This window comes from Pongo pygmaeus, chromosome 2 (assembly GCF_028885625.2).
Source record: "Pongo pygmaeus isolate AG05252 chromosome 2, NHGRI_mPonPyg2-v2.0_pri, whole genome shotgun sequence".
Classification (NCBI taxonomy): Eukaryota; Metazoa; Chordata; class Mammalia; order Primates; family Hominidae; genus Pongo; species Pongo pygmaeus.
The window spans coordinates 193,255,026-193,316,569 of NC_085930.1; the positions used below are offsets into that span (position 1 = coordinate 193,255,026).

Here is a 61,544-nt window from a genome sequence, read left to right on the forward strand (position 1 = left end):
TGGCCAACATGGTGAAACCCCATCTCTACTAAAAATACAAAAATCAGCTGGGCGTGGCAGCGCGTGCCTGTATTCCCAGCTACTCGGGAGGCTGAGGCAGAGAATTGCTTAAACCCAGAAGGCAGAGGTTGCAGTGAGCCGAGATTGTGCCACTGCACTCCAGCCTGGGTGACAGAGTAAGACTCTGTCTCAAAAAAAAAAAAAAAAATTGCTTTTTGTAGAGATGGGGTCTCACTGTGTTGCCTAGGCTGGTCTCAAACTCCTGGGCTCAAGCAGTCTTCCTGCCTCGGCCTCCCAAAGTGTTGGGATTACAGGCATGAGCCACCGTGCCTGGCCTGGAGCAGGTTTTCTAACAATTCCTCTGTTCCCTTCTCTTCCTCCCTTTCTTGCTCCTTCCACTCCACTACTTCTAGCCACCTTTCTGCTTCTCTTTCTCCCCTCTTTGATTCTTTCTTTCCCTTCAACCTCTGGCTCAAGCTGGCCAAGTTTCCAAGTCAGGGAAGAAATTACTTGCAGAGGTGGTAGGTCTGAAGGACTGTGGCTACCGCAAACCTCAAATGGAATCCACTGCAGCCCTCTCCTGTGCCTTCCTACTTTGGGCCTCTAAGTCATTCCTGCATTTCTCAGCACTTTCTACTTAGGGCTGTCATGGTCATTGATTCTGAACAAAGTTTCTTTTGTATTCTACATCTGGCCCTTCACCCTTTCTGCAAGGAAAAACTGTCCAAGTCTTTCGGAAATGTAGCTAAGATACTTGAAATAAAAATGCTCCAGTTCATTCATTTAAGCCAATTGTTTTTTTGATAGGAATGTGGTGACATAAGACATAATATTAACACATGCCAATGATATTGATGTTAGCTGAGATTACTAGTTTACAATAACGCTATATATTAACACTATTGACAGCACAAAGTGTTACTATCTTAATTTTATGACTTCTATTATCATGTAATCAATGCATAGCCTAAAAATTATACGGCGAACATTGGTTTGGAGAGAATAAATCAGAAAGGCAGAAACGCTGTAGAGAGGAAATCTAGTTAGGGGCTACTGGAAAAGTATAGACACTAGATGATGAAGGTATGAACCAAGCTTTATAATTTGGCATTTGGAATAATTCCAATAACAAAAGCTGTAAGATACTTTGGTAAAAGGGGGCCGGGCTTGGTGGCTCACACCTATAATCCCAGCACTTTGGGAGGCCGAGGCGGGTGGATCACAAGGTCAGGAGATCGAAACCATCCTGGCTAACACAATGAAATCCCGTCTGTACTAAAAATACGAAAAATTAGGCGGATGTAGTGGCACACACCTGTAGTCCCAGCTACTCAGGAGGCCTAGGCAGGAGAATCGCTTGAACCAGGGAGGTGGAGGTTGCAGTGAGCCAAGATCGTGCTACTGCACTCCAGCCTGGGTGACAGAGAGAGACTGTGTCTCAAAAAGAAAAAAAAAAAAAAGATACTTTGGTACTCATAACCAATTCACTAAGTATTGCCACCTGGTCTTGGTGCACACAGATTCCCTGGTCTTGGAAGCACACAATCCTAATTTCCCCAGCCTACATTCTCTCATTAAGGCACGTTATTTTGTTTTGGATCTCAGCACACAGCTGCCAAATAGAATGCCTCTCCCCTAGTGTCCGCCCAATTTCCTGCCTGCCTGGAGCCCAGAAGGTGCCTCTGGGCAGAGCCAATGCAGGACACTTGGCTGGGACCTCTCTGGTCACAGGCTCTCACAGGGAGTGGTCACTTGCCATGAGTAGTATTCAAAACCAGCAACCAAGGTGTGGTCTGAGCTCCTTTAAGCTCCAGGGTTTGGGAGCTCCTGGTGAATCCCCAGAGAAGAGTCCAGAAAGAAGAATGGAAGGAGGGTGGCCTGCAAGGGGGGGTGTCCTCCTCTGCCTCACTGTCAGTCTTCTGCTTCAAGGTAAGATGGGACAAGAACAGGGAAGACCAGAGTGTGGTTCCGAGGGACACCTGGACTCACCTCTAGCACTTGGAGGGCATTCAGAATTAATGTGTTAAATATTTCTTCCATAATGTCTGTGTCCTGATTTCCTTTTGGTGACAGATAGAAAGACAGTTCACTGATGAGTGCACACAGATTTTCTCTATTCCTGCCTGCACAGGGATCTATCAAACTGTCTCATTTCACCATTTCTCCAATTCCACCTTTTCACCGACTTCTGATGCTCCTCTACCACATCCTTCTTCCCCCTCTCCTTGTCTCTGTTTCTCCTGATATGATATCCATGAGAAGAGTAGCCAGTGATTTTAAACATGCCCTGAGGGAGGGGACAATCTGAGGTGGAAATGAGCAGATATTTTGCTTCCATGAGGTAATATTTGTTCTCAATCTGGACACATACCTTAAATATCATGGAAAGAGATGTAGATAGAGAGAAGGAGGCAGAGAAAAGGACTATATAATGATGGCAATGGGGCAAAGGTGCCACTCAGGTATTAACCAGATGACTCCCTGGCCATGGCCGAGAGACAATATCTGCACCGGCCTCACTTTGTGGTTTTGTTGTTGTTGTTGTTGTTTGTTTGTTGACATGAAGTCTCGCTTTGTTGCCCAGGCTGGAGTGCAGTGGCACAATCTTGGCTCACTGCAACCTCCACCTCTCGGGTTCAAGCGATTCTCCTGCCTCAGCTTCCTGAGTAGTTGGGATTACTGGCGTGCGCCACTATACCCAGCTAATTTTTGTATTTTTAGTGGAGATGGGGTTTCACCATGTTGGCCAGGATGGTCTCGATCTCTCGACCTTGTGATCCGCCCACCTCGGCCTCCCAAAGTGCTGGGATTACAGGCGTGAGTCACCACTCCTGGCACACCGGCTTCACTTTGTGACTGAACAAATGCTGTATGCTCAGTGATGTCATCTCATGATCCCGATACTAGAAATAACCCACGAGATAACTGAGGTCACTAAATCTGAGAAGAGCAAAATAAATGCATAGCACCAAGGTAAGCACCTAGTCAGATACCTACCATGTTTCTCACATCTACCTAGTAAGCGCAGTTGTGTAAAATGTCTCTTATCCTCTTGATAAATCAGTTCTTGCCTTCAGTAAACTTAAGATCCTAAGAGTTAGAGAGAGAAATACATTAGCATCGATTCTTAGGTGACTTGGACCACAAGTTTCGGGCAGTTCTACTGCTAGGTGAGCCAAGAGGCTTGTGATGGGTACATTAAAGGACTCCTAGAAGTAGCTGCCCCATTGCACTTAGGCCAAGTTTTCATACAGATTTGGGCAAACTTTGCATGAGGATGAAACAATGGGAATGAAAATAGAGCCCTGACATCAGCTCACCACATCGACTTCCACCATTTGCCTACCAGCCCAGCCCATCCTCCCCAACCATGGCCTTGGGGAGTCTTGGCATGGGAAGGAGGGGCTCACTTGCTCCTCTCAGTATGTCCCCTATTTTATCTCTCTGCAGAGAGACTCCAGCCCTGGAAATAGAGTCCCTCTCTCACGGAGTCTCTGCTCTGTCTAGGAAGAGGCGACGCTTTTACCATCAATTGCTCAGGCTTTGACCAGCATGGGGTTGACCCTGCTGCCTTCCAAGCAGTGTTTGACAGAAAGGCCTTCCGTCCATTCACCAACTACAGCATCCCTACCCGTGTCAACATCTCCTTCACCCTGTCTGCCATCCTGGGAGTGGTGAGACTTAGTCCCTGCATCTTTTCCATGGCTTCTAATAAGGAACGAGGACCCTCTGCCCTGTCAACCCAACATGGCCCTGGCCCCGTGGTGAACAATAGGTACCCTGGATGGATTTAACACAAGTTAGATGGTTTTCCTATGCAATGGAGAGGCACGAAGAAGAATACTGCAGTGATATTTTTTCAGGAAGCCATTCGTCTTTGAATCCTGTCGTTTCTAGAATGCTCTAGAAAAAAGTAGTCTGTATATTAATTAAAATCAGAATTGCCCATAGACACAGGGGAAACAAGTGGGGAAAAGACAATTCAGCATGACAACAATGCCGGGCCCAATAAATTAGTAAATATTGGTGGGAATATAAGGTGGGCACTGGCCAAACCTTTTTACCCTAATCGTGAGTGGAAATTTCCTTGTCAGGATGCACAGCTCCAGCTGCTGACATCATTCCTGTGGATAGATTTGGTAAGGCAGATTCAACTATCTCCCTCCCCACTTCATTTATAATTTTAAGCCTGAGGAGTTAGAAGGGACTTAAAGGGGCCAGGAGCAGTGGCTCACGCCTGTAATCCCAGCACTTTGGGAGGCCGAGGCAGGCGGATCACCTGAGGTCAAGAGTTCGAGACCAGCCTGGCCAACATGGTGAAACCCCATCTCTAATAAAAATATAAAAATTAGCTGGGCATGCTGGCAGGTGCCTGTAATCCCAGCTATTCGGGAGGCTGAGGCAGGAAAATTGCTTGAACCGGGGAGGCAGAGGTTGTAGAGAGCCAAGATTGCACCACTGCACCCCATCCTAGATGACAAGAACGAAACTCCATCACACACACACACACAGAAAAAGTGACTTAAAAGTTTTCTAGTTCAAACCTCTACCCAAAGTATAACTCTTTCTGGGATCTGGGACAAAATAACTCCATGTAAAACTGGACTCACCATGGGGACCCAAACCTCCCTGGGAGTCTTAGGAAGGTTGAAATAGCAATTCAAAAAAAAAAAAAAAAGGCCAAGTGCAGGCCAATATATTGGTGTGGTCCTAACTCCAAGTGGTTTTAGGCCATATTTAATAACTGCCTGCCAAAAGGCTATCAAGGGGTACTTTTCTGGCGACACCTTATTAAATCAAGAATAGGGGGATAGGCTGTGGTTATTAGGGTCACAAATGGGAGTGGGAGGATCAAGGTTTAAAGAAGAATGGAAAGGGTGGGAGAGGCCGACAGGACAAGCTCACCATCACTCACCTCTGTCCCTCACTGCCCTGATGCAGGTGTGGGACAATCCTTTCATTAACTGGAACCCAAAAGAGTGTGTTGGCATCAATAAACTCACGGTATTAGCTGAAAACCTGTGGCTCCCAGACATCTTCATCGTGGAATCGTGCGTATGCAGGCTGGGGAAGCCAGCGTGAAACCTCATCTGCCGAGAACAGCCTAGGGTCAGCACAGGGCATGGGGCCACCAGAAGATTCAGACAGGCACACAGTCTCAATGAACCGACTTCCACAAATCGCTATGAGTAGAAGAGGCGAGAGAGTGACATTAAAGAAAGAGCCCAGAGCCAGGCGTGGTGGCTCATGCCTGTAATCCCAGCACTTTGGGAGGTCGAGGCAGGTGGATCACCTGAGGTCAGAAGTTTGAGACCAGCCTGGCCAACATGGTGAAACTCCCATCTCTACTAAAAATACAAAATTAGCCAGGCGTGGTGGCACATCCCTGTAATCCCAGCTACTTGGGAGGCTGAGGCAGGAGAATTGCTTGAAGCTGGGAGGTGGAGGTTGCAGTGAGCTGAGATTGCGCCACTGAACTCCAGCCTGGGCTACAAGAGTGAAACTGTCTCAAAAACAAAAAATAAAATAAAAATAAAAAGAGAAAGAGCCCAGAAGGAGAGCACAGCAGGGGAGACCCTGGAAGGAAGGGAGACAAGAGCTGATTAAGCCTCCATCTCTTCCCTCCCTTTCCCAAACAGCATGGATGTGGATCAGACGCCTTCGGGTCTCACTGCCTATATCAGCAGTGAAGGTCGAATAAAGTATGATAAGCCAATGAGGGTGACCAGCATCTGTAACCTGGACATCTTCTACTTCCCTTTTGACCAACAGAACTGTACCTTCACCTTCAGTTCTTTTCTCTACACGGGTAAGTGTGACACATTTTGGTAGCTGTTTAAGATTCAGGGAAAGACATTTGAGTGGTGTAGGTATCATTAGAAAAGGTTTTGGGTAAGTGTTGCTCCACTCCGGTGGCCTAACAAAGCTTTTTGAAAATACCAATAACTGGCCAGGCACAGTGGCTCACACTGTAATCTCAGCACTTTGGGAGGCAAAGGCGGGACAAACGCTTGTGCCCAGGAGTTTGAGACCAGCCTGGGCAACATAGTGAGACCCCCAACTCTACAAAATAGAAAAAGAATTAGCCCCAGCTACTTGGGAGGCTGAGGCAGGAGGATTGTTTGAGCCAGAGAGGCTGAGGCTGCAGTGAGCTATGATTGCACACTGCATTCCAGCCTGGGTGACAGAGTGAGACTCTGTTTTTAAAACAAAAAACAGGCCGGGCACAGTGGTCCACGCCTGTAATCCCAGCACTTTGGGAGGCCGAGGCGGGCAGATCACGAGGTCAGGAGATTGAGACCATCCTGGCTAACACATGAAACCTCATATCTACTAAATATACAAAAAATTAGCCTGGCGTGGTGGTGGGCGCCTGTAGTCCCAGCTACTCGGGAAGCTGAGGCAGGAGAATGGCGTGAAACTCGGGAGGTGGAGGTTGCAGTGAGCCGAGACTATGCCACTGCACTCCAGCCTGGGCGACAGAGCGAGACTCTGTCTCAAAACAAAACAAAAAACAAAAACAAAAGCCTAATAACCACATATCACCCCAGATGCCAATTAAATTGTTCCAGGTGGGGCCCAGGTGATGCTAACGTGCAGACGAGGTTAAGAACTGCTGCTTTACACGCTGAGTGGCCCTTGTGCCAAATGAGGCCCAGCTGACTCTGAGCTGCTGCACACCTATAATTTTTAGCTCAAATCTTTTAACTCTAATAGCTAGCACACTTAAAAACCGGTAAATTAATATAACCGAATGCCACCAGGTGTCATGTGGCAGATTTGGATAAACTAAAACCATCAAAATGGGCATGCCTATAATTATTAAAATATTGAGCTGTTCAAGCTTGATTCCACCAAAACACCACCATACAACTGGCGGACTGAGAAGGAAAATAGGAATGACTCCAAAAATTCTTGACTCACGTTTGAGTCATATCCAATATTCCATAACGAACTTGACTCACTCTTGTTTTCAACAACAAAATAAATTAATGCCGCTGCCCACACACATATGAATTGCTAGTCGGGTAACCCACTTCTGAGAAAACCAGGATACCCTGCTTTAAAAGGACAGAGGAAAATTTGTTTTAGAAGCTCAGTGGGGAGGAATCCAATTTCGTGGGCGGGAGACTTGGGAAACCGTCTGCAATGAACTGACCGGCCTCCCTTCCAGTGGACGGCATGCTGCTGGGCATGGACAAGGAGGTGTGGGAGATCACAGACACGTCTCGCAACGTCATCCGAACCCAAGGGGAGTGGGAGCTCTTGGGCATCAACAAGGCCACCCCAAAGATGTCCGTGGGCAACAACCTATATGACCAGATCACATTCTATGTGAGTCCAGGGGCCCCTGTTTGACTTCTGATGCCAGCAGCTCTTTGATTGTCCTCTTGACCTAAGGCTCTTTGGGAAGTAAAAAAGAAGCTCCAGGCTGGGGGCAGTGGTTCATGCCTGTAATCCCAGCACTTTGGGAGGCCGAGGCAGGCGGATCACGAGGTCAGGAGTTCAAGACCAGCCTGGCCAACACGGTGAAACCCTGTCTCTACTTAAAAAGACACAAAAATTAGTCAGGTGTGGTGGTACATGCCTGTAGTCCCAGCTACTTGGGAGGTTGAGACAGGAGAATCGCTTGAACCCAGGAGGCGGAGGCTGCAGTAAGCTGAGATAGTGCCACTACACTCCAGCCTGGGCAAGACAGAGTGAGACTCCGTCTCAAAAAATAAAATGAAATAAAAATAAAGCTCCAGAGGGTTGGGCACCTGCTCCCCACTGCCCCATCTACCTAATTACCCTGAAGCAGGATCCCCAAGGCCTCCCCAACTCCCCATTCACCCACTCCTCATTCACCTGCTCCTGCTCTGGAATGGGGAGGAATGGCTGAACTGTAATAAGCCCTGCCGCTCAGAATGGAAAAGCTCACCCCTACTGCTCAGAATGACTTAAAGGGCCCACTTGCACCTAAAATTCTACAGTCATTGTGTTCCTAGTAGGTTAAAAATGAATAAAAATTAGACAACAAATCAGAGGCCCCTATGTAGACGAGCACAATTATATGCAAAAGTGTTACTTAAAAAGATCGTCCCCGGCAGCCTCACAGCACATTGGCAAAGATTAGGGGTCACATATACAAATTGAGCCCTCTGCTATCTATTTATTTGCCATTTTCTCCGGTCTCTCTCCAGGTGGCCATCAGGCGCAGGCCCAGCCTCTACATCATAAACCTGCTGGTGCCCAGTAGCTTTCTGGTTGCCATTGACGCCCTCAGCTTCTACCTGCCAACAGAGAGCGAGAATCGTGCCCCATTCAAGATAACGCTTCTGCTGGGCTACAACGTCTTCCTGCTCATGATGAATGACTTGCTCCCTGCCAGTGGCACCCCCCTCATCAGTATGGCTCCTCCCACTTTCGAGAGGAGAAAGGGCACCCGGGGCCAGGGGGGAGGGCCAGGAGAAATGGCTGCTGCTCCACTGAAGGAAGGAAGGAAGGGGCTGTGAAAGAAGATTGGATTTAGGAAAGAGGCGTGAGAAATGCTTAGAGATAAATTTGCCTGGTTTATTTATAATTTGCTCTGCCCTCAGGTGTCTACTTCGCCCTGTGCCTGTCCCTGATGGTGGTCAGCCTGCTGGAGACCGTCTTCATCACCCACCTGCTGCACGTGGCCACCACCCAGCCCCCACCCATGCCTAGGTGGCTTCACTCCCTGCTGCTCCACTGCACCGGCTCAGGGAGATGCTGTCCCACTGCGCCCCACAAGGGAAATAAGGGCCTGGGTCTCACCCCCACCCACCTGCCTGGTGAGGGAAGCCAGCACTGCCCATACTCGCCCTTCACACTGGGCCCCGCACTCCTCTAATCCTGTCCCCTTCCCACTCCATGACTGAGCCTCTGTCCTCTCCACAGGCCCAAAGGAGCCGGGGGAGTTAGCAGGGAAGAAGCTGGGACCCGGAGAGACTGAGCTAGATGGGGGCTCAGGATGGACAAAGGCCCAGCTAGTGGAGCTGTGGGTGCAGTTCAGCCACGTGATGGACACGCTGCTCTTCCGCCTCTACCTGCTCTTCATGGCCTCCTCCATCCTTACTGTCATTGTCCTCTGGAACACCTAGGCAGACATCCCCCCTCTCTGGCAAACAACAGCTTGGAGTTTCTGCTGGTCTTGGGCCAGCCAGACTCACTTTCCTAATCTTAGCCACTTATCCCCAGTGACTACCATGTCCCCTTCTAAATTCCAAAAACTCCAACACAGCACTACCAAGCAGGTTCGGGACAGCCCTGGACAATTTCCTGACTGCTGCTCAGGCTGCTCATTCCTGCTCACCTTCAGTCTCCCTGAGCTGCCACCTAACTCCTCACTCCCTGATCAATGGAAGTCCAGGTCAGTGGAGTCTCTCCTTGATTGATCACCCCAATAAACAGCTTTCCAGGAAGCACTGGCTCTTCAGTTTGCTTGTTTATTTATTTATTTATTGAGAGAGAGTCTCACTCTGTTACCCACGCTGGAGTGCAAGTGATGCCATCTCAGCTCACTGCAACCTCCGCCTCCCAGGCATGATTCTCATGCTTCAGCTTCCCAAGTAGCTGGGATTACAGGTGCACACCACCACACCCAGGTAATTTTTGTATTTTTAGTAGAGACAGGGTTTCGCCGTGTTGGCCAGGCTGGTCTGGAACTCCTGACCTTAAGTGTTCTGCCCGCCCCGGCCTCCCAAAGTGTTGGGATTACAAGCATGAGCCACTTCGCCCAGCCCTCTTCATTATATTTATTATAAGTCTACAAACTCTGGGGTGGAGAGTCCTCTTGCAGAAGCTTTGATACTTCCCCCTAAGCAGGTGTAATCTGATGTGATTTTAAGGGTTTTAGACACTTTCAGAGTTTTATAAGAATAAGAAAGCCAAGTCTTATTTGCAAGAAATTATTTCATTTGCAATAAAATATTTACATATGCAAAGTGTTCCTTTCAGCAACCATTTCTTTTTCACTTTCCTTTAACTCTCATTCCTGAAATTGCTCTTTGAAATAAATCATATCTTGTGTCATTCTTTATTATTCTAACAGGTTTCTCTTACTTCACAATATCAAACAGAGTGGGCTTTCTAAATATGTGTGCTTGAGGCTGGGTGGTTCATGCCTGTAATCCCAGCACTTTGGGAGGCCGAGGAGAGAGGCTAGGAGTTTGAGACCAGCCTGAGCAACAAAGCGAGACCTTGTCTCTACAAAAATAATAATTAACTAATTAATTAATTAAAAATTAGCCAGGTGCAGTGGTACATGCCTGTAGTCCTAGCTACTCGAGGGACTAAGGTAGGAGGATCGCTTGAGCCCATTTCAAAGTTACAGGAAGCCACAATCGCACCCTTGCAATCCAGCTTGGGCAACAGAGCAAGAACCAGTCTCTTAAAATAAAACAAAAAAAGGTTTTTTAAGTTCCCTGTTAATAGTAGTTCACAGCAGGTCTCGGTAGCTCACACCTGTAATCTTAGCACTTTGGGAGCCCAAGGTGGACGGATTGCAAGGTCAGGAGTTCGAGACCAGCCTGGCCAATATGGTGAAACCCCATCTCTACTAAAAATACAAAAACTAGCTGGGTGTGGTGGCGTGCACCTGTAGTCCCAGCTACTTGGGAGGCTGAGACAGAAGAATTGATTGAACCCGGGAGGCAGAAGTTGCAGTGAGCCGAGATTGTGCCACTATACTCCAGCCTGGGTGATAGAGCAACACTCTGTCTCAAAAAATAATAATAATAATAATATAGTAGTTCACACCTTCATCAACACTATAATCATGGGGGAATTCTAATAGCTAGCTGCAAGCAAGACCCTGAGGAGAAACAGAAATTGAAAGAGAAAGTCAAAAAACACCAGCGACAAATTTCTGGATGATATTTCAATTGGATAAACACATTTCAGGGATTTATTTGTTTGCCCTTCTGCCTCCCCTAAGAGTACGCTTTCATAAAGATCAGGGTCAACCTCTCATCCATTTTTATAGTTTAGCGCATGGTACCACATCTGTCACATCATTGATACTTAACACAGACTTGGGGTTTTTTTTTTGTTTTTTCTTTCCAACTTTTAGGTTCAAGGGGTACATGTGCAGGTTTGTTACCTGGGTAAATTACATATCACAGCGGTTTGGTGTACAGATAATATTGTCATCCAGGTAATCAGCTTAATACCCGACAGATTAGGTTTTTTTTTGTTGTTGTTGTGGAGATGGAGTTTTGCTCTTGTTGCCCAGGCTGGGGTGCAATGGCGCGATCTTGGCTCATGGCAACTTCCATCTCCCAGGCTCAAGCTATTCTCCTGCCTCAGCCTCCCAAGTAGCTGGGATTACAGGCACGTGCCACCACACCCAGCTAATTTTGTATTTTTAGTAGAGATGTGGTTTCTCCATGTTGGTCAGGCTGGTCTCAAACTCCTGACTTCAGGTGATCCACCTGCCTTGGCCTCCCAAAGTGTTGGGATTACAGGCCTGAGCCACTGCACCTGGCAGTACTAGGTTTTCTGTTCCTGTGTTAATTATCTTAAGATAAGGCCTCCAGCTCCAACCATGTTTCTGCAAAGGCCATTATCTCCTTTTTTATGGCTGTGTAGTATTCCATGCACATATGAACCATATTTTCTTTATCCAGTCCACCACTGATGTGCTTCTAGGTTGATTCCATGTCTGCTATTGTGAATAGTCCTAAAATGAACATACATTTGCATGTGTCTTTATGGTAGAATGATTTACATTCATTTGAGTATATATCTGTAATGGAATTGCTGGGTCAAATGGTAGCTCTATTTTAAGTTATTTGAGAAATCCCCACACTGCTTTCCACAGTGGCTGAACTAATTTACATTCCCATCAGCAGCATATACATGTTCTCTTTCCTCCACAACCTCTCCAGCATCTGTTATTTTTTCAACTTTTAAATAACAGCCAATCTGACGGGTGTGAGATGGTATATCATTGTGGTTTGGATTTGCATTTCCCTGATGATTAGTGATATTGAGCATTTTCTCATATGCTTCTTGGCCACGCATATGTCTTCTTTTGAGAAGTGAATACAGCATTGTTGAATGAGCAAATGTGTGAATGAATGCCAGCCAGCCAAAATCCACATTTTACTAGCTCTAGCTGTAAATTCCTTCCCAATATATTTTATTTTATTTTATTTATCGAATGTGGACAATTAGCAACACATCTTCATGTGTCAACTATCTCTGAGTTCTTGAAGATGTTACTTACATCCTGGCAAAGGCAGTTCTGATATCAGATTCTCTTGTTTCCTTCTCCTTTCCATTACTTGGAACATATCTCCCACTCAGAAGCTCAACTGGTTTTTGCCAATAACTTAAAATGAAGAATATCTGTTAAGCCTTTGAGGAATTTCAAATTTCTTAAGATCACTTTTGTATCATTTCTTTTTCCTTCCCCATTTCCATGTTTATATTTCTCTAGATGTCACCTTGCGATTTTTTTCATACATATGCAACTTTAGGTTTTCTGTTCTAAGACTTTTGTTTGACAATGCCCTTTGCAAAAGAACATTCTGCTGATATGTTCAGGTGGAAGTGAGAGTTGTGGGGTAAAACATGACCTGACAATGAGGCAAAATATATTAAACTACTACTAGCCAACACAGGTCAGCAGGAACGTTACAGGTGTTTCACAATTTGGGAGGGAGTGGTTCTGGTTTCTGATACCTCTCATTTCAAGAAAGAGAAAAGGATGGGTGTGGTGGCTCATGCGTGTAATCCCAAAACTTTGGAAGGCCTCGATAGGAGGATTGCTTCAGCCCAGGAGTTTGAGATCAGCCTGGGCAGCATAACAAGACTTCGTCTCTACAACAACAACAACAATCAGCTGGGTATGGTGGCGTGTGCCTGTAGTCCCAGCTACTTGAGGGACTGAGGTGGGAGGATCGCTTGAGCCCAGGAGGTCTAGGCTGCAGTGCACTGTGATCGTACCACTGCACTCCAGCCTTGGCGACAGAGTGAGACTCCGTCTCAATAAATAAATAAATAAATACATACACACACACACACACACACACACACACACACACACACACACACTAGCCCTTGTGATAATAACTATTTTTTTCCTCCATTTTCTATTAAAAACCTCTGTAGGAATGTACACTGGAAATTTATGAACTCTAAAAATCAGACGATTGGCCCTAGATACACTACTCTCATCAAATACTTGATTATTGTCTAACTTCTTGGGTAATTTCTACTCATGTTCCACTCTCTCCTTTCCTTAGCAGCATCTAGGGTTACGCTCACAACCTCTTCACGTCTCATTGTTTATTTTCTTTCTTTCTTTTCTTTTCTTTTTTCTTGTTTTGAGATGGAGTCTTGCCCTGTTGCCTAGGCTGGAGTGCAGTGGCGCGATCTCGGCTCACTGCAACCTCCACCTCCCAGGTTCAAGTGATTCTCCTGCCTCAGCAACCCAAGTAACTGGGATTACAGGCACCCGCCACCAGGCCCAGCTGATTTTTTTTTTTTTTTGTATTTTTAGTAGAGACGGGGTTTCACCATGTTGGTCAGGCTGGTCTCGAACTCCTGACTTCTGGTGATCCACCCGCCTCGGCCTCCCAAAGTGTTGGGATTACAGGCGTGAGCCACCACGCCTATCCTATTTTCTTATTATTTAAATAATTCTCTGAAGACTTTCTCCAAGAGTAATTTCTCCCTACTTATTCTTTCAGTAGTTCATACATCTGACCATTCTTATGGTATGTTTTTTGGGGGTTTTTGTTTTTTTTGTTTTGTTTTCTTTTCTTTTGAAACAGAGTCTCACTCTGTCACCCAGGCTGGAGTGCAATGGTGGGAACTTGGCTCACCACAACCTCTGCTTCCTGGGTTCAAGTCATTCTCCTTCTACAGCCTCCTGACTAGCTGGGATTACAGGTGTGCACCACAACGCCCAGCTAATTTTTTAAAATATTTTTAGTGGAGACAGGGTTTTGCCATGTTGGCTGGGCTGGTCTCAAACTCCTGACCTCAAGTGATTCACCTGCCTCGGCCTCCCAAAGTGCTGGAATTACAGGCATGAGCCACCACGCCTGGCCTCTTATGGTATGTTTTTGTCTCATCATTATCTTTGATTCCTTCCATCTTCTGGAAATCCAAAATGTCTATGGACAATACCGTATTTCACACTTATCCTCTCTCTTCTTTCATCTCTATTTGTTTCTCCGAAAACCAAGCTCATCTGTCTGTTCTTCACCACCACTCCCTCTCCCTCTCCCTCTCTCCTTCCTCCATTACTCTTCCTGTATTTTTCTTTTTCTTTTTCTTTTTTTTTTTTTTTGAGACAGTTTCACTCTTCTTGTCCAGGCTGGAGTGCAGTGGCGCAATCTTGGCTCACTGCAACCTCTGCCACCCGGGTTCAAGCGATTCTCCTGCTCAGCCTCCAAGTAGCTGGGATTACAGGCACCTGCCACTGCACCTGGCTAATTTTTTGTAGTTTTCGGTAGAGACGGGGGCTTCACCATGTTGGCCAGGCTGGTCTTGAACTCCTGACCTTGTGATCCACCCTCCTCGGTCTCCCAAAGTGCTGGCATTACAGGCGTGAGCCACCATGCCTGGCCCATGTATTTTTCCTTATACCAACCCTTTCACTATCATTTCTCCTTAATGATTTTACTAGCTTTGTTGCAAACCTCTCATCCACATCTGGCATTTAGGAAAACTAGTCTATATCGTCATCCTTAATAATTCAAAGGTGATGCTCATGATACTGATTATTCCATATATATAGCATAGATGTCAAAATCTATACAAAAATAAGTAGCATTTAAACTACACTATGACGGCCAGGTGCGGTGGCTCATGCCTGTAATCCTAGCACTTTGGGAGGCCAAGGGGGGTGGATCTCCTGAGGCCAGGAGTTTGAAACCAGCCTGGCCATTAGGGTGAAACCCTGTCTTTACTAAAATACAAAAAATTAGCCGAGCACAGTGGCAGGCACCTATAATCCCAGCTACTCAGGAGGCTAAGGCAGGAGAATTGCTTGAACCTGGGAGGCAGCAGTTGTAGTGAGCCAAGGTCGGGCCACTGCACTCCAGCCTGGGTGACCAAGCGAGACTCCGTTTCAAACATAAACAAATAAATAAAAATAAAATACACCATGAGAATGTTCTATTACGTGTGTGGCCATCTGTTGCAAGGAACACTGGGAGGTTTGCAGCTTCTTACGAGCAAGCATGATGACTTATAAAGGTACAATTTAGGAGATAGAAGTTAAACACAATTAGGAAATAAGTCATTCTTTAAGATTCTTCCCTTCAGGGTAATTTGGTAATTCTGTCAAATTATCCAAAGCCAACATTTTCCAGATCTGGGTGTCTTTTTACTCCCTAGCTTTTGCTCCACACTTTTTTTTTTTTTTTTTTTTTTTTTTTTTGAGACAAAATCTCACTTTGTCGCCCAGGCTGGAGTGCAGTGGTGTGATCTCGGCTCACTGCAACCTCCATCTCCAGGGTTCAAGAGATTCTTGTGCCTCAGCCTCCCTAGCTGGGATTACAGGCCTGTGCCACCAAGTCCAGCTAATTTTTATATTTTTAATAGATATGAGATTTCACCATGTTGGCCAGGCTGGTCTCGAACTCCTGGCCTCAAGTAATCCACCTGCCTCAGCCTCCCAAAGTGCTGGGATTACATGCAAGAGCCACCGTGGCCAGGCTTCCTCCATATTTTTAAAATTTTCTATAATGAACATGTTATCTATAATGATCTTCTAAATTTTCTATAGTGATCAGTTTTTAAAGGGAAGAAAGTTATAAAAAATATCAATATATCAAATTAATAAAAGAAAAATGCAAGGGAAAAGTTTTATCTCTCTGAGCAAGCCAGAGGTTTTATAGCAAGAAAGGCATTTCTCGATTTGGAAATCAGGCTGCCCACACATAGCAATTATTTATAACAGACACCTCATCTTTCTAAGACTCACTTTTCTCCTTTTTTATATATTATCACTAGCTTGGGTTTTTTCTGACTTTCTTTACTAGAATCAAAAGAAATCCCCCCTCCCCATTAAAAATAACAACAGGCTGGGCATGGTGGCTCCTCCTCGTAATCCCAGCACTTTGGGAGGCCAAGGCAGGCAGATCACCTAAGGTCAGGAGTTCGATACCAGCCTGGCCAACATGGTGAAACCCCATCTCTACTAAAAATACAAAAATTAGCTGGGCATGGTGGTGGGCACCTGTAATCCCAGCTACCTGGGAGGCTGAGGCAGGAGAATCGCTTGAACCCAGGAGGCGGAGGTTGCAGTGAGCTGAGATCATGCCATTGCACTCCAGCCTGGTGACAGAGTGAAACTCCATTTCAAAAATAAATAAATAAATAAAACAATAATAACTCTTTCCTGCAGTTCATCTGGTGTTTATTCTTCTTTTCGGAGTTTCAAACACAAAGGAGAGGAAGGTTCAGAAGAGAACAACCCTTGCTTCCCAGTTATCAGCTCGTATCTCCTCCTCCTTATCCAGCTAAAACAGATGTTCCAGGATTGAGGGGCTACTTTAAGTTCCTCATGGCTACTGCCTCACCCTCTCCAATCCCTGGGCCTTCCAGAAATGGAGGTCAGTAACTCCTGTGGGAGTATGCCTCAGAAGTAGAGGGATTTGGCCTTCATTTTCCAGACCATCTGCGGATCAGTCGCCTCCAACCTTCACCACTCTGTTAGCAGGGAGGGGACGATGTGCCAGTCTGCACAGGCCATCAGCCCAGGCATTCTTTCCAAACGATCTGAAGCATGACCCCAAGCCAGAAGCTGGAAATAAATGCCCCAGACCCAAACACACTGAGACAACTCCACGCCTCAGCACTCACCTACCATGCAGCTGAGCACAGGCCTGAAACTTTAGTGAAAACACAATGTTGGTGGGGAGAAAAGCCTTATTTTCCCCTCAATCAACCACGAGTATGAGGGAAGAAAATTGTGAGGCTCCTTTCTCAACAGGTCCATGACCTGGGCAGGATCAGTCAGTAGAGAAGACAGCACCACCTGCCTTTCAGTTAATGATGTTTGGTTATTAACCATCCAATGCATGAGTGGATGAGTTCATAGTTTTGTATCAGGAAGGACTGTCAGAAAATGTATTTTTCATTTTCCTTGAGCTCTCTGACAACTTCTTGAGGATCCCCTATGATGACGGATTATGCCGGACTGTCCAGGAGCATGTGGACAGAGCCACTCAGAGGCAGAAGATGGCACCTGGGTTGCTCAGACTCTGCCATGTTCACTGAGAAACGTCCACTCAGATTCCCCAGCTCTTCCTCACCAGGTACAGCCTTCTCCTCGCTGGGCCCAACCTCCTGCCCTCAAGCACAGCAGCCTCACGCCCAGTGGAATGAGGCTTAGCTGTGGCCTGAGGCCTAACACACTGGCCTGACCAGGACCTCCTGGTCGCCCACAGGAGGGCCCTCTCTGCCACAGTCCCCAAATCGTAGACTCTTTGGTTGTTTTTGTCTTTTGTTATACAAACAATACTGTAATTTATAACCTTGTAAAAACTGTATGTCTTTATTGTGCAGGTAAGAAAATTTCCAGAAGTGTGATACCGAGTCAAAGAGGATATACATTTGTAATGCTGATAGATATTACAAAATTGTTCACCAAAAGGCAGGCAGTTTGTGAAAGTGCTTATTTTTCCCACAGCCTCTCCAACAGAATGTGTAGTCAGACTTTTAGATTTTTACCAATTAGGAAGGTGAAATAGTGATATTAGTGTAATTTTAATGTGCAGTTCTCTGATTATGGTTGAAGTTAACTTTTTACATATTTAAGGGCCATCTATATTTCTGATAGAGACAGGAGGCAGACAAATTCCTAGGCAGACAGGGATGGTCCCTGGTGAAACTCGACCTTCAAGCCAAGAACAGCCTGAAGCCTGAACACCAAACTACCAGTTCCAAATAGAGTCCACAGAACAGAGTGAGAACTTCCATTCCTGTTTGGTGTGCTCAGCCCCTGACTGGTCCTGGGCCAAGGTCCCAGGCCAAGCCTTCACTTCAGCCCCTGATTGGTTCTTTAAACTATCATACCTCTTTCTGAATGGTGCTTTTTCCAAGCCTACCCATAAACCAGTCAGCACACATTTCCCCATTCTAAGCCCATAAAAATCCCAGACTCAGCCTCACGGCCAGCAACCCAGTCCCGGGTGCCCTCTCACTGCTGAGAGCTTTCTTTCTGTTGTTCAATAAAATTATACTCTGGGCCAGGTGCAGTGGCTCACACCTGTAATTCCAGCACTTTGGGAGGCTGAGGTGGAGAGATCACCTGAGGTCAGGAGTTCAAGACCAGCCTGGCTAACGTGGTGAATCCCCATCTCTACTAAAAAATAAAAAAAAATTAGCTGAGTGTGGTGGCACGCACCTGTAATCCCAACTACTCAGGAGGCTGAGGCAGGAGAATCACTTGAACCTGGGAGGCAGAGGTTGCAGTGAGCTGAGTTCATGGCATTGCATTCCAGCCTGGGCAACAAGAACGAAACTCTATCTCAAAAAAAAAAATTAATTAAAATTAAAATTAAAATAAAATTCTACTCTGCCTTACTCACTCTCCAGTGTCAGTGTACCTCATTCCTCCTGGTCATGACATAAGAATTTGGAACTTGCTGAACTGCAGGAGTGAAAGAGCTGTAACACTCCATCCCGCTCACCAAACTATGGGAGCAAAGAAGCTGCAACATTTCTTTTCCTGAATTGACTGTAGCTGGACTTTTCCTATTTTTTTATTGAGTCTTTTCTTTCTCAACTTGTAGGAGGAGTGCCTTATATTAAGATTAGTCTGTTGCTAGGATACAAATTGCAAATACTTTTTCGTAATTTGTAATTTGCTTTTGATTTAGCTAAAGAGTTTTTGTCATGCAGAAAGCTTTTCTTTTTCAGTATAATTGGATTTATTAATGCTTTGTTTTATGAGTTCTGGATATTGAGATGTAGTTAGAAAATATATGACACTTTCTATTGGAAATTTGGCTTTATAGATCAAAATTAAATATGACCTAGCAATTCCATTTCTAAGAATTTATCTTACATTTATACTTAAATATACATACACACACACCCAAATGTTTGTTGCAGTGCCACTTTCTATATAAAAAATGGGAAATTTCCATTCATAACACACTAGTTAATAAATCATGGTACATCCATATAATGGAATGCTATGCTACTGTTAAAAAAAAGAATGAGAGGATTTGTGCTTCAAGCAATGTGGTGAATTAGGAATTCTAAAACAGTCTTTGGCTGGTACAAAGTACTAAGTTGTTGGGCAAATTATAGTAAATATGCTGTAAAAAGTATCTTGACACCAATAGATGAACAGGTAAACAAAATGTGGTACATGCATTCAATAAAATATTATTCAGCCTTTCAAAGGAAGGAATTTCTGACCCATGCGACACCATGGATGAAGCTTGAGGACATTTTGCTGAATAAAATTAAGTCACAAACAGACAAAAAAATGTATGAGCCCATTTATATGAGGTACCTACAGTAGTCAAATTCACAGAGACAAAAAGTAGAATGGTGGTTGCCAGAAGCTGGGGGAAAGGAGGAGAGGGGATATAGAGTTTTAGTTCTGAAAGATGAAAAGAGTTTTGAAGATTGGCTGTGCAACAATGTGAATGTACTTAACACTACTTAGCTGCACACTTAAAAATGGTTAAGATGGTAAATTTTATGTTATATATTGTATTAGTTCGTTTTCACGCTTCTGATAAAAACATACCCAAATCTGGGAACAAAAAGAGGTTTAATTGGACTTACAGTTCCACATGGCTGGGGAGGCCTCAGAATCATGGTGGAGGGGGAAAGGCACTTCTTACATGGTGGCAGCAAGAGAATAAGGAAGAAGCAAAAGTGGAAACCCCTGATAAACCCCTCAGATCTCGTGGAACGTGTTCACTATCGTGAGAATAGCACAGGAAAGATTGGCCCCCATGATTCAATTATCTCCCCCTGGGTCCCTCCCACAATGCATGGGAATTCTGGGAGACAGAATTTAAGTTTAGATTTGGGCAGGGACACAGCCAAACCATATCATGTGTATTTGCCACAATTACATTTTTCTTTTAATTTTTAAGAGTTTTAAAAATCTGCACTTCGGAATAAGCATACCTTTATATTTCCTGAGAAAAAATACAATAATGTTAATAAAGTTTTAAAATAAATTGGTATGTTATTAATCAAAAAACAAAAAGCATTAAAAAGTAAATTATTTATTTTTAGGCATTTTCATTTCCATATATACTTTAGAATCAGCTTGTGAAATAAAAGTCATAAGATGCTTAAAAGAAGAACAAAGGTGGAGGAATTACACTATTTGACTTTGTCTTACTATAAAAATACAACAATTGAGATGACAGGGCATTGGATAAGGATAGACATCTTTTAGCAATAAAGTATTTTTTAATTTTAAAAAAGAATAGTCAAAGTATAGTCAAATATATATTTTTATAGAAATAGTCAAAATTATAAATACAATATTATATATAAAATTATGAATATATATAATAGTCAAAGTATTGAATAATCAAATTCATAAAGACAGAAAGTAGAATAGTGGTTACCATGGGCTGAGGGAGGGGGAATGGGAGTTATTGTTTAATGGGTACAGAGTTTCAGTTTGGGATAATGAAAAAGTTCTGGAGATGGATAATGGTGATGATCACACAATAATGTGAATGTACTTAATGCCCCTGAACTGTACACTTAAATGGATAAAATGGTAAATATTATGTTACACATAATACTCTATTTCTATTTTAGAACAATAGTAAAAAACTAAGTTAAAAAAAAGCCAGCTAGAGAGGGAGAAAAAAAAAACAATTCACTTTAAAAAAGAACAACTGAACTGACAGCCAACTTCTGAAAAAAAAAAAAAAAAAAGGAAGCCAGAAAACAATGATATTTTCTAAATGCCAGGAAGAAACAATTCCATCTAGAATTCTATACGTAGCAAAATGATCTTTTAAGAATGAAGACTGGCTGGGCACGGTGGCTCACACCTGTAATCCCAGCACTTTGAGAGTCCGAGGCGGGTGGATCACCTGAGGTCGGGAGTTTGAGACCAGCCTGACCAACATGGAGAAACCCCGTCTCTACTGAAAAATACAAAATTTAGCCAGGCGTGGTGGCGCATGCCTGTAATTTCAGCTACTCAGGAGCCTGAGGCAGGAGAATTGCTTGAACCCAGGAGGCAGAGTTTGCAGTGAGCCGAGATCGTGCCATTGCATTCCAGCCTGGGTAAGGTGAAACTCTGTCTCAAAAAAAAAAAAAAAAAAAAAAGAATGAAGACCAAATAAAGGGTTTTACAAATAATGAGAGAAATTTAAGTAGGAGACTTTCCCAGAAAAAGATCCCTTATCAATAGAGCTTTCTTTCTTCTTTATTATTTTTTTAAAAATACGGATAGGGTCTCACTCTGTCACCCAGGCTGGAGTGTAGTGGCATGATCATAATTCACTGTAGCCTCAAACTCCTGGGCTCAAGAAATCCTCCTGCCTCAGCCTTCTAGGTTTTTGTTTTGTTTTGTTTTGTTTGAGACAGAGGCTTGCTCTGTCACCCAGGCTGGAGTGCAGTGGTATGATCTCAGCTCACTGCAACCTCTGCCTCCTGGGTTCAAGCAATTCTCCTGTCTCAGCCTCCCAAGTAGCTGGGATTACAGGCCCGTGCCACCATGCCCAGTTAAGTTTTGTATTTTTAGTAGAGACGGGGTTTCACCATGTTGGCCAGGCTGGTCTCGAACTCCTGACCTCAAGTGATCCACCCACTTCAGCCTCCCAAAGTGCTGAGATTACAGGCTTGAGCCACTGCACCCAGCCGGTTAACTACTATATTATATTCTATGGAAGGACATGGGAGAAGAGAAGAAAAAAAAACTGGCTAACATATACACAAATATATTCATATCAAAATGAGGAAGAAATAGGTATAACTATCACAGTTTCCATGACTGTGACTGGTTATATGGTCATATCTGGTACTTACAATGACCTTCTTCCACTGCCTAGTCCATAATCCTTTTGTTTTCAACAAGCTCCATGGCTGGCCATGGTTTCTTGTCTGATAGAGTGACCCAAATCTTCACCCCTCCAGGGACTGAGCATTTAGCAGTCCTGTCTGTTTTAGGTTGCTGTAGTTTTCCACTGACTTTAGTCACAAGACCTGAGAGTGCTAAGAGGCACCTCACGGCATCTGCATTCTTGTCATTCTCCTTCTTCCACCATCATATTGTAGTAACCCAGTTTCCCCATGATAGTCAGGATCAACCACCCGTTTTGTTGCCTGTTGATTCAATGGCACGCGGAGTCCAAACTGGTCAAGTGGTAGTCTCAACTTCCAGTTTAATGGAAACATTGTTGTATCACCTGGTGGAAGCCTTCCTCTAAGACTTCTGAAACAGCAGAGCCGGAAGTTGCAGGGATGAGAAGCGAAGATTTCATGGGTTCATTCTTGAAAGAAATTAAAAGTGTTACTCCAGAGTGAGTAGATGAATGTTAAGAAAGGGAAACAGCCTTTTTCCTAATATGGAGAAAGCTAGACTGGTCTGAATTAAGATCAAACCAGCTATAATAGTCCCTTAAGCCAAAGCCTAATTCAGAGCAAGACTCCAACTCTCCTCAATTCTGTGAAGGCTAAGAGAGGTGAGGAAGCTGCAGAAAAAAGGTTGATGCTAGCAGAGGTTAGTCCATGAGGTCTAAGGAAAGAAGCCATCTCTGTAACATACAAGTGCAAGAAGAAGCAGCAAGTGCTGATGAAGAAGCTGCAGCAAGTTATCCAGATATCTAGCTAAGATCATTGACAAAGGTGGCTACACTAAACACCAGATTTGCAACATAGATGAAACAGCCTTCTCTTAGAAGAAGATGCCATCAGCCAGGCATGGTGGCTCACAACTGTAATCTCAGCACTTTGGGAGGCCAAGGCGGGCAGATCACCTGAGGTCAGGAGTTGGAGACCAGCCTGGCCAACGTGGTGAAACCCCGTCTCTCCTAAAAATAGAAAATTAGCCGGGGATGGTGGCACATGCCTGTAATCCCAGCCATTCAGGAGGCTGAGGCAGGAGAATCGCTTGAACCCGGGAGGTGGAGGTTGCAGTGAGCCGAGATGGCACTATTGCATGACAGCCTGGGTGACAGAGCGAGACTCTGTATCAAAAAAAAAAAAAAGATGCCATCTGGGACTTTCATTGCTAGAGAGGAGTAGGTAATGCCTGACTTTAAAGCTTCAAAGGACAGACTGACTTTATTAGACACTAAGGCCATTGGTGATTAAGTTGAAGTCAATGCTTATTTGCCATTTGGAGAATTCTAGAGCCCTTAAGAATGATGCTAAATTTACTCTGTCTATGCTCTATAAATAGAACAACAAAGCCTAGATGATAGCACGCCTGTTTACCGCATAGTTTATGAATTTTTTTCCTTTTTTTTTTTTTTTTTTGAGACGGAGTCACTCTGTCACCCAGGCTGGAGCGCAGTGGTGTGATCTCAGCTCACTGCAACCTCCGCCTCCCGGGTTGAAGCAATTCTCCTGCCTAAGCCTCCTAAGTAGCTGGGATTACAGGTGCCCGCCACCACGCCCAGCTAATTTTTTTTGTTGTTGTTGTTGAAACGGAGTCTCGCTCTGTTGCCCAGGCTGGAGTGCAGTGGCGCGATCTCGACTCACTGCAATCTCCGCCTACCGAGTTCACGCCATTCTCCTGCCTCAGCCTCTCGAGCAGCTGGGACTACAGGTGCCCGCCACCACGCCCGGCTAATTTTTTGTATTTTTAGTAGAGACAGGGTTTCACCATGTTAGCCAGGATGGTCTCGATCTCCTGACCTCATGATCTCAGCCTCCCAAAGTGCTGGGATTACAGGCGTGAGCCACCGTGCCCAGCCAATTTTTGTATTTTTAGTAGAGACAGAGTTTCACCATGTTGGGCAGGCCGGAGCTGGTTGGGGAGCTTTTAAACACACACACACACACACACACACACACACACACTCTTCTTAGTGGGGGTGGAAGCATGTGTGTGCAGGTATTTCAAAAAGTTCATCAAATGATTCTCTGCCCACACACACTCCCTAGTGTCCCCAGGGCTATAGGTTTTAGAGACTAGACAAAAAAGGGTAAGCTGGAAAGTTCTGTTTTAGAAGAATGACAAAAATGAAAGATTCAACTGGGGAGAAACCAGACAGAGAACACCCTATGGAGAGGCTATTGCAGTAGTGCAAACAAGGAATGATGCAGATCTGTGCTTCAGTGCTAGCTGTGGAGACAGAGATCTGTCACTTGGGTTTATGTAATGAAATGGAGCTTATCTTCTGAGCTGAGCTTCTTAACTCAACATTGATGATAATTCCTAATGTCCACAGTAAAGAATACATTTCTATGTCTGCAACAAAACTGTTGCATGTTCTTGCCTTCTAAAATGAGCAGGTGTCCCCACCACGAGACAGCATAACCATTCCTTTCCTGGTGGCCCATGGCCTTTCCCTGAGGCAGTTAGTTCCACAAAGATGTGATAAGGCCTTTGTCAATGGCCTCACCTGCCCCATCCCTCAGCTCCCCCATTTTCTCTGAAAGGTACCTGGAACACAGATTTAAAGCCACTGATCTAGGCTGGGCACGGTGGCTCACACCTGTAATCCCAGCACTTTGGGAGGCCGAAGCGGGTGGATCACCAGAGGTCAGGAGTTCAAGACCAGCCTGGCCAATATGACGAAGCCCTATCTCTACTAAAAATACAAAATATTAGCCGGGCGTGGTGGCAGATGCCTGTAATCCCAGCTACTTGGGAGGCTGAGGCAGGAGAATTGCTTGAACCCAGGAGGGAGAGGTTGCAGTGAGCCAAGATCGCGCCATTGCACTTCAGCCTGGACGACAGAGCAAGACTCTGTCAAAAAAAAAACCATTTAGACAGTAGTGCCAAATAGGTGCTTCTTCCCTCCTCTTGGCCCAACTTCCTGCCTGCCTGGAGCCCAGAGGTGTACTTGGGCAGGAGCATGGCAGGACACTCTGCTGGGATCCCTCTGGCCACAGCCTCTCACAGGGAGTGGTCACCTGACAGGAGGATTCAAAACCAGCAACCAAAGTGGTCCCAGCTCCTTCAAGCTCAAGGATCTGAGGGATCCCGATGAGTCTCCAGAGAAGAACACAGGAGAGGAGGATGGAGGGAAGTGACCTGCTGGCCTGGGAGTGTTCTCTTATGCCTCACTGTCAGCCTTCTGCTTCAAGGTAAGATAGGACAAGCACAGAGGAAGATGGGGATATTATTTAGGGCAACATCCAGGAAACTTCTCATTCTCCAGAGCTGCAGAAAATTCAAAACAGACAGGTTAAAGTTCTCTGTAGGATCCATGTTTTGTCTTCCTCTTTGTTGCAGATGAAACACCGAGTTCACTGGTCTGTACATACAGCCCCGCTCTCATTTGCCTGCAAAGGCATCTACCAAATGGTCTGTCCCTCCACTTTCCCACCTCTCCAATTCCACTCTTACGTAATGTCCAACTCTCCCTTTCTACCAAGCTACAGTTACTAGAACATAGCTCAGGTCCTACTGACAATAATTTAACTCCTTTCCAGTGTTGCTTGGGAAGATCTTGTGGAGGAGGCTTTGTGGAGCGAAAGAACATTCACTTCCCCTGGGATGTGTTTCTCTCTAGTTTGGAGATGAATCTATGAATCACCTGGTATGGAAAGACAGTGGAAGAGGCATGGGAAAGGACTTTCTGGGCTATAGTTATAGGAATAACCAGGGGTGGGGTGTGGGTGAGGTGGACAGAAGGGCTTTTCACTTCATTGTGTAGCTCCACCAACCACATGGTGGATGGATGGTCCAAGAGATCTTTGCAAGATGATGGTGATGAAAATGGCACCCACAGATCTCAGAGGAACTTGAGAAGGGCAGTGAGTACCACACATAGGAAGTAGTCAATAAACTCACATTGAATACAACATTCCTTTATTCCCCCACATATTTTATGTCACACTCATGTTTACTTCTCTCTAAATTTTCCTTTCAGGAGTCAGGAAAACCTGAGAAGAAGAGGGAAAAATGGAGGAAAAGCATATTAGGGAAATTTTGTTCAGTGACTATAAGGAAGAATCACAGTAGAGCCAGAAGGAAACAAAGGAAGGTCAGATAAAGGCCAAAGCCTTAGGGTTGTATGGATGGAATAGGACTCCCTGGAGGGGCTCTCTGCATGCAAATTTAGGTAGGTTCATATGGGAGCAAAAACACAGGAAGAAAGGCCTGGGCCCTGACTCAGCTCACCACATCAACCCCCACCATTTGCCTACCAGCCCAGCCCATCCTCCTGCCTCTGGCAGGAAGGGAGTCTTGGCCCAGGAAGGAGGGGCTCACATGCCTCTCCGGAGTTCACATTGTTTTTCTCTGCAGAGAGGTTCTCAGACCCCAGCCCTGCTACCTCTCTCACCTAGCAAACACAGAAGGTCTCAGCCCTCTACAGGAAGGACAAATACTTTCACCATGAACTGCTCAGGCTTTGACCAGCATGGGGTAGACCGTGCTGCCTTCCAGGCCATATTTAACCAGAAGGCCTTCTGTCCAGTCATCAGCTCCAGCCTCCCCGCTCATGTCAACATCTCCTTCACCCTGTCTGCCATACTGGAAGTGGTGAGACCTGGTCCCCGCATCCTTTCCATGGCTTCTAATAAGGAACAAAGACTATTTTTTTTTCTTTTTTTTTTTGAGACACAGTCTCACTCTGTTGGCCAGGCTGGAGTGCAGTGGCACAGTCTTGGCTCACTGCAATCTTTGCCTCCCGGGATCAAGCAGTTCTCCTGCCTCAGCCTCCTGAGTAGCTGGGATTACAGGCGTGTGCCACCACGCCTGGCTAATTTTTTTATTTTTAGTAGAGATGGGGTTTCACCATTTTGGCCAGGCCGGTTTCGGACTCCTGACCTCAGGTAATCTGCCTGCCTCAGCCTCCCAAAGTGCTGGGATTACAGATGTGAGCCACCATGCCCGGCTGGAACAAAGACTCTTTACATGGTCAACCCAACATTGAGCTGGTTCGGTGATGAGCAATGAATCCCCTGAATGGGTTTTGTGCAAGTTAGATGCTCATCCTATGTGGTGGGGAAACATGAACAGGAATGCTGCAGTAATATTTCTGTAGGGAACATTTATCCTTGAGTTCTGCCCTTGTGGAAATATTCTACAAAAAAATGCATTCCCATTGAGCTCCCGTACTGTTTTTTCACCCACATTTTCCGTGCAACCTGTATTTGTCTGACCTATCCTTCTTTTGTGACTTGTGATTGAAAAGGTGAACTGTCACTTGGGACCACTTACGAAACAATGGCAGGAGGTAGATTAGGTCCTGGTTTCATGCCATGAATGATCCTGCATGGGAATTTTATTTATTTATTTACTTTGGACAGGGTGCACAACTTTAGCTGCTGTTGTCATTCCTGTGGTTAAATACGGTATGTGAGATTCCGTTTCTTTCTCTTCTCTCTTTCTCCTACCCTTTTTTTTTCTGGCTTTGCTTGCAAAATCACATTTATTGAAATTGACAGTGCCTGAGGGCATAAATAAATACAACCAGAATGGGGCCTGTGTTGACAACAAATAGCTTCCTAGGCTGGCAATCAACTTTGAAAGACATAGATAGAAAACACAGGGAGAAGGAGGGCATATAGTTGGAAGTCCCGAAGTAAGCTTCAGGGCCCAAATATATCCAGCGTCCAGCTTAAGATTTCCCTAAAGTGGGAGGTGAAAGGCCAGTAAGATTTTGTTAGTAGAAAAGGGGAGATAGTTAACACCAGGGAGAGAAAAGAAATCAGAATTCAAAAGGAAATGAGGGGCTGGGCACAGTGGTTTACACCTATAATACTAGCACTTTGGGAGGCTGAGGTGGGAGGATCACTCAAAGCCAGAAGTCTGAGTCCAGCCTGGGCAACACAGCAAGATCTCATCTCTATAAAAAAAATTAAAAATTAACCAAGTGTGGTGGTGCATGCCTGTAGTCCCAGCTACTCAGGAGGCTGAGGTGGGAGGATTGCTTGAGACCAGGAGGCTGCAGTGAGTCATGATTAGGCCACTGCACTCCATCCTGAGCAACAGAGTGAGACCCTGTCTCTAAAAATTTAAAAAAAAAAAAAAAAAAGGATATGAGGTGGAGTCATGGCCAAAGTGTAGCAAAAAAGAGAACAAAAAAAATTTTTTTCAGGAAGGGAGGTCAAAAAAGCAACATGCATAACAATATGCATAGTATGATTCTATCTATGTAAATAAAAATGAGTGCTGAACCAGGCATGGTGGCACACTCCTGTAATCCCAGCTACTTGGGGGGCTGAGACAGGAGAATCGCTTGAACCTGGGAGGCAGAGGGTGCGGTGAGCCGAGATCGCACCATTGCACTCTAGGCTGGGCAACAGAGCGAGGCTCCATTTCAAAAAAAAAAAAAGTGTTGGAATATGTATTATTATTTATTTTTGATGATACACAAGAAAGTGTTAATAATGAGACTGAGGTGGGATAGAGACTGAATTGGGGTGAATCAAAGAGGGAGAATGTTGCTTTATGTATACACCATTGTGGAATTGTTGAAGTTTCATCACATGCCCATAGTACCTACATTTAGAAAAAAATACATATGTATATATTTGTAAAGGAATGGAAGGGCAGGAGATGGCTGACATAAGCCAGTTCCAGACTTCAGCCATACCACATCCTTCTGTGCCCTGTGCTCTAGATCTGGGAAAACCCACTCAGCAGCTGGGACCCAGAAGAATATGGTGATATCAATAAACTCACTGTGACAGCTGAGAACCCGTGGTTCCCAGACATCTTCATCATGGAATCGTGGGTATGCGGGAGGGCTAGGGAAGCTGGAGGGAAGCCCTGTCTGCAAGGAACACGCCAGGACAGTGCAGGGCAAACTCATTCAGTGCGGCCACTAAACACATACTTCAGAGAGAAGCAAGATCACAGCTGATCAACTTCTCCCCTAGAAATGAGAAAACGGCTGGCAGAAAAGATGGTGGCAGGTGAATTGCTTGAGCCCAGGAGTTTGAGACCAGCCTGCGCAACATGGCAAAACTCTGTCTCTACAAAAAATACAAAAATTAGCCAGGCGTGGCCATGCACACCTGTAGTCCCAGCTACTCAGGAGGCTGAGATGAGAGGATCGCTTGAGCCCAGGAGTTTGAGGCGACAGTCAGCTCTGATTGTGTCACTGCACTCCAGCCTGGGTGACAGAGCGCAATCCTGTCTCAAAAAAGGCAAACTCATTTTTTTAAATACATAAAAAGAAAAGTACGGTATTTGCTGATTGGGGATGTATGGATGGTGAGGTGGGAGTTGAACTCAGGAGTGACGGCAGCAGTATCCTGTCTGGAGCACCACTGCCATCATGCTGACTGCAGCAGGGAGGCGCAGCTAGGCTGCGCACTCCACTGAGCAGGCAGGAGCCCTACCTCCTGGGTGCAGCTGCAGCTGCCCAAACCATGGCTGCAGACCCAGGTATCCCTGTACTCTTGGAGGCCCAAGAAGGCCCCACCCCTGCTCTCGCAGGCTTGGGAATGCCTGCTCTCACTGCCTGCCTTCTCCCTGCTGTCAGTGACTGCTCCGAACTCGAAGCAAAGTCGGGGCTGAGCCCAGGTGCTGGTTGGGTGTGCACGCACTCAGAGCAGTGCTGACATGCCAGCCCCCTGCCACCTTGGTCCCCTCCAGACTTTGGGCACCAAGGAGCATAGGAGGGAAGCCGAGGGGGGCACTGAGGGCATCTCGGTGCTGGCCTGCAGGTGCCCCGTGGCACCTACAGCCACCCCTTGGCACCTACAGCCTGGGCACCATGAACAGCAGTGAGAGGCAGACAGGTTCCTGGGCGGAAGGGGGCCTTTTCCCGGTGAGGCCCCACCTTCAGGCCAGGGAGTGCCTGAAGGCTGAGGATCAGGCTGCTAGTTCCACATACTGGAGTGAGAACTTGTGGTGCCTTTTCCAGGCCTGCCCTTGGCCATCCATGGACCAATCGGCATGCACTTCCTCACCTCTGAGGCCCATGAAAGCCCCAGGCTCAGCCAGAGCTGAGAAGACATCAGAATGACTGGCTGCAGAGAGGAACTACTCACTCCAGGGCCTCCTCTCTGCTGAAAGGTGCAGACGTCGGGACAACCAGCTGCATAGAGGAGCTATTCGCCCCAGTGCGTCCTCTGAGCTATCCTGTCACTCAATAAAGCTCCTCTTCTTCTTGCTTACCCTCCACTTGTCTGCTTACCTCATTCTTCCAGGACACAGGACAAGAACTTGGGACCTGCCAAATGGCAGGGCTGAAAGAGCTATAACACGAACAGGGCTGAAACACACCCCTTGCTCACCATGTTGTGGCTGAAGAGAAGGAGAGAAGAGCTGCAGCCCTTTGGGGAGCCCAGACCTGGAAGCTCCCCAAGCCAGGGCTGGGACTCCCTCTTTGAGGCCCTGCAGTTCCTGGAATCTCCAAGCTTCCAGGTGTCACTGTGTTCCCCGGCAGCAGCCATGGAAGCTGCTTACAGTGCGCCTGGTCCAGCCGCAGCCTTGCAGAGAGCCAGCAGCCATGTCAGCACCTGGAGCTGCCCACCACAGCAGCCGGCGCGCCTGACTGTGCACAGTGGCCAGATCCCACACTCACTCGCTCACACACTCCTCGCCACTGCACACCTGGCTTGCCCTTGGAGGGGTGGGATCCAGGCTGGTAGCATGAGCCGTGTGCAGCCTGCCAGGCCGAGTGGCAGAATGAGCCCAGTGGGGCCAAGCAAAACTCAGACAAAGGCATCACTGGCCACAGAGGTTTCCAGTCAGAAAAGTGACACCCCAACGATCCTGCAACAGAAAGGAGTGAGGCTCTCAGACACCCCAGCATAGAAAGGAGGCAAATGAGCAGCAAGGAAGTCATTGTATTGGGCAATCTGTAAAACGTAGCTAAATTAGTTTTCTAATTCATCACACCTGCATGAGTAGGTGCCATGCAGATGTGTGTTGAATAAATGTTTGTCTCCCCTGCAGTGGATAACATGGGCGGAGACAAGGAAGCATAGGAAATAGCAGATACTTCAAGTGACACTGTCCAAACACAGTGGGAGTGGGAGCTCCTGGGCATCAACAAGGCCACCCTGAAGATATCTGTGGGTTCCAGTCTTTTTGACCAAATCATGTTGTCTGCGAACCTAGAGATTCTGGCATAGCTGTACCCCTCACCACCACCTCCTCCCTCACCAGACCCATTTGAGTCCAAGAGCCAGATCCTCTTACTTCTTGCTCGAAGACCAGACAAACCCTGGGCACCATAACCCTCAGAGCCTTCCTCTCTCCCGAGTCCCTTAAAGCATCACCCCTTTTGGAACCTGCCAGCTCTGGCCTAGGGTTTGTTTGGAGGTATGGGGGCGTCTTGTTAGTCATATGAAAGCTGCTTCTCTTTCAGCCCCAGAGAGAGAGCCCTTGCTGGGGTGAGGACACCAAAGAAGGAAGGGGCTGGAACCAGGCTTTGGGCCCCCTTCAGGGCTGGCTTTACCAGTTCTCTGCTCATTCCTTCTCACCAGGTGGCCATCAGGTGCAGGCCCAGCCTCTATGTGATAAACTTTCTGGTGCACAGTGGCTTTCTTTTAATTTATTTATCTCTATATTTTTTAGAGACAGGGTGTCACTCTGTTGCCCAGGCTGGAGTGCAGTGGCACAATCACAGCTCACTGTAACCTCGAACTCCTGGCCTCCCAAAGTGCTGAGATTACAGGCCTAAGCCACCGCGCCTGCCCCCCAGGGGCTCTTTGGTTGCCATCCATGCCCTCAGCTTCTACCTACCAGCAGAAAGTGCGAATCATGACCCATTCAAGGCCACCCTTCAGCTGGGCTGCAGCGTCTTCCTGCTCATAGTGAATACACTACTCCCCGCTAGTGTCACCCCCTCATCAGTACAGCTCCTCCCACAGTTGGAAAATGGAAAAAGAAAAAGAAGTATTTTCTTTTAGGGTTGCTGGGGCTACTGAGGCAGAAGGGAGAAAAAAGTCATCTCAGGAAGGGCCCTCTGTGTGAAATAGGGAAAAGGGGGGCTTAGAAGTGGTACCTATGGACCCACCTCAAGCCTGCTTCTTATCCCCACCCCAGGTGTCTACTTTGCCTGTCCCTGATGGTGGTCAGCCTGCTGGAGACCATCTTCATCACCCACCTGCTGCACGTGGCCACCACCCAGCCCCCACCCATGCCTAGGTGGCTTCACTCCCTGCTGCTCCACTGCACCAGCCCAGGGAGATGCTGTCCCACTGCACCCCACAAGGGAAATAAGGGCCTGGGTCTCACCCCCACCCACCTGCCTGGTGAGGGAAGCCAGCACTGCCCATACTCGCCCTTCACACTGGGCCCCACACTCCTCTAATCCCGTCCCCTTCCCACTCCATGACTGAGCCTCTGTGCCCTCCACAGGCCCAAAGGAGCCGGGGGAGTTAGCAGGGAAGAAGCTGGGACCCGGAGAGACTGAGCTAGATGGGGGCTCAGGATGGACAAAGGCCCAGCTAGTGGAGCTGTGGGTGCAGTTCAGCCACACGATGGACACCCTGCTCTTCCGCCTCTGGAACACATAGGAGTTGAGTTCTGAGTGTGCACGAGCAGCAGGGTTCAGCTTCCCTCGGCCTCAGCGGGCCATGCCAGGCACTGCTTCTACGCTGCAGTCCGCAGACCCAGCCCCAGCCATGCCATGATGCCTGCTCCAGCCCTCCCTGTGGTTAAATAGAACCACTGCTAACACTCCCAGAAACGAGAATGTATTTCCAAAATAGAATAAATTCAGAATATATATGTTTATGTTAGAAATATAATTTAATAGAAAAGAAAGACTTTATCATAAGTGACCACAAATATGTACCAGAAAAGTAACTCATGTTATTGGTATGGAGGAAAAGGATTCATTTTTTAAACATAGACTAACACATGTCATTCTCTTTTAATAAATATTTATTGAGCCAGGTGTGGTGGCTCACACCTGTCGTCCCAACACTTTGGGAGGCCAAGGCAGGAGGATCACCTGAGGTCAGGAGTTCGAGACCAGCCTGGCCTACATGGCAAAACCCTGTCTCTACTAAAAAATACAAAAATTAGCCAGGCGTGCTGGCAAACACCTGTAGTCCCAGCTACTCAGGAGGCTGAGGCACAAGGACTGCTTGAACCTGGGAGGCGGAGGTTGCAGTGAGCCGAGATTGCACCACTGTACTCTTGCCTTTTAAGACTCCATCTCAAAAAATAACAGTAATAATAATATTTATTGAGCACCTACTATGTGCTAGACACTGTTCTGGGTGTTGAGGATACAGCAATGAACCAAACTGAGAGAAATCCCATCCTCATGGAGCTCACACCATAGGGAGAGAGAAGAGACTGACAATAAAGAAGATAAATAAATGAAACATCAGTAAAAGGAGAATGGAAAACGGGGGAGGGGTTACCAGTACAGGTTGAGTTGTCAGGGCAAGGCTCCTGATAACTTCTGCCTGGCTGGCTTCAGGCATTATTTCACAACACCCTGAGGAGGTAAAAATTACTTACAAGAGGCTCAAAGGGTATATAGCTTGCCTAAGGTCATGCAACTTTTTTTTTTTTTTTTTTTTTTGAGATGGAGTCTAGCTCAGCCGCCCAGGCTGGAGTGCAGTGGCTCGATCTCGGCTCACTGCAACCACTGTCTCCCGAGTTCAAGTGATTCTCCCCTCTCAGCCTCCTCAGTAGCTGGGATTACAGGCACCCGCCATCATGCCTGGCTAATTTTTGTGTTTTACTAGAGATGGGGGTTTCACTATGTTGGCCAGGCTGGTCTCGAACTCCTGACCTCAGGTGATCCGCCCACCTCGGCCTCCCGAACATGCAACTGTTTTAGGGCTTTGATTTTTGTAGTTCTTTCTTAGGGTGAGTCTTCAGCTATGCATTTAACAAACATTTATTGGGCACAGGTGATAGATAGTAAGACCAAACGTCCTTGGCTAAGTCCTGTTCGAGACTTGAGGATGAATCAAACACAAGCTCTGTCCTCAAAGAGCTTCTAGCCCAGCAGAAGAAATGAAATATGTGTGTTAAATAATTTCAATTAGATGTAGAACATGTTTTTAAAGTTCTGCTGAGTGCCATTAAAGAAAAACTACCATATAGTTCAGGGGGGAAAGAATGCTTTAGCTGGAGCAATGGTTCTTAATCCTGGCTGCATATTAGAATCATCTGAGGAGCTTTTAAAATAATCCTAATGCCTAGGTGTTGCCCCAGGCCAATTAAGGCAGAAGCTTTGACGTGAGCCCCAGCCTTGGTATGTTTGAAGGCGTCCTTAGAGATCCTCATGTCTGCTCGCAGGCAAGGCTGTCATGACTTTGACAGAAGCTACAGGATCTTAGTAGAATGTCAGATTTCAATGCTGAGGACACTCAAGTAATATGCAAATTTCAGTTTACAAATGCATCATCTTAGCAACCCTGAATTAGCAGGTTATCAGGAAAGGTCCTTGGTGATATGTAAAAATCAAAAGACCTGAGAAAAAGGGCTTGGATTTGCCAGTCCTTTGGGAGGCCCTCATTGCCCCTCTGTGGGGACCCTACCGAGACCCCCCTGAGGTCATTGGTGACCTTAGGGTATATGCAAAAGTACATGCTGTGCGTAGGATACCTAAACTACCCATATTTTCCTGACTAAAATTTGGACACATTGTCAGATTCCTTTTTTTGATTTGTAAAATAATTTACATGAACAGCTTTATAAAAATCTATAAATGAAATCGCATTCAGACTTAGAGAATTGCCTTCATTTAAAAAAAAAAGTTACATGAAAAGAAATATAAAAGTTCCAGAGAAAACAAGGATTACATGATAACTAATATGCAGCTATGTTCTCCTCATTGACCTACTGCTAAAGTTGACAAGTTGATAAACTGTTACTCCATTTATCCTTGTTGAGCAAGAACTCTGCTTAAGTATTAAGGGGTCTGGTGTGTAGCAGAGGCACGGTGGCATCTGCGGGTTTTCATGAAACGTTGTTAATTTAGGCCTCCTCTTGGACTGGACATAGAAAGTTATTTTAATAATAATAGCCAACATTTACTGAGTGCTTTCTATATGCCAAGCTCATCACATTTCATTACTCATTTGAAACTTACAACAATTCTGTGGGGTAGGTACTAATATTATTTCCTCTTAGCAGGTAAGAACACCAAAGTAGAAAAGGTTAACACACTTCTCCGGATCACATAGCAAGTAAGTGGTCAAACCAGGATTTGGACTCAAAGTTGTCAAACTCTCAGTCTCCTGTTTTAACACATCCAGGCCATTGCCAAGGAGTGCAGAAATTATACAGTCCATTTTATATATTTTATTATTCTATTCTATTCTATTCTAATTATTTTATTTATTTTATTTGAGACTGAGTCTTGCTCTGTTGCCAGGCTGGAGCACAGTGGCACGATCTTGGCTCACTGCAACCTCCGCCTCCTGGATTCAAGCAATTCTCCTGCCTCAGCCTCCTGAGTAGCTGGGACTACAGGCACGTGCCACCATGCCCAGCTAATTTTTGTAATTTTAGTAGAGACGGGGTTTCACTATGCTGGCCAGGCTGGTCTCGAACTCCTGACCTCATGATCCGCCCGCCTTGGCCTCCCAAAGTGCTGGGATTACAGGTGTGAGCCACTGTGCCCCACAGAAATTATATAATTCTTAACCATGAAAAACTAAGCATTAGACTCTGAATTCAGAATGATCCTGAGAGGTGGCAGCATGCTGGCAGTCCTCACAGCCCTCGCTCGCTCTCGGCGCCTCCTCTGCCTGGACTACCACTTTGGCGGCACTTGAGGAGCCCTTCAGCCCACTGCTGCACTGTGGGAGCCCCTTTCTGGGCTGGCCAAGGCCGGAGCCCACTCCCTCAGCTTGCAGGGAGGTGTGGAGGGAGAGGCGCGAGCAGGAACCGGGGTTGCGTGTGGTGCTTGAGGGCCAGCTGGAGTTCCGGGTGGGCGTGAGCTTGGCGGGCCCCGCACTCGGAGCAGCCGGCCGGCCCTGCCGGCCCGGGCAATGAGGGACTTAGCACCCGGGCCAGCGGCTGCGGAGGGTGTACTGGGTCCCCCAGCAGTGCCAGCCCACAGGCGCTGCGCTCGATTTCTCTCTGGGCCTTAGCTGCCTTCTCGCGGGGCAGGCCTCGGGACTGCAGCCCGCCATGCCTGAGCCTTCCCCGCCTCCGTGGGTTCCTGTGCAGCCCGAGCCTCCCCGACGAGCACCGCCCCTGCTCCACGGCGCCCCGTTCCATCGACCACCCAAGGGCTGAGGAGTGCGAGCGCAGGCCGCGGGACTGGCAGGCAGCTCCACCTGCAGCCACGGTGCGGGATCCACTGGGTGAAACCAGCTGGGCTCCTGAGTCTGGTGAGGACGTGGAGAGTCTTTATATCTAGCTCTGGGATTGCAAACACACCAATCGGCACTCTGTATTTAGCTCAAGGTTTCTGAGTGCACCACTCCACACTCCGTATCTAGCTGCTCCGGTGGGGCCTTGGAGAACCTTTATGTCTAGCTCAGGGATTGTAAACACACCAATTGGCACTCTGTGTCTAGCTCAAGGTTTGTAAACACACCAATCAGCACCCTGTGTTTAGCTCAAGGTTTGTGAGTGCACCACTCCACACTGTGTATCTAGCTGCTCTGGTGGGGCCTTGGAGAACCTTTATGTCTAGCTCAGGGATTGTAAACACACCAATTGGCACTCTGTATCTAGCTCAAGGATTGTAAACACACCAATCGGCACTTTGTATCTAGCTCAGGGATTGTAAACGCACCAATCAGCGCCCTGTCAAAACAGGCCACTCGGCTCTACCAATCAGCAGGATGTGGGTGGGGGCCAGATAAGAGAATAAAAGCAGGCTGCCCGAGCCAGCATTGGCAACCCCCTCGGGTCCCCTTCCACACTGTGGAAGCTTTGTTCCTTCGCTCTTTGCAATAAATCTTGCTACTGCTCCCTCTTTGGGTCCATGCTGCTTTTATGAGCTGTAACACTCACCGCGAAGGTCTGCAGCTTCACTCCTGAAGCCAATGAGACCACGAGCCCACCGGGAGAAACGAACAACTCCAGATGCGCCACCTTAAGAGCTGTAACACTCACTACGAAGGACTGCAGCTTCACTCCTGAGCCAGCGAGACCACGAACCCACCAGAAGGAAGAAACTCCGAACACATCCGAACATCAGGAGGAACAAACTCCAGACGCGCCACCTTAAGAGCTGTAACACTCACCGCGAGGGTCCGCGGCTTCATTCTTGAAGTCAGTGAGACCAAGAACCCACCAATTCCGGACACAATCCCACCAAAGAAGTCCTATCTCACTCTACCTGATAACTCTTAACCTCAGAGTGTCAGTCTCCCCTGTGGCCACCATCAGCCTTTGGACTGACCCATCTTCCCCAGCTCTCAGAATTTCCTTGCCTCTCATGGCTTGTTCACATGCACTAATGAACGCATGTATCACTAGTGAGTTCTGAATAGACTCTATGGATTGTACTGTTGAAAGCTAATTTTCAGAAAAGGGCAAAATCATTAATCTCATATGAATGTAAAAAGGAGTATGTGTTAAAGAATTGGTTAAACTCAGATGATACGAGATCATCAGGCAGATGTTATAAAAGGCTCAAAGGAAACATCAAGAACCATCAATTTATATACAGTAAAGATAGCAAATGGCAAATGGAGACAAAACTGGTTTTTCCTCGGGGGTTAGGGAGAAAGTCAATTGGAAATCTACAGGACAAGATAAGAGTTTGCATATTGACAACGTCCAACTTTACCTGAGTCCTGCGTTCCCAGAAAACAGCAATGGTTAAGAAATCCCCCAACATTTTTGTGCTCTGGGAAATGACTTACCGCAAAGAACCACTCTTCCCCTATATGACTTAGACAAGACTCTGTCCATTCTTCCTCATGGTTCCCACAGGACCCATAGGTGACTCCCTTGTCCTGTGATAAAGCCAAACACAGTATTTTCCCCTTTTGCCTGAACCTACCAACAAGACCAGACATAGACCCTCCAACTCCCCATTCTTTATCACATGAATGATTAGCTGAGATTAGGATGACTCATCCCCTGAAACAAGCTAGACATAGAGGTAAACATTTCCTGTTCAGCTAAGTGGCCAAGACTTCCTCTGATTGCAAAACAACCCCAACTGTAAATCACCCCACCAATAACTTGTCTGCTCCTCCCTATAAAAATCTAAGACAAAACCACCCTGTCAAGATACCCTGTCCTTCAGATCTGGGTAACCTTCATATTGCAATAGCGTGAATAAAATTAGTCTTCTTGAATAGGAACAGCTCCAGCCTACAGCTCCCAGCGCGAGTGACGCAGAAGACGGGTGATTTCTGCATTTCCAACTGAGAAGACCATTTTGCTTATTGTACTGTAGATATGGATTGACTGGAACGTCATGGTGAGCCTGGACTATGAAGACAAAAGCAACATCTTACAGAAGGTTAAGTGACAAGATAGAAAGATCCTGGGGCCCTGAGGACTTCACAAAGCAGAACCCCTATAACTGCTCATATGTTTACACAAAAGAGAAATGGCTATACCAGGGGTTGGCAACAATTTTCTGTAAAAGATCAGATGGTAAATATTTTAGGCTTTGCAGCCCATACAATCTCTGTCACAGCTACTAACTCTACAACAGCTACAGACAATTCATAAAAGAATGGGTGTTGCTATATTCCAACAAAAATTTATTTACAAAAAAAAAAAAATTAGTCTTCTTGGCCAGGCGCGGTGGCTCATGCCTGTGATCCCAGCACTTTGGGAGGCCAAGGCAGGTGGATCATGAGGTCAAGAGAGACCATCCTGGCCAACATGGTGAAACCCTGTCTCTACTAAAAATACAAACAATTAGCTGGGTGTGGTGGTGCACGCCTGTAGTCCTAGCTACACAAGAGGCTGAGGCAGGAGAATCACTTAAACCCAGGAGGTGGAGGTTACAGTGAGCCGAGATCGCACCACTGCACTCCAGCCTGGAGACAGAGCAAAACTCCGTCTCAAAAAAAAAAAAAAAAAAAAAAAAAAAAAAAAAAAAAAAAATTAGTCTTCTTATTGGTTGGTTTTTGTCTTCTACAAAATTCATCAATTGCCTGAAATTTAAAAAGAGCTGCAAAATAGTTCAAAGACAGTAAACAGGGCTAGAATCCAACAGCTGGAATAGTTGCTATGGTCAATGCATAGTTTCTTATGGAAGTACAAAAGTTTTTTCTATAATCGTCTCCCTTTTCGATAGTCTCCTTCCTAACCTCAAGGGAAGATTATACTTTTTTTTGAAGACTAGTCAAGTGCAGTAGGCAGAAGGAGGGAAGTAGAACAAGGAATTCCATCTGTAACTGACTATGAACAATCAATTGAGATAACTCACTACCTTCAGGCCAGCCAGGAAAATTATTCTTTTTTCTTTTTTTTGGTTTTGTTTTGAGATGGCGTCTCACTCTGTCGCCCAGGCTGGAGTGCAGTGGTGCAACCTCGGCTCACTAAAACCTCCACCTCCCGGTTTCAACCGATTCTCCTGCCTCAGCCTCCCGAGTAGCTGGGATTACAGGAGCCCACCACGATGCGTGGCTAATTTTTGTATTTTTAGTAGAGATGAGGTTTCACCATGTTGGCCGGGCTCGTCTCAAACTCCTGACCTCAAGTGATCCATCCACCTTGGCCTCCCAAAGTGCTGGGATACAGGCGTCAGCGACCACGCCCAGCCTTTTTTTTCTTAAGAGACAGAATCTCAGTCATCCAGACTGGAATGTAGAGACACGATCATAGCTCACTACAACCTCAAACTCCTGGGCTCAAGTGATCTTCTCACTTTAACTCCCAAGAACCTGAGGCTAAAAGTGTGTACGAATACATCTGGCTAATTTGTTTTATTTATTTATTTTGAGATGGGGCCTTGCTATGTTGCCCAGGCTGATTCTGAACTCCATGATCCTCTCACCTCAGCCTCCTGAGAAGCTGGGATTACAAGCACATGTCACTGTGCCTGGCAAGAAGATTCTTTTTGGTCACAAAATGAGACTGGTCTCAACATTTGGCTTCAGTCTTTACACGGGTACAACAAGAGTGGTAAACGACCATTTAGGCCTTCTTAAGTCTGCCTTGCTAAAAGTTTTCAAAAAATCCCAAACTTGACTTTCAAAAGCCTCTTGAAGCCAGATAGCCACACCAAGAACTCACCACCAGATTTCACCTGAAGAACCCCTAAATTTGAGTGAATTCGTCTCTCTTGAGGTCCTCAAAATATTCTAGGGTTCTTGGGTCTACCTGGACCTGTAAGACTGGAAACACTATAAGCCAGGTACTAGACCAGTTTTCCTGGAAGGGGTTTGTAAGCATTGGTTCCACAAAGTCAACCTTAGTTCTTTAGAAACGTCTAACCATATTTGATTAAATGAGCATCCTTCTGAAATATGATACTCCAGGCAAGGCCTTGATTGCATAACCAACGTTTCCAATTCCATCCTGGTAAAAAGGAAGACAGAGTCATCGAACCTATACCAATAACTACATTGTCATGAAAATACAATAATTATATTGTCATGAAATTAAGAACATTTTATAAGAGTTTGCAAATCCTGTAGAGGTCAGGCAGGGAGAATAAGTATCATTTACAAATGTTTCACTTCAGTGTAAAAAACAGAGTCTTTTTAAAAAGCAGAGTTATAATTACTAAATTGTTGACTTATAAATAGCTTAAGAGGAAAGAAAATGGGCTTCCTTAAATATCTGGAAAATAGAATATTACAACAATGGCCAGGCGTGGTGGCTCAGGCCTGTAATCCTAGCACTTTGGGAGGCCACGGTGGGTGGATCCCTTGAGGTCAGGAGTTCGAGACCAGCCTGGCCAACATGGTAAAACCCTGTCTCTACTAAAAATACAAAAATTAGCCGGGCATGGTGGTGCACACCTGTAATCCCAGCTACTTGGGAGGCTGAGGCAGGAGAATGGCTTGAACCCGGGAGGCAGCGGCTGTAGTGAGCTGAGATCGTGCCACTGCACTCCAGCCTGGGGGACAGAACAAGACTCTGTCTCAAAAAAAAAAAAAAAAAAAGGAAAAAAGAAAATATATTACAACATGAACAGTATTTCAAATGAAAACTGCAAGTGTTCCTTCTTAGTTCATTTGGTCCTATATAATTAATCATTATTTGAGTAGATCTTGGGTTAACAGTCTCATGAAATCCATTGGCTTCTCAACTAGAGTTCTAGAAATCCTGACTCAGACCACTAGTATGATCTCAAAGCTGTTTAAGTGTTGCCATCAGATACTATGCCCAAAGTATCCAGCATAGTCCTTTCCCACAGGATTTTGTGATAATCCTTTATTGAAGACAGACCGCTCTGGCCTGTAGCTGATTGTTGAGCTTTCAGAGAAGCATCAGAGTAAAATAAAAAACTATCTGTAGATAACAAAAGACTTAAAATGGTTATGATTAGTTTACTAACTTATTACTGATAATTTTAAAACATGAAAGATCCAAGGAGAGTTCATTACAAGAATTACACAGCTGGCGAGGAAATTTGGTTGTTTCTGTGAAATGCAAAACAAGATAATAAAGTCAATCCAACAAGAGCTTTTGGGCTGGGCGCAGTGGCTCAAGCCTGTCATCCCAGCACTTTGGGAGGCCGAGGTGGGAGGATCACTCGATGTCAGGAGATCAAGACCAGCCTGGCCAACATGGTGAAACCACATCCCTACTAAAAATACAAAAATTAGCCAGGCATGGTGGTGCACACCTGTAATCCCAGCTACTCGGGAGGCTAAGGCAAAAGAATCGCTTGATCTCGGGAAGCAAAGTTTGCAGTGAGCCAAGATCACACCACTGCACACCAGCCTGGGCAACAGAGAGAAACTCCATCTCCAAAAAAAAAAAAAAAAAACTTCTGACAAAATCATTATAAATGTGACAATTAACTAGATTTTCAAAAAAGACAGTGAACATTACATCTAATTTATAAAAAGGGATGAACATAATCTTTACAGAGAAAAAAATGAAGATATAACATACAATAATCCTGACTTAATATATCATATATATAAGAAGTGGACCAGGAGTATTCAGGAGTCTTTGAATGGCTATTCTTAGGCACACATTTTTAAAAATCATATATCATGAACTTGCTAAGTTTATAGCAAGAATATACAAAGAACATATTGAGAACATCAAGAGATTCAGTAAGTCTGAATTTCTGAGTATCTGTATATTAATAAAACTACATAAATAAGTTATCTGAATTCCTAGTTGAAACCTATTGGCCTAGAAGATGCTAGATTCAAATTGAAGAAGTAAAACGGTGACCATGTTAACATTAAAAAGAAATTAAAATGTAACCGAAGGCTCCAATCACATGGCCAGAGGTCTGCTGTGCTCTCCTGGAGGCCAATACCCAATTCAGTTCTGGTCCAAAGGAAAGAGATTTTGGACACAGATTCACACAGAACCTCTAGACTTACTTTTTCTTTTTCTTCCTTTCTTTTACTTTTTATTCTTTAATGATTTTTTTCAATTTTTTTGAGAAGGAGTCTTGCTCTGTTGCCCAGGCTGGAGTGCAGTGGCACAATCTCGGCTCACTGCAACCTCCACCTCCTGGGTTCAAGCAATTCTCCCTGCCCCAGCCTCCCAAGTAGTTGGAATTACAGGCATGCACTACCAAGCCCGGCCAATTTTTGTATTTTTAGCAGAGATGGGGTTTCCCCATGTTCGCCAGGATGGTCTGGAACTCCTGACCTCAAGTGATCCACCCATCTCGGCCTCCCAAAGTGCTGGGATTACAGGCATGAGCCACTGTGCCCAGCCAAATTATTTAAAATTGACGTAAGTGTTGTGAAGCTTGTACAAAGAGCTCCTGTGTGTGCTTCACCCAGATTTTCCAAATGTGGATATTTCTTTTTTTTTTTTTTTTTAAGACGGAGTCTTGCTCTTGTCACCCAGGCTGGTGTGCAATGGCCCGATCTCAGCTCACTGCAATCTCTGCCTCCCGGGTTCAAGAGATTCTCCTGCCTCAGCGTCCCCAGTAGCTGGGATTACAGTGCCTACCACCATGCCTGGCTAATTTTTTTTATTTTTAGTAGAGATGGAGTTTCACCATGTTGGCCAGGCTGGTCTCGAACTCCTGACCTTAGGTGATCCACCCCTGTTGGCCTCCCAAAGTGCTGGGATTACAGGTGTGAGCCACCATGCCAGGCCAATTGTGGATATTTCTAAATCGTTGAGAGTGAGTTTCATAATTGATGACCCATTAACCCTAACTACTTCAGTGTATATTTCCTAAAAGCTAGAACACTCTCCTATATAACCATAGTACAACCATCAAAATCAGAAAATTAGTATCAATACAATATATTGTATTGTCTAACTTATAAGCCCTATTTGAACTTTGCCAATTCTTCCAATAATGTCTTTTTTTTTTTTTTTTTTGAGACAGTCTCGCTCTGTCACCCAGGCCAGAGTGCAGTGGCATGTTCTTGGCTCACTGCAACCTCCGCCCCCCCTTGGCATCGATTCTCCTGCCTCAACCTCTTGAGTAGCTGGGACAACAGGCGTGCGCAACCACACCCAGCTAATTTTTGTAATTTTAGTAGAAACAGGGTTTTGCCATGTTGGCCAGGCTGGTCTCGAACTCCTGACCTCAAGTGATCTGCCTGCCTTGGCCTTCCAAAGTGCTGGGATTACAGGTGTGAGTCACCACGCCCAGCCTCCAATAATGTCTCTTATCGGTGTAGGACCCAATCCAGGAATACACACTGCATTTAGCTGTTACATCTCTTCAGTCTGTCAATCTGGAACACTGCCTTAGTCTTTTCTTGTCTTTCATCATCTGGATATTTTGAAGAGTATAGCTAGTTATTTTGTAGTTATTTTGTGCCTCAATTTGGGTTTGCCTAATTACTTCTTCAACTATTCATGACTTATGCCTCTTTAGTAGGAACACCCCAGAAGTGGTGCCAAGTTCTTCTTAGTGCATCACAGAGAAAGTACACAATGTCAATTTGTCACTTTACTGATGATAACTGTTATCACTCAGTTAAAAAGATGTCTGCCAGATTTCTCCACTGTAAAGCTAATTAGTAAGTATGGCATACAGGTAACTTTTTTGTGGAGCACTACTTTGAGACTATATAATTATCTCATTCCTCATCATGGGTCTGAACTGCAAGGATCCACTTATCTTCAGATTTTCTTCTGCCTCTGATACCCTGAGGCAGCAAGACCAACCCCTTCTCAGCCTATTTACATGAAGATGAAAAGGATGAAGACCTTTATGATGATCTACTTCCATTTAATTAATAGTAAGTATATTTTCTCTGCCTTATGATTTTCTTAATAACATTGTCTTTACTCCAGTTTACTTTATCATAAGAGTACAGCATATAATACATATAATATACAAAATATGTGTTAATCAATTGTTCATGCTATCAGTAAGGCTTCTGAACAACAGTAGGCTATTAGTAGTTAAGTTTTAGGGGAGCCAAAAGTTATACACATATTTTTGACTGTGCAGGGTGTTGGTGTTCCTAAACCCCAGTAGTGTTCAAAGGTCAACTGTACATTTGTTGAAAGATTATAAGAGATGATCTCAAAATTATCTAAAGATATAGATTCTCATCCTTTCAACCAAGTATAAATTACATGAAGGAACAAACCACAATGAGACAGTTATCGAAACAGTCAGCATACCAAGAACTAGATATAATAAAACAATCTGAAAGAGATTATAAAATAACTATGTTCCAAATTCTTAACTCATTTAAGAGATCAGTATTACCCTGATACCAATGCCAGACAAAGGCACCATCCCTTATGATCACTGATGCAAAAATCCTCAATAAAATACTAGCAAACAAATTCAGTAGCATATCAAAAGAATTAGATACCATAGCCAAGTGGGATTTATTCCTGGAATGCAAGGATGGTTCAATATACAACAATTGATCAATGCAATACACCACATTAACAGAATGAAGGGGAAAAAATGATCATCTCAATTAATGCAGAAAAACATTTGACAAACTTCAACACCCTTTCATGACAAAAACACTTATAGAAGGAAACAACCTCAACATAAGAAAAGCCATATATGAAAAACCCACAGCAAACATCACACTCCGTGGTGAAAGTCTGAAAGCTTTTTCTCTAAAATCAAGAACAAAGCAAAGATGCTCAATTTCACCACTTCTATTCAACGTAGTTGGCCAGGTGCAGTGGCTCACACCTGTAATCTCAACATTTTGGGAGGCCAAGGCAGGCAGATTGCTTGAGGCCAGGAGTTTGAGACCAGCCTCAAACTCTGTCTTTAGTAGAGACAAGGCAAAACCCCATCTCTACTAAAAATACAAAAATTAGCCAGGCATGGTGGTGCATGCCTGTAGTCCCAGCTTATTGGGAGGCTGAGGCATGAAAATCGCTTGAACCCAGGAAGCAGAGGTTGCAGTGAGCCAAGATTGTGCCACTGCACTCCAGCTTGGGCAACAGAGCAAGACTCTGTCTCAAAAAAAAAAAATTAGCTGGACATGGTGGCACATGCCTTGTAGTCCCAGCTACTCAGGCTGAGGTGGGAGGATCACTTGAGCCCAGGATTTCTGGGCTGCAGTGAGCTATGATCACACTACTGCACTCCAGCTTGGATATCAGAGAAAGAGCCCATCTCTAAAAACAGACAAACAAAAACAAACTAAAAACCACATAGTCCTGGAAGTTCTAGCCAGAGCAAGTAAGCAAGAAAAAGAAACAAAAGGCATCCAAATTGGAAAAGAAAGAGTAAAATTATCTCTATTTGCAGATGATGTTATTTTATATGTAGAAAATACAAAAGATCTCACAAAAACTAGTAGCACTAAAACTAATACATGAATTTAGCAAAGTGTCAGGATACAAAGCAAACAAACAAAAATCAGTTGCATTTCTATACATTAACAGTGAATGATCAGAAAAGGGAATTACAAAAATCAATTCCATTTATGATGGCATCAAAAGGAAAAAAATACTTGAGAATTAACTTAGCCAAAGAAGTAAAATTCTTGTACAATGAAAACTATAAAACATTGCTGAAAGAAATTTTTAAAAAATATAAACAAGTGGAAACATATCTCATGTTTATGGATTGGAAGACACAAAATTGTTAAAATGTCAATACTACTTAAAGCAATGAACAGACTCAATGCAATTCCTATCAAAATCCCAATGACAATTTTTGCAGAAATAGAAAAACCCATCCTAAAATTCATATGGGATGTCAAAGGACCTTGAATACTTGAAACAATCTTTAAAAAGAAAAATGAAGCTGGAAGATTCATACTCCCTGATTTCAAAACATACTACAGGCTGGGCACAGTGGCTCACACCTGTAATCCCAGCACTTTGGGAGGACAAGGGAAGATCACCTGAGGTCAGTAGTTTGAGACCAGACTGACCAACATGGTGAAACCTCGTCTCTACTAAAAATACAAAAATTAGCTGGGCATGGTGGCTGCACCTGTAATCCCAGCTAGTTGGGAGGCTGAGGCAGGAGAATCACTTGAATCCAGGAGGCGCAGGTTGCAGTGAGCCAAGATTGTGCCATTGCACTCCAGCCTGGGTGACAGAGTGAGACTCTGTCTCAAAAAAAAAAAAAAAAAAAGGCTGGGCGCAGTGGCTCACACCCGTAATCCCAGCTACACAGGAGGCTGAGGTGGACGGATCACCTGAGGTTGGGAGTTCAAGGCCAGCCTGACCAACATGGAGAAACCCCATCTTTACTAAAAATACAAAAAATTAGCCAGGCATGGTGGAGTATGCCTGTAATCCCAGCTACTCGGGAGGCTGAGGCAGGAGAATTGCTTGAACCTGGGAGGCAGAGGTTGTGGTGAGTGGAGATCATGCCATTGCACTCCAGCCTGGGCAACAAGAGTGAAACTACGTCTCAAAAAAAAAAAAAAAAAAAAAGAGACAGACATGTATACCAATGGAATAGAATAGAGAACCCAGAAATAAACCCTCACACAAATGGCCACATTATTTTTGCAACAGTTCCAATGGGGAAAAGACAGACTTTTCAAGTAGTAGTATTGGGAAAACTGGATATCTATATGCAAAAGAATAAAGTTTGACCCTTACCTAAAACCATATACCAAAATTAACTCAAAATGGATAAAAGATTTTACGTGTAGGGCTGGACGCGGTGGCTCACTCCTGTAATCCCAGCACTTGGGGAGGCCAAGGCGGGCAGATCACCTGAGGTGGGGAGTTCGAGTCCAGCCTGACCAACATGGAGAAACCCCGTGTCTACTAAAAATACAAAATTAGCTGGGGGTAGTGGCACATGCCTGTAATCGCAGCTACTCGAGAGGCTAAGGCAGGAGAATCACTTGAACCTGGGAGGTGGAGGTTACAGTGAGCCAAGATCACGCCATTGCACTCAGCCTGAGCAACAAGAGTGAAACTCCATCTCAAAAAAAAAAAAAAGATTTAAGTGTAGACCTAAAACAATAAAACTCCTAGAAGAACACATAAGGAAAAAGCTTCACAACATTGGAGTTAGCAGTGATTTCTTGGATATGACACAAAGGCATAGGCAACAAAAGAAAAAATAGATAAATAGTACTTCATGAAAATATTAAAAATCTATGAATCAAAAGACACTATTAACAGAGGAAAGAAGACAACCCACAAAATGGGAGAAAACATTTGCAAATTATATAGCTGATAAGGGATTAATATCCAAACTATACATAGAATTCCTGAAACTCAACAACAAAAAACAACTTGATTTAAAAATGGGTAAAAGGTTAGCCATAGTGGCTCATGCCTGTAATTCCAGTGATTTGGCAGGCTGAGGCAGGAGGATTGCTTGAGGCCAGGAGTTCAACACCAGCCTGGGCAGCATAGCAAGGCCCTGTCTCTAGAAACAATGAAAAAAATTAGCCACACATGGTGGCATGCAGCTGTAGTCCCAGCTACTTGGGAGGCTGAGGTGGCAGGATTGCTTGAGCCCTGGAGTTCAAGGCTACAGTGAGCTGTGATCATACCACTGTACTCCAGCCTGGGAGACAGTGAGCCCCTGTGTCTAAAACAAAACAAAACAAAACAAAAAACAACAACAACAAAAAGCAAAACTCAGTGGACAGATTAGACACAGCTGAGGGCCAGGCACGGTGGCTCACATCTGTAATCCCAGCATGGTGGCTCACAATTGAGGGCCAGGCATGGTGGGAGACAGTGAAACCCTGTCTCTAAAAAACAAAAAAACAAAAAAAAAACCCAAAACTCAGTGGGCAGATTAGATGGACAAATTAGACACAGTTGAGGGTCAGGCATAGTGGCTCACTCCTGTAATCCCAGCACTTTGGAAGGCCGAGGTGGGCGGATCAGCTGAGGTGAGGAGTTCAAGACCAGCCTGGACAACATGGCGAAACCCTGTCTCTACTAAAAATACAAAAATTAGCTGGGTGTGGTGGCACAAGCCTGTAGTCCCAGCTACTCAGGAGGCTGAGGCAGGAGAATTGCTCAAATCAAGGAGGTGGAGGCTGTAGTGAGCCAAGATCACACCACTGCACTCTAGCCTGGGCCACAGAGTGAGACTCCGTCTCAAAATAAAATAAAATAAAATATGGAAGGCATCCATACCTGCATTTTGCATTCTTCGTATGTAATCATATTGCCAAAGACAAATTATGTCATCATCTATTGTAAATAACACTTTTCCCCAGACCTACCATAAAGTTTCTGCAATGTATTGTCTTCCAGTTGCAATAAAAATTACTGAGTTGCATCAAAAATTAATTAATTAATTAATTAATTAAATAAAATAAAATAAACACAGTTGAGGAGAGAATTTTTTTCCTGGAAGCTAGATCTGAAGAAATCATTATGGACAGAGATAAAGAGGTAGAAAATAGGAAAGAGGTGTGCTAGGCAGAATAATGGCCCCCAGAATTTGTCCACCTCCTAATCTCTGGAACCTTAGGTTATATGGAAAAGGGGAGTTAAGGTTGCAGATGGAATTAAGGTTGTTAATTAGCTGACTTTGAGATGGGGAGATTATCCTGGATTATCCAAATGGACACAATGCAATCACAAAGGCTCTTATAAGTGGAAGAAGGAAAGAGAAACAAATAAGAACCAGAGAGATGAGATGCCTTGTGAGAAACATTGGCTTGATGTTGCTGGTTTTGAAGATGGAGAAGTAAAAATAATGAACCAAGAAATACACACAGTTTAAAAGCTGGAAAAGGCCGGGTGCAATGGCTCATGTCTATAATCCCAGCACTTTGGGAGATCAAGGTTGGAGGATCACTTGAGGCCAGGAGTTGGAGACCAGCCTAGGCAACAAAGTGAGACTTCATTTCTACTAAAAAAAAAAAAAAAAAATAGCCAAGCTTGGTGGCTCACACCTGTGAGGTCCCAGCTACTTGGGAGGCTGACACGGAAAGATCCCTTGAGCCCAGGAGGTCAAGGCTGCAGTGAGTCGCGATTGCACCACTGCACTCCAGCCTGGTCGACAGAGTGAAACCCTGTCTCAAAAAAAAAAAAAAAAATCTGGAAAAGGCAAGGAAATGGATTCTCCTCTAGAGCCTCCAGAAGGAATGCGGTCCTGCTGACACATTCATTTTAGCCCAGTGAGACCCATTTCAAACTTCTGGCCCACAGAACAGTAAAATAACAAATTGTGTTTAAGCCACTGGGTTTGTGATTTGTTACGACAGCAATAAAAGGCATGTAAGATAGAAGGAAACCATTCAACACATGTCTAATAAGAAAAATAGAGGAAGTTAAACATTTATAAATGTCTGAGAATTTTCCAGAATTGAAGAGATGAGTCTTCAGACCAAGGGATCTCACCAAGATCTGCAAGTTGATCACGTATGAGCTATCTATAACCATTTACGTTGTAGTGAAATACCTAAGACTAAGATAAAGTCTTAAAAGCAGACAGAACCTCAAGCGTAGGCAAGAACAAGACAACAAGAACACTCTTTCCAGGAAGGTTACAAATGTCAGTGGTGAACCAATGCTATTAGTATTCAAAATCAGACTCTAGGTGTGGCCCGAGCTGCTTTAATCTGGGCATTCCGGGGTCCCAGTACATGTTCAGAGAAGAATTTAGACAAAGAAGATGGAAGGAAGCTGGTTCCACAGGAAAAGATTTTCCTTCTGCCTACTTCTCGGTCTTCTGCTTCAAGGTAAGAAAGGAGCAATGATGGGGGAAGGGGGAAGAAGGAGGACCTCTCCCTAGTAGAACATCTAGGAACTTTTTTCAAATTTCCAACTCCTAGAGATTGTCTAAGATGGATAGAGTTCTTTCATAGCTACATTACCAAGATGCCCACATAGACTCCTTTTCTGAAAGACGGAAAATCCCCTTCCAGTTACATGCCACACAAGAGCACTTTCATTTTCCTTCTCAAAAAATAGAGTTCAACACCAGCAAACTTTATCCTTTCACATATGGATATCCAGTTTTCCCAATACTACTTGAAAAGTCTGTCTTTTCCCCATTGGTACTCTACATGGAAGACAACCATCCACAATCATCTTCTCTTGTATTTAGCTTCTATATCCATCCATGTTTCTATCCACAGGTGTAATTCTTTCTCTCTACAGGTATGAAACCCAAACCATTGTAGCAAAGTGCCCACCTCCTTTAGCCATAATTTCCCCAACCACCTACTGGATCCAAGGGCTCTAGGTTAGGTAAGTGCCAGAAGGCAGCAGGTCAAGGGTGAAAGTAGAATGTGCTTCTCTTCCAGGGGGTCAGCATGGTAGAGAGACAAGAACATGGGATTTGGAGACAGGTGGACCTGGGTTTGAATCTTGGTGTCTCACATTGCTAGTTTTATAAACTTGGATACACTGCTTAACTTATCTGAGCTCTGGTTTCCTCATCTGTGAAACAGAACCTACCTTGCAGGGTTGTGAGGATTCAGTAAGAGAAGGAGGGAAGCACAGTGCCTGGCACTTGGTAAGAGTGCCAATAACTGTTATCTCTCCTCCTTAGATTATTCCATGACTTTGGATAAGGAGGCACAGGAGAGGACTGAACCAGAGGTGACTTTAAAGGCCAGCACAGGGAAGAGACACAAGTCGTACAGCTGGTCTAGGCAGTATAAATGGTTATGAAAGCTCCTCTGGGCACTTGCACACAGGGGTTGACAAATGAATATTCACTGTTCTTAGAGTGGTTTAAGAATTTGCCTGGAAAGCACTGTGACGTTGGGAATGGATAAGGCTCAATGTCCTTGGCACAGAGGTTATCAACCATCTCTCTCATTCCAAGTTGTTGCTCCTCCAACACATTTTCATGAGTAGAAAATTTAAAAATTTATTAGTTAGAAGAGGGTGGGACGGGCCAGGTGAGGTGGCTCACACGTGTAATCCCAGCACCTGGGAGGCCGAGGCAGGTGGATCACCTGAGGTCAGGAGTTCAAGACCAGCCTGGCTAACATGGTGAAATCTCATCTCTACTAAAAATACAAAAACTAGCCGGATGTGGTGGTGGTGCCCGTAATCCCAGTTACTTGGGAGGCTGAGGCAGAAGAATCGGTTGAACCTGGGAGGCAGAGATTGCAGTGAGTCAAGATCATGCCACTGCACTCCAGCCTGGGCGACAGAGTGAGACTCCATCTAAAAAAAATTTAAAAATTTAAAAAAGAAATTAAAAAAAAAAAACCCACCCCACTTCTAAAAATAGCTATGTGGCTAGGCATGGTGGCTCACACCTATAATTTCAGAACTTTGGGAGGCCCAGGTGGGAGAATCACTTGAGCCCCAGGGTTTGAGACCAGCCTGGGCAATACAGTGAGACCCCCATCTCCCTACAAAAAATTTTTTTTAAAAATTAGCCAAGTGTGATGGGGCGCGCCTGTAGTCACAGTTACTTGGGAGGCTGAGGTGGGAAGATCCCCTAAGCCCAGAGGCTGAGGCCACAGTGATTGTGCCACTGCACTCCAGTCTGGGCAGCAGAGTGAGTCACTGTCTCAAAAAAAACCCCAAAAACCCCAAACTAAGAAATATGCACAATTATTATATGTCCATTAAAAATAAAATAAAACTTTTTTAAAGCCTCAAACTAGAACGCTGGTGATACAGTTGGGTAAAGTCAAGTAAGAAGGAAGGTTGGGGCAGTCGGGGTGAAAACAGGTGTGTTCTCTCTGGGGCCCCAGGACTGTAATCCTATCAGATGACTATCAACGTTCCAGGCTCAGTTTGCATACAGATTTGGGCATGCTTTGCATGGAGACAGAAATATTAGAAAGGAGGCTGGAGCTCTAGCTCAGCTTTGCCACATTAGCTTCCAGAATTTGCATTCCAGCTCACCCCATCCTCCCGGGCCTCGGAAGGAAGAGTCCAGCGTCTGGACCCCTCTCAGTGATCCCCTCCCCATTCTTCATCTCATCCCTGGGGACGTATAGCACAGCAGCAGCAGATAAACCTGGGTTCAGAACAAGTCCGGCTTCTGCCTTTTATTGGCTGTCTGACTGTAGGAAGTTACTTCCTCTTATTGCACCTTAGTTTGCTCGTTTATTACATGAGGGTAAAGCAGTATCTACCTGATAGGGAATTGGGAGGATTAAATGAGGTAATCCATTTTTAAAGGGCTTAGAATATACCTGACACATAGCCAATGCTCAATGAATGTCAGCTTTCATTTTATCACGGGCGACCCCAGGACCTGCCTTGGGGCCCCTCTCATATAGGGAGCACAGGGTTGCTCTCCTTCATCTCACACATTCGATGTCCACTACAGGAAGGGGCGTTACTTTCACCATCAATTGCTCGGGGTTTGGCCAGCACGGGGCGGATCCCACTGCTCTGAATTCAGTGTTTAATAGAAAGCCCTTCCGTCCGGTCACCAACATCAGCGTCCCCACCCGAGTCAACATCTCCTTCACGATGTCTGCCATCCTAGATGTGGTGAGAGCTGACCTCTCTATCCCTCCTTCGTGTCCTTAACCTTTTTCCAGCCCCTGGCAAGGTGGCCCCCCAAAGCCCTTTTCCACATTTCTGCTTCCTCCACCACTGCTGGATGGCATTTGCCTGGCATGGGGATCTCAAAGAAGCTCTGTCCAGTGCAACAGGGTGAGGTATAACAGCACATGGAAGAGAATCTTTTCTTCTCACTCTGGCTATATACCAGTGACCAGGTTCTAATCCCAGAGGTTTTGATTGTATGGAACCCAAGCCTCATTTTTGTTTTGTTTCTGTTTTTTTTGAGATGGAGTCTCACTCTGTTGCCCGGGCTGGAGTGCAATGGCACAATCTTGGCTCACTGCAACCTCCACCTCCTGGGCTCAAGCGATTCTCCTGCCTCAGCCTCCCGAGCAGCTGGGATTTCAGGCATGCGTCACAACGCCCGGCTAATTTTTGTATTTTTAGTAGAGATGGAGTTTCACCACGTTGGCCAAGCTGGTCTCAAACTCCTGACCTCAAGTGATCTGCCTGTCTCGGCCTCCCAAAGTGCTGGGATTACAGGCATCAGCTACCGCGCCCGGCCACATCGATATTTTTAAGCTTCTTGAGTTATTCTCATATACAGCGAGGGTTAAGAAGGACTACTTTACTCCCGCCCTTCTGTGAACTCTCCTGTCCATAGCCCAGCATATCTGTTTTGATAGAGCTTTTGTCCTTGATCACATATCCCCTTTATATACCTTGGGAGTTGGTAAACAAGCATGGGAAGTGGGGGAGATGAACAGACTTCTTACTGGCAACATGATGGAAACAGGAAATTCTTTTGGCAGAATGAACAGCTGCACCTCTTGTCATCGTTCCTGTGGCTGGAAATGGTATGGACAACACTTTATTCTCTCCCTACAGTTACAGTCAAAAAGGATTTTAAACAAAGATATAATAATTATGAATTTTTATGTCCCTAACATTGGTTTGAAACACATGAAGGAGAAATTGAAAAATCGACCATAATGGTGAGGGGCTTTAATAAACTGCTTTCAAAGTCAAGGAGAGGCTGGGCACGGGTGGCTCACGCCTGTAATCCCAACACTTTGGGAGGCTGAGGTGGGCAGATCACTTGAGATCAGGAGTTTGAGACCAACCTGGCCAACATGGTGAAACCCCATCTCTACTGAAAATACAAAAATTAGAGGGGCATGGTGGTGGGCGCCTGTAATCCCAGCTACTTGGAAGGCTGAAGCAGGAAAATCACTTGAACCTGGGAAGCGGAGATTGCAGTGAGCCGAGATCGCGCTACTCCACTCCAGGCTGGGCAGCAAAGTGAGACTCTTATCTCAAAAACAAAACAAAACAAAACAAAAATCTAGTAGAAAAGGAGTAAATAGGTAGTGATTTTCACAGCACGATTAAGAAGCTTAGTCTAATAAACATGTCAAACTTTGTATCAATGACCATACATAATTTTTTATCACACACATAGAGTATTCCCCAAAACTGACCAAAATTTTTTTTTTTTTTTTTTGAGACGGAGTCTCACTCTGTTGCCGAGGCTGGAGTGCAGTGGCACAATCTCGGCTCACTGCAAGCTCCGCCTTCCAGGTTCAAGTGATTCTCCTGCCTCAGCCTCCTGAGTAGCTGGGACTACAGGCACCCGCCACCATGCCTGGCTAATTTTTTGTATTTTTAGTAGAGACAGGGTTTCACTGTGTTAGCCAGGATGGTTTCGATCTCCTGACCTCGTAATCTGCCCGCCTTGGCCTCCCAAAGTGCTGTGATTACAGGCGTGAGCCACCGCGCCCGGCCAAACTGACCACATTTTTAACCACAAAAAGGTATCAACGCCAGGCAGAGTGGCACATGCCTGTAATCCCAGCACTTTGGGAGGCCAAGGTGGGTGGATTGCTTGAGCCCAGGAGTTTGAGGCCAGCCTGGGCGACAAGGCAAAACCTCGTCTCTACAAAAAAAGCAAAAATGAGCTTGGTATGGTGTTTCACGCCTGTAGCACCAGCTACTGGGGAGCCCGAGGGATCACTTGAGTCAGGGAGGCCAAGGCTGCAGTGAGCCATAATTGTGCCACCGCACTGTAGCCTGGGCAACAGAGTGAGAACCTATCTTTAAAAAAAAAAAAAAAAAAAAAGGCTGGGCACAGTGGCTCACACCTGTAATCCCAGCACTTTGGGAGGCCGAGGCTTGTGGATCGCCTGAACTCAGGAGTTCAAGACCACCCTGGGCAACATGGTGAAACACCGTCTCCACTAAAATACAAAAAATTAGCCACGCGTGGTGGTGGGCGCCTGTAGTCCCAGCTACTCAGGAGGCTGAGGCACAAGAATCGCTTGAGCTGGGGAGACAGAGCTTGCAATTGGCCGAGATCGCACCACTGCACTCCAGCTTGGGCTACAGAGTGAGACTGCAACTCAAAAAAAAAAAAAAGAAAACCTTGTTTCTTGGGAATTTAAAATTAAACTTCCAAATGTTTGATGCAAAGGAGAAAATAAAGCAATTAAGTAGAAATTATGAAGTAATTAGAAATGAAAATTATATATATGAAAATCTATGGAATGTAGTCAAAGCATAACCCAGTAGAAAATTTATATCTTAATTGCATTGATAAGAAAACAAGGTGTGTGGGAGGATGGGAGGAAATAAAAGTAAATGAATTGAGTTTCCAACTTGAAAAGCCTGCCTGATGGCTGGGCTCCGTGGTTCACGCCAATAATCCCAACTCTTTGGGAGGCCGAGGCAGGCGGATCACTTGAGGTCAGGAGTTTGAGACCAGCCTGGCCAACATGGTGAAACCCCATCTCTACCAAAAGTATAAAAAATTAGCTGGGTATAGTGGCATGCATCTGTAATCCCAGCTACTCAGGAGGCTGAGGCAGGAGAATCGCTTGAACCCGGGAGGCAGAGGTTGTAGTGAGCCAAGATCGCACCACTGCACTCCAGCCTGAGCAGCAGAGCAAGACTCCACTCAAAAAAAAAAAAAGAAAAAAAGAAAAGCCTGCTTGGAGGGAAGGAAGGGAAGGGAGGGAAGGGAGGGAAGGGAAGAAGGAAGGGAAGGAAGAAAGGAAGGAGCTGGAGAAAGGTAATACAATCACCTAACCTCACTCTCAAAGTGTGGTTCCCAGACCACCAGCGCTACCTGATTGCACCACCCGGAAGCTTATTAGAAATGGACCCCCTCTCAGGCCTCAACTAGGGTAGCCAATCAATGCTAAAGCCAAGAAATTTCCTGGCAAACCAGGATGATTTGGTCACCCTACCTACAGAATCATAATTTGCATTTCAACGCAATCCCCAGGTGTTTTGTATGCAGTGACTTTTGAGAAGCACTGATTGCATACAAACCTTTATCTAATTAGCATAGAGTCCCCTGTTCTGGCTGTGGCCACAAACTACAGCTTCTGATACAGAAAGTGCCTTCAGACTAGACAGGCCCACCCAGAGTTGGACAATCCTTGAAAACATTTTCCAAACTAGGTTACCAGCCTTGGAAAAGAGTGCTGGTCACCAGCAAGGCAAGAGAAGATGGTACCCAGCATTTACCAAGGAGAGAAAGACCACTAAGCTCTTCGTTTCAAAGAATCCAAGGGCTTGTTCAAGGCCTCCTTGCAATAGAGACCAGTGGAAAATGCGTAGAAGACAGTTTAGACCTTGCTAGATACTGATACATAATAACCTCTGAACAACATTACAGTTTACAAAACCCTCCCATATGCCCTATTTCATTGGATACCCACCGCTACCATTATTTCACACCCAAAAAAATTCTAGCTCAGAGAGGCTGAGTTACTGATCTTTCAGCTTTAAATCTCACTCCTACTGCAGAAAGGAGAGGATTTCCCTGATCATCAGTCATTTCCCACTAAAGTGGGAAAGCAGAGGGATCAAAATTTATGAAGAAATGGTCCCAGGCAGGTTCAATTTTATCTATAATTCTCGTTTCTTGAAAAAAAGCAAGTAAATTTAATAAAATATTAATGCCACAAAGTTGGGTTGTAGATACATAGATGTTTATCATAGCATTTTATATTTTGTTCTATATGCTTGAAGTATTTCATAACTTTTGTTTTTTTTTAAAGAAGAAATGGAAGGGCAGGAGAAAATAACTCCAATTCATCTCAGGTTCTCATCTCTTCTCCACCTGGGCTCTAGGTTTGGGATAACCCATTTATCAGCTGGAACCCAGAGGAGTGTGAAGGCATCACGAAGATGAGTATGGCAGCCAAGAACCTGTGGCTCCCAGACATTTTCATCATTGAACTGTGCGTATCAAGGGCTGGGGAAAGTCAGAGGGAAGTCCCATCTCCTGGTATCCATAGAGATCACAGTTTACCACTGGGGCCATTGTAAGTGGTATTTAGATGGCTAAGAAATAACCAGAGAGATAAGAAGAGAAACTAGGCCGGGCGCAGTGGCTCATGCCTGTAATCTCAGCACTTTGGGAGGCCAAGGTGAGTGGATCACTTGAGTTCAGGAGTTTGAGACCAGCCTGGGCAACATGGTGAAACCTCATCTCTTAAAAAAAAAAAAAAAAAAAAAAGGCCGGACACGGTGGCTCAAGCCTGTAATCCTAGCACTTTAGGAGGTCAAGGCAGGTGGATCACAAAGTCAGGAGATCGAGACCATCCTGGCTAACACGGTGAAACCCCATCTCTACTAAGATACAAAAAATTAGCTGGGCATGGTGACATATGCCTGTAGTCCAGGCTACTCAGGAGGCTGAGGCAGGAGAATCGCTTGAATCCAGGAGGCGGAGGTTGCAGTGAGCCAAGATCATACCACCATACTCCAGCCTGGGTGACAGAGTGAGACTCCATTTCAAAAAAAAAAAAAAGAATTAGCAAGGCCTGGTGGTGCACCTGTTGTCCCAGCTACTTGGGAGGCTGAGGCTGAGGAAGGAGGATCATTTGAGCCCAGGACACGGAGGTTGCAGTGAGCTGAGAGCGTGCCACTGTACTCCAGCCTGGGTGACAGAGCAAGATCCTTTCTCCAAAAAAAAAAAAAGAGAGAGAGAGAGAAACCATAGCACCTGCCTCTTGCCTCATCTCTCCTCCAGCACGAATGTGAATAAGACCCCAAAAGACCTCACAGCATATGTAAGTAATGAAGGTCGCATCAGGTATAAGAAACCCATGAAGGTGGACAGTATCTGTAACCTGGACATCTTCTACTTCCCCTTTGACCAGCAGAACTGCACACTCACCTTCAGCTCATTCCTCTACACAGGTAAGTTGCAGTGGGGTCTCAGGGATGCGGTGAATGAGAGCAACCAACAAATATAAAGAAACTATGAGTAAATGGTGACCAAGGAGTATGGGTGGGGAGAAAAATAAGGCTCTATGGATGCTAAAATATTTTCCATAAAGGCAGAACCCAAGTCTTGTTCCTTACCATCCCAAGCTCCTGGCAAGTTTCCTGGCATGTGGGAGGTACTCAAAAATATTTGTTGAAAGAAAGGATGGAAAAAGAGTGCAGTTGAGCCAGCAGGAAACTATCTCCTTGAAAAATGATTCAGATGGTTCTCATTTTCAGTGGAAGACATGTTGCTGGGCATGGAGAAAGAAGTGTGGGAAATAACAGATGCATCCCAGAACATCCTTCAGACCCATGGAGAATGGGAGCTCCTGGGCATCAACAAGGCCACCGCAAAGTTGTCCAGGGGAGGCAACCTGTATGATCAGATCGTGTTCTATGTGAGCTTGGAGGCTCTTGCTCTTTCCTTCCTCCCGCGCTTTTACCCTTACCTAGAATGTGCATCAAATGTGTATCTCCCAAGTTTCAGGGTCTCCCAATGTTACCCTCTCTCCCGGCTTCCCAGCCTCATTCTCCATCCTAAAGCTCAGGGCCTGGCCTAACTGTCTCTTTGCAGGTTCTATACCAGATTCTAAAGCTGCATTCCACACAGCTCCTGTCCCAGGGTGATATCAGGCCAAAGAAAAAGGCAGAGACAGAAACTGTCACTGCTATTCCTGGATTTGAGGGTTCCTCTGACCCCATAACTACTTACCACCCTCTCCTACCCCACCAGGTGGCCATCAGGCGCAGGCCCAGCCTCTATGTCATAAACCTTCTCGTGCCCAGTGGCTTTCTGGTTGCCATCGATGCCCTCAGCTGCCACCTGCCAGTGAAAAGTGGGAATCGTGTCCCATTCAAGATAACGCTGCTGCTGGGCTACAACGTCTTCCTGCTCACGATGAGTGACTTGCTCCCCACCTGTGGCACCCCCCTCATCGGTATGGCTCCTCCCACCTTTTGGAAGAGAAGGGTGGGAACTAACTCAGGAAGGGAGGTATACTAGAAAAAGGAGGCCGTATGCCTGCCAGGGTGGGATTGGAAGAGAAGAAATTCTAGGTGGCGCCTCTGGCCCTCATGCAGACCCCCTTGCCTGCAGGTGTCTACTTCGCCCTGTGCCTGTCCCTGATGGTGGTCAGCCTTCTGGAGACCATCTTCATCACCCACCTGCTGCACGTGGCCACCACCCAGCCCCCACCCATGCCTTGGTGGCTCCACTCCCTGCTGCTGCACTGCACCAGCCCAGGGAGATGCTGTCCCACTGCACCCCACAAGGGAAATAAGGGCCTGGGTCTCACCCCCACCCACCTGCCTGGTGAGGGAAGTCACACTTCCTCTTCCCCCACCTCTACTTCTCTGCTTCTGCCTCCTTCCCTGTCTCCCTCCCTCCACAGGTGACATTTGCAGCCCATGGCTGAGTCTCTATCTTTCTGTAGGTGTGGAGGAGCCAGAGGTATCAGCAGGGCAGATGCCAGGACCTGGGGAGGCAGAGCTGACAGAGGGCTCAGAACGGACAAGGGCCCAGCGGGAACACGAGGCCCAGAAGCAGCACTCGGTGGAGTTGTGGGTGCAGTTCAGCCACACGATGGATGCCCTGCTCTTCCGCCTCTACCTGCTCTTCATGGCCTCCTCCATCATCACCGTCATATGCCTCTGGAACACCTAGGCAGGTGCTCACCTGCAAACTTCAGTCTGGAGCTTCTCTTGCCTCCAGGGACCGGCCAGGTCTCCCCCGTTTCCTGAGTACCAACTATCATATCCCCAAAGATGACTGAGTCTCTGCTGTATTCCATGTATCCCAATCCAGTCCTGCTGATCAATTCCAATCCCAGACATTTCTCCCTGTTCCTGCATTTTGCTGGCTTCCTTCAGTCCTATCATATGGTTCTAGGTCCCCCTTACGTCATCTGCATAGCAGACTATACCTCTTCTGTCCACTAACTTGCCCAATAAATCATTCTGCAGAGATTTCTGGCTCTTTGTCAGGTCGTAGGGTAGAAACTTAACTAACCCCCCGGGTGCGGTGGCTCACGCCTATAATCCCAGCACTTTGGGAGGCTGAGGCAGGGGATCACCTGAGGTCAGGCATTAGAGACCAGCCTGGCCAACATGGAGAAACTTCATCTCTACAAAAAATACAAAAAATTAGCCGGGCGTGGTGGTGGGTGCCTGTAATCTCAGCTACTCCAGAGGCTAAAGCAGGAGAATTGCTTGAACCCAGGAGGCGGAGGTTACAGTGAGCCAAGATCGCATCACTGCACTCCAGCCTAGGCAACAAGAGCAAAACTCCGTCTCAAAATAAATAAATAAATAAATAAATAAATAAAAATATTAATTAATTATCCAGGCATGGTGGCGGGCGCCTGTAATCCCAGCTACTTGGGAGGCTGAGGCAGGAGAATCGCTTGAACCTGGGAGGTGGAGGTTGCAGTGAGTGGAAAACACGCCACTGTACCCCAGCCTGGGCGACAAGAGTGAAACTTAGTCTCAAAAAAAGTAAAAATAAAAAGAAAGAAAGAAAGAAAGAAACTTGGCTGGGCAGCAGTGGTGCATGCCTGTAATCTCAGCACTTTGGGAGGCCGAGGCGGGTGGATCACTTGAGGTCAGGAGTTGGAGACCAGCCTGGGCAACATGGTGAAACCTTGCTTCTACCAAAAATACAAAAATTAGTCAGAGGTGGTGGTGCACGCCTGTAATCCCAGCTACACAGGAGGCTGAGGCAGGAGAATTGCTTGAGCCTGGGAGGCGGAGGTTGCAGTGAGCCAAGATCCTGCCACTACACTTCGGTCTGGGTGACAGAGTGAGACTCTGTCAAAAGAAAGAAATAAAGAGGCCGGGTGTGGTGGCTCACACCTGTAATCCCAGCACTTTGGGAGGCCAAGGCGGGTGGATCACCTGAGGTCAGGAGTTGGAGACCAGCCTGACCGACATGGAAAAACCACGTCTCTACTAAAAATACAAAATTAGCTGGGTGTGGTGGTGCATGCTTGTAATCACAGCTACTCGGGAGGCTGAGGCAGGAGAATCTCTTGAACCCGGGAGGCAGAGGTTGCAGTGAGCCGAGATCGCGTCACTGCACTCCAGCCTGGGCAACAAGAGCAAAACTCCATTAAAAAAAAAAAAAAAGAAAGAAAAGAAAAAAGAAAGAAAACTAACCAGAACTGATAGTTTTAAAACATAACCTGTACATTTCTTTGACTCTTTGATTGTGATAAAGCTCGATGTCATCAGGAACGATCCTCTCTCCCAAGACCGGAGTGACAACTGTTGGGTTTGAGAAGTTTTAATTCTCTTAGGTGTTTTCAGACATATTTTCTTACTAGTGTAGATTCTTTTGATTTAACTTTTC

General features: G+C 45.6%; 3 protein-coding genes across 6 annotated transcripts; all 3 read left to right on the forward strand.

Moving 5' to 3' along the window:
* The first annotated feature begins 1,828 nt into the window (after nt 1-1,828).
* Nucleotides 1,829-9,425, forward strand: LOC129033099 (5-hydroxytryptamine receptor 3C). The gene is made up of 9 exons (XM_054481117.1): nt 1,829-1,929; nt 3,508-3,674; nt 4,095-4,139; nt 4,942-5,051; nt 5,640-5,809; nt 7,175-7,335; nt 8,184-8,388; nt 8,580-8,795; nt 8,902-9,425. The coding sequence occupies exons 1-9, from the start codon at nt 1,863-1,865 to the stop codon at nt 9,102-9,104; spliced, it is 1,344 nt and encodes a 447-aa protein (XP_054337092.1). The 5' UTR covers nt 1,829-1,862; the 3' UTR covers nt 9,105-9,425.
* LOC129032972 (5-hydroxytryptamine receptor 3C-like) lies at nt 9,210-32,568 on the forward strand. Its single transcript, XM_054480872.1, is given in 14 exon segments — nt 9,210-9,373; nt 25,136-25,224; nt 26,460-26,626; nt 27,397-27,441; nt 28,713-28,826; nt 29,450-29,603; nt 29,764-29,867; nt 30,028-30,162; nt 30,460-30,553; nt 31,001-31,155; nt 31,534-31,592; nt 31,758-31,907; nt 32,096-32,304; nt 32,411-32,568. Coding segments are annotated over 14 exon segments (1,797 nt in total).
* A 17,075-nt stretch (nt 32,569-49,643) lies between these two features.
* On the forward strand, nt 49,644-60,163 carry HTR3E (5-hydroxytryptamine receptor 3E). Of its 4 annotated transcripts, XM_054481114.1 has the most exons (9): nt 49,644-50,172; nt 52,737-52,903; nt 53,731-53,775; nt 57,056-57,165; nt 57,960-58,129; nt 58,436-58,596; nt 58,932-59,136; nt 59,295-59,510; nt 59,632-60,163. In XM_054481114.1, the coding sequence occupies exons 1-9, from the start codon at nt 50,106-50,108 to the stop codon at nt 59,859-59,861; spliced, it is 1,371 nt and encodes a 456-aa protein (XP_054337089.1). In that variant the 5' UTR covers nt 49,644-50,105; the 3' UTR covers nt 59,862-60,163. The 4 variants fall into 4 exon arrangements, with proteins under 4 accessions (XP_054337089.1, XP_054337090.1, XP_054337091.1 ...); XM_054481115.1 differs by lacking the exon at nt 53,731-53,775; XM_054481116.1 differs by lacking the exon at nt 49,644-50,172 and having other exon boundaries at nt 52,625-52,903; nt 59,632-59,861.
* The last annotated feature ends 1,381 nt before the right edge of the window (nt 60,164-61,544 follow it).

Bases quoted from the DNA above. Each gene is read 5' to 3' on its own strand.
- HTR3E (XM_063661418.1), top strand. From the start codon at position 52,625: ATGTCAGCTTTCATTTTATCACGGGCGACCCCAGGACCTGCCTTGGGG. The intron at 58,597-58,931 runs GTGAGCTTGGAG...CTACCCCACCAG, and splicing joins ATGATCAGATCGTGTTCTAT to GTGGCCATCAGGCGCAGGCC. The intron at 59,137-59,294 runs GTATGGCTCCTC...CCTTGCCTGCAG, and splicing joins CTGTGGCACCCCCCTCATCG to GTGTCTACTTCGCCCTGTGC.
- LOC129033099 (XM_054481117.1), top strand. From the start codon at position 1,863: ATGGAAGGAGGGTGGCCTGCAAGGGGGGGTGTCCTCCTCTGCCTCACT. The intron at 1,930-3,507 runs GTAAGATGGGAC...TGCTCTGTCTAG, and splicing joins TGTCAGTCTTCTGCTTCAAG to GAAGAGGCGACGCTTTTACC. The intron at 5,810-7,174 runs GTAAGTGTGACA...CCTCCCTTCCAG, and splicing joins CAGTTCTTTTCTCTACACGG to TGGACGGCATGCTGCTGGGC.